This window comes from Mya arenaria, chromosome 13 (genome assembly GCF_026914265.1).
Source record: "Mya arenaria isolate MELC-2E11 chromosome 13, ASM2691426v1".
NCBI lineage: Eukaryota > Metazoa > Mollusca > Bivalvia > Myida > Myidae > Mya > Mya arenaria.
Genome location: NC_069134.1, coordinates 44,746,436 through 44,806,803, shown reverse-complemented (window position 1 = coordinate 44,806,803; position 60,368 = coordinate 44,746,436). Strand labels below are relative to the sequence as shown.

General features: G+C 39.4%; 2 protein-coding genes across 3 annotated transcripts; one reads left to right on the top strand and one right to left on the bottom strand.

Moving 5' to 3' along the window:
- Positions 1-2,966: 2,966 nt before the first annotated feature.
- LOC128215296 (DNA ligase 1-like) lies at positions 2,967-4,490 on the bottom strand. The gene is made up of 2 exons (XM_052921998.1): positions 4,424-4,490; positions 2,967-3,787 (listed from the first exon to the last, which is right to left on the bottom strand). The coding sequence occupies exon 2, from the start codon at positions 3,732-3,734 to the stop codon at positions 2,967-2,969; it is 768 nt and encodes a 255-aa protein (XP_052777958.1). The 5' UTR covers positions 3,735-3,787; positions 4,424-4,490.
- A 19,331-nt stretch (positions 4,491-23,821) lies between these two features.
- Positions 23,822-56,967, top strand: LOC128213634 (uncharacterized). Of its 2 annotated transcripts, none has more exons than XM_052919617.1 (20): positions 23,822-23,922; positions 26,786-26,900; positions 30,040-30,104; positions 30,438-30,550; positions 32,027-32,095; positions 36,934-37,074; positions 37,366-37,492; positions 37,584-37,701; positions 44,837-45,000; positions 45,203-45,299; positions 45,901-46,048; positions 46,258-46,344; positions 49,291-49,452; positions 53,275-53,461; positions 53,790-53,885; positions 54,896-55,059; positions 55,296-55,445; positions 55,771-55,852; positions 56,094-56,205; positions 56,463-56,967. In XM_052919617.1, the coding sequence occupies exons 2-20, from the start codon at positions 26,824-26,826 to the stop codon at positions 56,554-56,556; spliced, it is 2,253 nt and encodes a 750-aa protein (XP_052775577.1). In that variant the 5' UTR covers positions 23,822-23,922; positions 26,786-26,823; the 3' UTR covers positions 56,557-56,967. The 2 variants fall into 2 exon arrangements, with proteins under 2 accessions (XP_052775577.1, XP_052775578.1); XM_052919618.1 differs by lacking the exon at positions 23,822-23,922 and adding an exon at positions 24,186-24,327.
- Positions 56,968-60,368: the final 3,401 nt, after the last annotated feature.

Here is a 60,368-nt window from a genome sequence, read left to right as displayed (position 1 = left end):
TGATTATCCCCCCCTTCCCACGACCACCCGAACAACTTGGTATTTCAACCTGTCATCGAAGATTCTCATGAGCATTTTTCTATAAATACCAGTATGAAGAAAAGTTGTGGGTTGTAGCGTAATTTCTTGATATTTACAGATATTTTATTATTCTATTAATACGCAAATACATGGAACTACTTGAGGATAACTTCCTTTCTGAATTGTAAGTATTGTCATAATTTATTTCATTACATGATAACATTTCATAGTGCTTTTTAAGTATTTTTTAATAGTTCTTAGTAGCTCTTATAGTAAATCTTAGTAGCTCGTTGTGGCTTTTAACAGGACCGCCTGTCCATTCGGCTAAAACACGGTATTTGTCCACCTAAGTGTCTCACCAAGGTGGAAAAATGAACTTCCATGCAGGGCCATGAAATTTTGTCCATTTTTAGTTTAAAGTTTCAGTCATTGGAAATGATATTTGTTTTCCTACAGTCGCTTTTATAAATTTATTTTTTTGGCGACTTTTACATACAGGTCAGTGTAAGGTTACAGACACTACAACAGGCATATAAAAACAAAGATTTTAATGGAAACAAGTCTGTATTATTCAGGTTAACACAGAAAACTAACAATTAGAATGTTAACAAACAAATGCATAAAATCTCTGCTTGAGATAAGCATAAAAAACCCATATTTCATCCCAGTTGCGATGAACTCTAAAATTTGACAAAAATGATCACACAACTTTAACTGTAACTTTTAAAGTTTGTAGAACCAAGTGCCCCAAGCACATTGTTTTTCTAAAATAAACACTTTTCCTATCAAGTATAGTCAGTTTCTGCTGTTTATATCAATAGAACATATTTTTTGTATGAGATAGAAATAGACTGCACTACGGTTACGGACTCTACACATTGTAAGAACCAACACATGCTCAACATTTTCTATTTGAAATACACATGTTTGTGTATTTTCAACAGATTAACTTTAACTTTGCTGAGTTCCTGTGTATTGAATTTAAAATGACCTCTTTCATTGACAAGTTCAGGAGCTTCTAGCTTTGAAATGATATGTTCTGTTGGCTCCTGAGAAACGTCTGACTTCTCAGGCCACACATATGCGTTTCCAGCTTTCTTCATATATTTAAGCCCATATTCTGTTTCAGATTTACTTGTAATTTCAGCAACGTATGGGTCCTTTTCTCGGTTTGAGCCCAACGGTAACAAAATCACCAGGTTGAAAGGCTGTATCTTGTTGGGATGTTGTTGCTGCTGTCTCTTCTATTTTTCTCCTCTTGGCTTTTGGTTGCTTGGTCTCCGATTTTCTTTTCAAAGTTATTTGTTTCTGTCCTTTTGTTTGTTCTTTGCAGGTTGCTTTAGGCTGCTCCTTGTTAGATGGTTGTTTCTTCTTTACATTTGGTTTTTCGTGGACTTTACTAATAACATCAAGGTTTCTTTTCTCCCACTTATTAACTATGTCTACATTCTCACATTTTGATGTTACACCATTCACACAAGCATCACAGTAACAACTAAGTTTCCTTGAGTTCAGCTCATAGTCTTTACCAACAGACTTAACAGAGTGCAGCTTCCGTGTTCCAGTTAATGTTTGTACATTTGTTTCTGGTCGGTTTCTATTCACATTTTCAACAAATACAAATTCTCTTCTCGACAGAGTGCTTTTTACAGTGTCCACTACTTCCATATTCAGAGTTTCTTGACAAAATTGGTAAACGTCTTCAGCATTACCAAGAACTTTCCTGTTACTTATTACAGCACGATAACAAGCATTCTTTACCGTTGCGCCCAACCCATCACAGACATTCTTTCCATGAGACGTTTCAAAGTAGTTTCGAGTCATTTTGGGCTGCTTTCTGAGACTGATATCAGCAAACGCCTTTTTCCCCTTGTACTGGGCTGCACACCCATCAGTCCACTCGTGGAGTTCACCAATCTTCACCCCTCTGCTTTCTAGTAATTTAATGGCTTGATTCTCGAAGACAATTGCTAAATCCGCATCATGTTTGGTTTCTTCACTTATTCCAATGATGGCATGTTTTACTGTAACATCTTTGTCATCAAGACGTTCTTTATAGTAGCACATCATTGGATGTACAGTTACCTGGTTTCTATCAAAGAACCCTGACTGCACTTCACTTTGGAAGACACATGCATAGTTCTCACTGAAATCCATTACCATGGCTACAGATCCCTTTGTTAATTTCTCTACACATACACCCATTTGTTTCTGTTGCCAGGATGCTCTAAATGCATGCTCTGGGTACACCATCATGTCTTTCTCTAAAGCTGTCAAAAACACTTTGAAATCAGCTTCTTTGGGCACACAAGAAACGCAGCGCTTTACTTTGTCATATTTCTTTATTTCAATGCTTTCCCATTGATACCATGACACCATCCCATCTCTGTTCTTTTCTTCCATAGTCGCCAAATACTTTTGAAGGCCTTGTACTCCACATTTTTCACAATTTCTTGACACACATTTTAAAGATGGCTCTTGTTCATAGCTGCAGAATGTTGCATCACTCAGACTCTTCTTATCAATCTTAATGTCTTCTGTCATGTCAGTCTCTTTTACAACTCGTTTCAATGTTGTAAGTGCTTCTACTTTCAGGGCTACATTACAACAAGTCTGGCACAGGCATGACCGTCTGCTTGTCTCGGACACTTTCTTTACATTAACTGGTTTTAGTTTGCTGAATGATGTAAGTCCTATTTTATGATTGGGGTTTCTTGTTTTGTATAACTTGTGTGCTTCTTCTAGTGTCATTGTCATCACACAGTCTGAGTTTTGATTCTAACAACATCACGTTTGGATGGCACCTCTCTGCCAATTTCAGCACTCAGGTAGAACTCTTTCACTGATTGTTTCACATGATCACTTATCACATCACATCTTGTTTTTCTCTGTTTCTTTTTCCACCATTCATTTCTCATCTTCCTTGTCTTGTAAGACACATTGAACTATTTACTAACTGTGATCTTTTTGTATTTCCTTAGTACTGATTCACGTATTACATCATATGCATGTTTCTTTTCTCTGTCTTTTCGAACACCAATGTTTACTTCGGAAATACTTTCTTTCAAGGAATTCACTATAGCATCTGCTACTTTAAGTTTCTTCTTACAAGCTGGTGTCATTGTTACTCCTTGGTCAGAAAGTACTTTGGATGTTGAAGGTGACTCAATAAGCTTCTTTAAAATGGCGGCTTTCTTCTTTGGTGTCCTAGGCAGAATGCCTTTCACCATTTGCGCTCGTCTGTATACTGTTGCACGGGATAAGTTACTTTTGTTCTGTCTGCTTTCTCCATGACTGTCATTTTCATCAACTGTGTTAACAATTGGAATTGTAGGAGACTTAAGTTTAATTCGCATTCTCCAGGCTTGTGTTCGCTTCACAGCTTTTTTCTTTTTTTCTTCCAGAGCCGGTTTCTTACTCTTTTTAACACCAGGATCTTCAGAAGAACATGTTGTTTTCATCTTTTTTCTCTGTCTGTATCTTTTCATTTCTTCAGCTTTTTTCTTTCTTAAGGAGGCTTTTAATTCAGGATCTGAATTGGCCATGAGTTTCACTTTCATTCGAGCTTCCTTCTTTCTTTCTGTGTCTTTCTTTTTGATTTCAGAATATTTTGTGGAGTTTTCTGTTTTCTGACGCATTCTCCATGCCTTGACTTTCAGCCTGTTTTTCTCCTTTTGCTTCTTTTCTATGTCTTCATTCTTTTCAGCATTCATTTCAGCATTTTTTTCAAGTTTCCGGGATCGCAGTGATGATTTTCGGCTCTCTTCTGTAAGAAGACATTCTGAATATTAATTAACCTTAAACGGTTGGGTTCAATGTATACCTTAGAATATTAATATATATGGTATATAAATCTTCATATAAAGACAGGTTTTGTGAAAAGAAAAACCTCAAAAGGTATAAATGTCCCTATATGGTTCAATTGTATTGTTTCTGTTCATAAAAATGTTTTTGAACATACTTACAGTAGACTTAGAAACAAGTGGCCGTATTTTGTAGAGTCTGTAACCTGAGTACAAGTACAAATCAAATATTACTTAAGCTTCAATTCTGTACATTTAACAAGTATCCACTGTGTCTGTGATCTGTATATTATAACACTGATTGTATTCATTGGCATACACGCCAATCTTTAAGTAAAAATATTTCATCTCGGCTCCGTAATAGGCTACACAAAATGAAATTGTGTGTCATACTGTCATAGGATTTCCATTAAACAACCTGTTAAGACCATTTTAGTTTGTTATATGTTGGGCATGGCAATTTCAACAAATAAGCATCACAACATGTGCATTTCATGTGGACAATTGCATTAATTCAGGGCATCATGTACAGACATATGGTTTTGGTTACGGACCCTACGTAACATAGCATGGAATGTTTAGATAAGGATAATACATACCTAGAGCATCACTGGAACCAACACCTTAAGTGTTTTCCATTTGAAAGGACTTCTTGCTGGAATCTGACCGACTATTACCCAAAATAAGCCATTTTCTTAGCTGATTCCATCATTACAGCTGGACTGTTATATTTCTTAGAAAGGCGGTTGTTTTGGATGATGCAATAATTCATCACAAATATTGTTGCATCAGCCGTTTTATTGGTATTTTCCAATAGTTAAAAGATGATGCAATATTGCACAATAAAAAAATTGCTTTTACCATGAAAAAATATAAGGAAATATGCTATTGAAAACAATGGAAATTTCAAATCAAAATTTGAAGGCAGATTTTGTAGTGTCCGTAACATTAAATATGTAAAAAAATGCAACTTAAAATCAAAATATTCCAAAAATATTTCAGCCATTAAACATACTCATACAGAGGTTTTTATTTGTGGAATGCCACATTTCTGTCATTAATACATATGTAGATACAAACCCATGGTTACGGACTCTACAGATTTTTTAACCCTGAAAATCTTACAGGTGAACCTCCTTCTTTTTAAGAATGTGAATCATGAATGCCCAAAGCAACAAAAAATTGGAAGTTTGATTAATAATCAGTCTTACAAAACAGTTATCACTTGTAAATGGGTGAATTTTCAATGTTTTTCATGCATATAACAAGGGATACTTATTGTGATTTTGAAAAATTGGCAAAAGCACCACTTTATGTTAATAAGTCATATTTTCTGTAATAATTTGTCTATTTTCTTGATTTACCCACCAAAATTTAGCACTTGAAATTTTCTATAAGCTGAGGTAATGCAGTTTTTCCAAATCATCATGCAAAATAGATATATAACAGTTTGAATATATAAAAAAATCAAATGAGACAGCATAACGCTTGAAAATGGCCATTTTTGGGATATGTTTTTTGCTGTTACTCGAATACAAATTGATATTTTCACTTGAAATTTGGAGGCCAGCAGGAGTGGACTAGGTTACATGCTTTGGCTGCAAAGAATTAAGTTTGAAATCACACACTTTCCTTCAATCTATGTATAACAACCAAAAAATATAAAATGGACAAATACCGTGTTTTAGCCGATTAGCAATCAATTGTATAAAACTGGTTATACATGAACTGGTTTGGTCAAAGTTAGACAAAATGTACATTGATTGGTCAATATTTATGCAATTATTATAACCAACCAATAAAATCTATTAAACGTGAAATTTTCAGTTTTATGCAATTGGCGTGAGGTTTCTATTGTTCGCGTTAATGAAATGACACCTCAAAAATTCGACAAATTAAAAAAAAAAATCAACAAATTAAAGAATAGAAAAAACAAACAAACACAAAACAATTCATGAAATTAAACTCATTTCGTTTTCGTTGGATTATGGCCGAGAAAAAATGGAGCGGATGGGCGAAATAGAACTAAGTATACAAAACAGATGGTTCCATTTTGTTTAAAAACAGGAGTGGTTGATGATGATCCTTAACATTTATTTAAACTCAAATCTCTTTCTAAATGTAAGTTTAAAGAAATACCACACAGGGTAGTCAGTTTATATAATTGAAATTCTTACCTCCTTCCGGAAAAGGCGAATCCATGTAATAAAATAACTATTACATCAAAAAGATCACATGAGTTCCATGCACAGGTTTTTACTATGTAGACAGACCGTGCACTCAATCAATATGCTGTTCACAAAGTACTCAATGATGAATTAATCTCTATAACGTACAAAGTCCCCATGCTTAATAGTATTTTTATCAATTCAATTAAGACCCATACTCCAACAATTAGTAACACCATTGTCATAGCGTTTGTTACACGTGTGCGTTATTTTTCACTTGTAACGTGTATTAAATCAATATAATGAAAACTACAGGGACAAAACCAGTTGCACCACAGACACATCACCCCGGCATGCATCAAAATATCGCTATCAATACATGTTGTGGTATGTGCCTTGGATCGGTCAGTGAAACAGGGGTACACTCCCTACACGTGTCCGAGCAGTTATCAATACATCGATACATGTTGTGGTAAGTGCCTTGGATCGGCCAGTGAAACAGGGGTACACTCCCTACACTTGTCCGAGCAGTTATCAATACATGTTGTGGTTAGTGCCTTGGATCAGTCAGTGAAACAGGGTTACACTCCCTACACGTGTCCGAGCAGTTATCCATACATCGATACATGTTGCGGTTAGTGCCTTGGATCGGCTAGCGAAACAGGGGTACACTCCCTACACGTGTCCATGCAGTTATCAATACATGTTGTGGTTAGTGCCTTGGAATGGTCAGTGAAACCGGGGTACACTCCATACACGTGTCCGAGCAGTTATCCATACATGTTGTGGTTAGTGTCTTGGATTGGCCAGTGAAACAGGGGGACACTCCCTACACGTGTCCGAGCAGTTATCAATACATGTTGTGGTTAGTGTCTTAGATCGGCCGGCGAAACAGGGGTACACTCCCTACACGTGTCCGAGCAGTTATCAATACATGTTGTGGTTAGTGTCTTGGATCTGCCAGTGAAACAGGGGTACACTCCCTACACGTGTCCGAACAGTCATCGATACATGTTGTGGTTAGTGTATTGGATCGGCCAGTGAAACAGGGGGACACTCCCTACACGTGTCCGAGCAGTTATCAATACATGTTGTGGTTAGTGTCTTGGATCGGCCAGTGAAACAGGGGGACACTCCCTACACGTGTCCGAGCAGTTATCAATACATGTTGTGGTTAGTGTCTTGGATCGGCCAGTGAAACAGGGAGACATTCCCTACACGTGTCCGAGCAGTTATCAATACATGTTGTGGTTAGTGTCTTGGATCGGCCGGCGAAACAGGGGTACACTCCCTACACGTGTCCGAACAGTTATCAATACATGTTGTGGTTAGTGTCTTGGGTCGGCCAGTGAAACAGGGGTACACTCCCTACACGTGTCCGAACAGTCATCGATACATGTTGTGGTTAGTGTCTTGGATCGGCCAGTGAAACAGGGGGACACTCCCTACACGTGTCCGAACAGTCATCGATACATGTTGTGGTTAGTGTCTTGGGTCGGCCAGTGAAACAGGGGGACACTCCCTACATGTGTCCGAGCAGTTATCGATACATGTTGTGGTTAGTGCCTTGGATCGGCCAGTGAAACAGGGGGACACTCCCTACATGTGTCCGAGCAGTCATCGATACATGTTGTGGTTAGTGTCTTTGATCGGCCAGTGTAACAGGGGTACACTCCCTACACGTGTCCGAGCAGTTATCAATACATGTTGTGGTTAGTGTCTTGGATCGGCCAGTGAAACAGGGGTACACTCCCTACACGTGTCCGAACAGTTATCAATACATATTGTGGTTAGTGTCTTGGATCGGCCAGTGAAACAGGGGTACACTCCCTACACGTGTCCGAACAGTTATCAATACATGTTGTGGTTAGTGTCTTGGATCGGCCAGTGAAACAGGGGGACACTCCCTACACGTGTCCGAGCAGTTATCAATACATGTTGTGGTTAGTGTCTTGGATCGGCCAGTGAAACAGGGGTACACCCCCTACACGTGTCCGAACAGTCATCGATACATGTTGTGGTTAGTGTCTTGGATCGGCCAGTGAAACAGGGGTACACTCCCTACACGTGTCCGAACAGTTATCAATACATGTTGTGGTTAGTGTCTTGGATTGGCCAGTGAAACAGGGGGACACTCCCTACACGTGTCCGAACAGTCATCAATACATCGAAACATCGTGTGGTTAGTGTCTTGGATCGGCCAGTGAAACAGGGGTACACTCCCTACACGTGTCCGAGCAGTTATCAATACATGTTGTGGTTAGTGCCTTGGGTCTGCCAGTGAAACAGGGGGACACTCCCTACACGTGTCCGAACAGTCATCAATACATGTTGTGGTTAGTGTCTTGGATCGGCCAGTGAAACAGGGGGACACTCACTACATGTGTCCGAACAGTTATCAATACATCGATACATGTTGTGGTTAGTGTTTTGGATCGGCCAGTGAAACAGGGGTACACTCCCTACATGTGTCCGAACAGTTATCAATACATCGATACATGTTGTGGTTAGTGTCTTGGATCGGCAGGTGAAACAAGGGGACACTCCCTACATGTGTCCGAACAGTTATCAATACATCGATACATGTTGTGGGTAGTGTCTTGGATCGGCCAGTGGGACAGGGGGACACTCCCTACACGTGTCCGAGCAGTTATCAATACATGTTGTGGTTAGTGTCTTGGATCGGCCAGTGAAACAGGGGTACACTCCCTACACTTGTCCGAACAGTTATCAATACATGTTGTGGTTAGTGTCTTGGATCGGCCAGTGAAACAGGGGTACACTCCCGACATGTGTCCGAGCAGCTATCAATACATGTTGTGGTTAGTGTCTTGGATCGGCCAGTGAAACAGGGGGACACTCCCTACACGTGTCCGAGCAGTTATCAATACATGTTGTGGTTAGTGTCTAGGATCGGCCAGTGAAACAGGGGGACACTCCCTACACGTGTCCGAGCAGTTATCAATACATGTTGTGGTTAGTGTCTTGGATCGGCCGGCGAAACAGGGGTACACTCCCTACACGTGTCCGAGCAGTTATCAATACATGTTGTGGTTAGTGTCTTGGATCGGCCAGTGAAACAGGGGTACACTCCCTACATGTGTCCGAACAGTTATCAATACATCGATACATGTTGTGGTTAGTGTCTTGGATCGGCAGGTGAAACAAGGGGACACTCCCTACATGTGTCCGAACAGTTATCAATACATCGATACATGTTGTGGGTAGTGTCTTGGATCGGCCAGTGGGACAGGGGGACACTCCCTACACGTGTCCGAGCAGTTATCAATACATGTTGTGGTTAGTGTCTTGGATCGGCCAGTGAAACAGGGGTACACTCCCTACACTTGTCCGAACAGTTATCAATACATGTTGTGGTTAGTGTCTTGGATCGGCCAGTGAAACAGGGGTACACTCCCGACATGTGTCCGAGCAGCTATCAATACATGTTGTGGTTAGTGTCTTGGATCGGCCAGTGAAACAGGGGGACACTCCCTACACGTGTCCGAGCAGTTATCAATACATGTTGTGGTTAGTGTCTTGGATCGGCCAGTGAAACAGGGGGACACTCCCTACACGTGTCCGAGCAGTTATCAATACATGTTGTGGTTAGTGTCTTGGATCGGCCGGCGAAACAGGGGTACACTCCCTACACGTGTCCGAGCAGTTATCAATACATGTTGTGGTTAGTGTCTTGGATCGGCCAGTGAAACAGGGGTACACTCCCTACACGTGTCCGAGCAGTTATCAATACATGGTGTGGTTAGTGTCTTGGATCGGCCAGTGAAACAGGGGTACACTCCCTACACGTGTCCGAGCAGTTATCAATACATGTTGTGGTTAGTGTCTTGGATCGGCCAGTGAAACAGGGGTACACTCCCTACACGTGTCCGAACAGTCATCAATACATGTTGTGGTTAGTGTCTTGGGTCGGCCAGTGAAACAGTGGGACACTCCCTACACGTGTCCGAACAGTTATCAATACATCAATACATGGTGTGGTTAGTGTCTTGGATCGGCCAGTGAAACAGGGGTACACTCCCTACATGTGTCCGAACAGTCATCGATACATGTTGTGGTTAGTGTCTTGGATCGGCCAGTGACACAGGGGTACACTCCCTACACGTGTCCGAACAGTTATCAATACATGTTGTGGTTAGTGTCTTGGATCGGCCAGTGAAACAGGGGGACACTCCCTACACGTGTCCGAGCAGTTATCAATACATGTTGTGGTTAGTGTCTTGGATCGGCCAGTGAAACAGGGGGACACTCCCTACATGTGTCCGAGCAGTTATCAATACATGTTGTGGTTAGTGTCTTGGATCGGCCAGTGAAACAGGGGTACACTCCCTACACGTGTCCGAACAGTCATCGATACATGTTGTGGTTAGTGTCTTGGATCGGCCAGTGAAACAGGGGGACACTCCCTACACGTGTCCTAACAGTTACCAATACATGTTGTGGTTAGTGTCTTGGATCGGCCAGTGAAACAGGGTGACACTCCCTACACGTGTCCGAACAGTCATCAATACATCGATACATGGTGTGGTTAGTGTCTTGGATCGGCCAGTGAAACAGGGGTACACTCCCTACACGTGTCCGAGCAGTTATCAATACATGTTGTGGTTAGTGCCTTGGGTCTGCCAGTGAAACAGTGGGACACTCCCTAAACGTGTCCGAACAGTCATCAATACATGTTGTGGTTAGTGTCTTGGATCGGCCAGTGAAACAGGGGGACACTCCCTACATGTGTCCGAACAGTTATCAATACATCAATACATGTTGTGGTTAGTGTCTTGGATCGGCCAGTGAAACAGGGGTACACTCCCTACACTTGTCCGAGCAGTTATCAATACATGTTGTGGTTAGTGTCTTGGATCGGCCAGTGAAACAGGGGGACACTCCCTACATGTGTCCGAACAGTTATCAATACATCGATACATGTTGTGGTTAGTGTCTTGGATCGGCCAGTGAAACAGGGGGACACTCCCTACACGCGTCCGAGCAGTTATCAATACATGTTGTGGTTAGTGTCTTGGATCGGCCAGTGAAACAGGGGTACACTCCCTACACTTGTCCGAGCAGTTATCAATACATGTTGTGGTTAGTGTCTTGGATCGGCCAGTGAAACAGGGGGACACTCCCTACACGTGTCCGAACAGTCATCAATACATGTTGTGGTTAGTGTCTTGGATCGGCCAGTGAAACAGGGGTACACTCCCTACACGTGTCCGAACAGTCATCGATACATGTTGTGGTTAGTGTCTTGGATCGGCCAGTGACACAGGGGTACACTCCCTACACGTGTCCGAGCAGTTATCAATACATGTTGTGGTTAGTGTCTTGTATCGGCCAGTGAAACAGGGTGACACTCCCTACATGTGTCCGAACAGTTATCAATACATCGATACATGGTGTGGTTAGTGTCTTGGATCGGCCAGTGAAACAGGGGTACACTCCCTACACGTGTCCGGACAGTTATCAATACATCAATACATGTTGTGGTTAGTGTCTTGGATCGGCCAGTAAAACAGGGGGACACTCCCTACATGTGTCCGAACAGTTATCAATACATCGATACATGGTGTGGTTAGTGTCTAGGATCGGCCAGTGAAACAGGGGGACACTCCCTACATGTGTACGAACAGTTATCAATACATCAATACATGGTGTGGTTAGTGTCTTGGATCGGCCAGTGAAACAGGGGGACACTCCCTACATGTGTCCGAACAGTTATCAATACATCAATACATGTTGTGGTTAGTGTCTTGGATCGGCCAGTGAAACAGGGGTACACTCCCTACACGTGTCCGAGCAGTTATCAATACATGTTGTGGTTAGTGTCTTGGATCGGCCAGTGAAACAGTGGTACACTCCATACACTTGTCCGAGCAGTTATCAATACATGTTGTGGTTAGTGTCTTGGATCGGCCAGTGAAACAGGGGGACACTCCATACACGTGTCCGAGCAGTTATCCATACATGTTGTGGTTAGTGTCTTGGATCGGCCAGTGAAACAGGGGGACACTCCCTACACTTGTCCGAGCAGTTATCAATACATGTTGTGGTTAGTGTCTTGGATCGGCCAGTGAAACAGGGGGACACTCCCTACACGTGTCCGAACAGTTATCAATACATGTTGTGGTTAGTGTCTTGGATCGGCCAGTGAAACAGGGGGACACTCCCTACACGTGTCCGAGCAGTTATCAATACATGTTGTGGTTAGTGTCTTGGATCGGCCAGTGAAACAGGGGTACACTCCCTACACGTGTCCGAACAGTCATCGATACATGTTGTGGTTAGTGTCTTGGGTCGGCCAGTGAAACAGGGGTACACTCCCTACACGTGTCCGAGCAGTTATCAATACATGTTGTGGTTAGTGCCTTGGATCGGCCAGTGAAACAGGGGTACACTCCCTACACGTGTCCGAGCAGTTATCAATACATCGATACATGGTGTGGTTAGTGTCTTGGATCGGCCGGCGAAACAGGGGTACACTCCCTACACGTGTCCGGACAGTTATCAATACATCAATACATGTTGTGGTTAGTGCCTTAGATCGGCCGGTGAAACAGGGGTACACTTCCTACACGTGTCTGAACAGTTATCCATACATGTTGTGGTTAGTGCCATGGATCGGTAAGTTTTAGTTTTGATATATACATACGTTTATAAAGTTGCATAGTAATGGTTTTAAACAGTCTTTTTTAATGATAGTCAATGTACATTTTTTGCACGCTGCCAATGAATACCACAACAAAAATTTTGCCTATATCTCTTTTTTGTTTTCGAAAAACAGATGAGCACGCCAAAAAATGTCCAACGTCAGCTTAAGGCTGCAAACTCACAGATTTTTGTTTTGACATTTTTTTTAAATTTTTGTCTGGGAACGAACCAAATTATGCGAGTAATATCAAAATAAATTGGTTTGTTCCCAGACAAAAAAATATATAAAAAATTGTCAAAACGTTCAATCTGTGAGAGTGCAGCTTTAAGCTGACGTTGGAATTCTTTTTGGCGAGCATGTGTTGATATCTGCTCAGACAAGTGAACGGAACGTACTCCTGTTTCCATTTTTGAACTTAAATATAAAAATCAGCGATCTATTTTTTGTCAGCAGTCTCATGTGACTGGTTTCCATGCATTAGATGCTCATTGCTTTTCTTCGTCAGTATGTCAAGGTCATCGTTAATATTGTTTCCGTTAAAACCATTCTTATAACTCAAAAACGGCTTGACAAAGGACCATGGAACTTTACTGTTAGCTGGGCAAATCGATTAACCTTGGAGGTCAAAACCTTAAAGGCCACTTATATGTCACGGTCATTGTTAATACATTTCTTTTTCATATATGTTAATGTAGTAGCACACGTCACATGTTTAGGGGTTACACTAATTTGCAAATAGATTATTCCTCAGAGAATATAACTGTAGAGTTCCTTCTGTACTTTGTTTTGACGTCCGTTCTAAAGGCCTTTACCAAAATATTCAACCGTATATTATACATGTAGTATGTAATGTCCAATCAAACAAACATTGGCCATGGCAGAGATTGCCCCTTATATAGTTTCACCAAATGTTTGTTTTTTCTAGATCAATTCGGTATTTAAATGTCGGTAGCTATTCGTTTAAAGACTTCATTAAACTATTTTGACAGTTGGCAGGTAAACTTTATTGTCAATAAGTTGTTCTAATGTATGACCTTAACCAGAGTTTATCTGCTAGTAATACGGCCAGTAATGGAAGCTATAAGCTGTTACGTCAACATGTCTTTAATAGTACTCTTCTAGTTTGTAACCTATTTGATCAACGTGACATGTAATAATTCCCTTACAAGGTTGTGAACCTTCCATATATTATACATGTATAATATATGGAAGGATAAAGTCAATATCTGTTGTCGAAATAGAAAGGCACTGCATTGATCTTATCTAACCGATCTCCTTTGCAGACTGCAATATACGCATTAATATAATTGATCCATTTTTAATAAAATAAACAACCAGCGGTGGTGGGTGGTGGTGGTGGTGGTGGTGGTAGTAGTAGTAGTAGTAGTAGTAGTAGTAGTAGTAGTAGTAGTAGTAGTAGTAGTAGTGGTAGTAGTGTTAGTGATGGTGGTGGTGGTGGTGGTGGTGGTAGTAGTAGTGGTAGTAGTGGTGGTGGTAGTGGTGGTGGTGGTAGTGGTAGTAGTGGTAGTAGTGGTAGTGGTAGTGGTAGTGGTGGTGGTGGTGGTGGTGGTGGTGGTAGAAGTGGTAGTGGTAGTGGGAGTGGGAGTGGGAGTGGTAGTGGTAGTGGTAGTGGTAGTGGTAGTAGTAGTAGTAGTAGAGTAGTAGTGGTGGTGGTGGTGGTGGTGGTGGTGGTAGTTGTAGTAGTAGAAGTAGTAGTAGTAGTAGTAGTAGTAGTAGTAGTGGTAGTGGTAGTGGTAGTGGTGGTGGTGGTGGTGGTAGTGGTGGTGGTGGTGGTGGTGGTGGTAGTAGTAGTAGTAGAAGTAGTAGTAGTAGTAGTAGTAGTAGTAGTGGTGGTGGTGGTGGTGGTGGTGGTGGTGGTGGTGGTTAAGCAGCGGTGGCGGTAGGAGTAGTAGTAGTAGAAGTAGCAGTAGCGCCAATAGTTAGCAACAGGAATGTATTAGTTACAGTTGTAGCCAAAGCAACAGCTGTTGTAGTAGTAATACGAGGAAAAAGTGGCAGTTGTTTATTAATATGACGATGATCACCAAGTACTTAGCGGAATAGCGGCGGCGTACAATGTGTTGTTTTACTTTATTTCGGCAGACTTTGAAATAGCACTAACGCCAAATATACATTTCAAGAGCTCTTAAAATAATTAGTGACCTCTTTTATTCAATTCAAGAGGGCTCCAATCGAATTAACGATAACATCAATTAATTTAGAGACCTCTCCAAACCATTTGGAATGCTTTACAATTCAATTGATGATATCTACAAATTAACTGAATTAAAGACCTATGCAATTGAATTGTAGAGTTCTGTATAACATTCCGATACCTCTCTAATTAATTTGGACTTATCTTCAAACCATTAATGTATATTGTTTTGTTTCAAGTTTGTTTCAGAATAAATGCTCTCAACAATTGCATTATAGAACTCATTAATAGGAGAGCTATCTTCAAATCAGTTATGGATAAGTACGGATTTGTTAGAATTAAGCTATCAAGGGATCATTTGTTGCCCTCATTAATTGAACTTGAGCTCTCTGCAATTTATTTGAAGAGCTATTTAATTCAATTAGTGAGAGCAACTATTGAATTATTGCTAGCACTAATTATATAATGATAGCAACACATAATTAGGAACCTCTTCAAATCAATTAAAGATGCCTTCAGATTATTTTAGAGGTCTCTAATTATTTGGAGAGCTCTTCATACGCTTATGTAGATAAGCGTTCCATATTGACAAAATATATTATGTCTACGAGCACATACTGCAGATGATGCGAAATGTACGTACAGCGACTTGGCAAGGCAAATCAACTCCAAACTTTGACTTGCTCGTGTCCATTGACTCTGTTGATTGAAACAGACAAACACATGCGTTTCTAAGGTATCATTGAGTACAATTGCCACATGATCTGATAATACGAGATTGCTAATATGAACCCGTAAAAGGTTATTCTTAAATATTATTTTAAAAGCACTGTATCATTTTCATCTTACCAGGGTTATAATTCTTTATACACTATATATAGACTTGACATCTAGCACGATTTGGCGTTACTAAGAATTCAATTCTAAGGCACATTATTAGTGTGTGTGTGTATACCACGTGATAAATACCACTGCCCTTTGTTTCATTTTAAATCGTAATGAAAAAGAAAAGTTATATTTATTTTAAGCCATTATTCGAAGCAAAATGCTGCCGTAGCATTTATGACGTTATTTATCGCGTGGTGTACACACAATGCATTTGATTACACGGTCGGACTGCACATATATGTTTCTATACGATGAACAGAAAATGCCGCAGTTGTACGAAGATACATTAAAACTCATTATCTATAGCATTGTTTTTTAAAATTGTCCATGCATGTTATAAAGCATCCTGAAAGACATAATGCCTTGTAAACATGAAAACACAAAGAGACCACTTATGTTCTTGTCGACGCCATCTTTGTCATGGATCTGTATGTAGACAAACTCATTTTTGGACTAGGGCACTTGTGGCCTAGTTCATAGCCGTAAACGCGCTATCTGCATTCTCAAGCCGCATCTGGGGGTTCACTGACGTAATGTATTCTTACGCTGTATTTTGATTGGATTGCCGTTAGCGAATTTGAATAATCAAAGTAGTACCAGAACTGATTACAATGAAAACATCCAATAAAAATAGTTCTCCTAACAATTCAAGCTAACTGTATGTTCTTTTAATGAAGCACAAAATATTCATACGTAGCGCGTGAGTTAATCGGGTTCACTACATGAATGTTCTTGCATACGGTCAGATTATATGCAATAAGAATATGAACATATTGGAAAAGTACGCATCGAAATTTTTCCGTTCAATGCTCTGTATTGATAGACTGGTACCCTCTTTCTCTTTTATCCGAAAAGAAACCAGTATCAGCTAACCGCGGTGCCCGTCGCGCATTCGAAATGTCTTGTTAATTCATACATACGTAAAGCGAATAAAGCGTGCGGTCTAAGTAGAAAACAAACAGGAAAGTTGGTTTAAAAAAAATATTGTTATAATTTGTATACAATGTTGGTATTCCGAAGTCGGTCCCTGTTCTTTTTTTTCGACATAATTTGCATGTTTTCGTGATATTTTCTTTTCGATACAAAGCTTTTTTTAACTAATCATAGCACTTTTTTAAATACAACATGATTTTTGGTATTTATTGTTCAAATACTATTAATGCTAACTAAAAACCATATGCCGCGTACCTGTATAACTTTATATTTTTTTGAGGAAAAGTAAATCAGGGTACCAGTCTACTTATTGACCTCAAAGTTTACTCTGATCAGAGCGGCCGAATGATTCAGACATGTATACATGTTATCACTACTTCCGGATGCTAATGATGTGAATTTCATAGTGTTTTATTGAGGAAATTTATCAATAAAGCCGCCATTGAATGATTACCACCATCAAACGGATTTCATCGTACCGTGGGTAGCATTTTTAATTTGACACGTCAATTTTCAAGCAATAAAGGTTCGTTTGAAAAAATCATGTGATTTCAATTTTGCAAAATAGAGATAAAAAAATATCAAATATGCGCATACTTATTTAGGAAGTTTGCTTCTAAATGAAGCCAAATGTATGAATATGTGCACAGTATCTGTGAATAAGATGATTGTTTACCTATGTGCATAGAAAAGTCTTGGAGCCACTCTCAGTGTAAGTACATGACACTGTGATAAACCATCGCCATTGATAAAATAATCTTGCATGCACAATTTTGATTTCCTCTCTTATAATGCACCAGTCAATTGTTACCACGGCCCCTTGGGGACCAGGGAACAGGGCTGTGTTTTTACCTTTCAGGTGTCCTCGTAGCTAAAGAACTTCAGCGAACACATTATATATGACCTTTTTGGACGTGTTGTAAACATCAAAAAAATAAATATCAACATTTAAGTTATGGAAGCCAGAACTAGTGTCCTCGCAATGCCGGGTGATTGCGGTGGTTTTGTCTGTCCTCAAAATATATCAGGGAATTGCTCTTACCTTAGATCCCCGGGGTGCGGGGTTATTCACGGGATTTTACCACCAGTTCGTTCTCGCAGGGCAGGGATTTTACCGGGGATTGGCTAGACGGAAAGTCCCCCGGGGGCGTGGTTACAATTGACTGGTGCATACTTTACAAGTTCTTTTTCTGAAGACGCTTTGTGCTCACTTTTTGTTTTCTAGCCAAGAAGGAAAATCAAAAATCAGTCAGAGATACAGTATGGTGATGCATTGCTGTTGATAGATCAATATAAATTTGTGAAATATTTGAGGGAAAGGTATTTGGTTAAATAATTTACAAGTGTAACTTTTGAGTTTTATTTAACAATGCAGTGCTGAATATTGTGGAGATAGAATTGAATTTGTATTAATTTATCAGTTGACTTGTGGCGTTTAGGGAACAAAATTAAAATCAAAATATTCAATAAAGTTCCCTTATCACCCAATGTTGTGGAATAGTAATGAAGATTTAACCTCACAGCAGTCTTTCTCAAATGCTCTCCAGGCTTTTTATGCTTAAGAATAACTAACCTCGCGATGTCAGACCAGAAATCATCTTGGCATGAGATTGGATTACTATGGATCATTATGCACCAGTCAATTGTAACCACGGCTCCCACATCCGGGGGTATACCGGGGATAGCCGGCAAAATGGGCCATGTTTTTACCTTTCAGGTGGCCCCGCAGTGCCAGGTCTTCCCGGAAAATACAGCGTGCATGGGGCTTAACCTAATGTCCCTTGGCTGCGGGGCATTTGGTGGGGACTTTACCATCAGATTATCTCCGCAGGGCGGGGATTTTAGCTGGGGTTGGCTGGACCGAAAGTTTAAAGTCCCCGCTATTCCGGGACCAGGGGGCGGGGGCATGGTTAAAATTGACTGTTGCATTAGCTTGTGTATTCAGACAAAGTTAAGAATATATATTTATTTATATAAGTTGTACTTTGCAATCTAAGATTTGAAAAAGGCATCCTTTATCAATAAATGCAAGTATACATAAATGACTGTGCAAATCTTTATGTATCATCCAAATATGAGTACCTTGCAGGGTGAATGTTATTTGTAAAAATTATACTAAGTGAGCTTTCAAGATTACCTTTCCAATCGCATACACAATGCAGTTTGAAACCTGGATAATTAAAACAAATCTTGGTTGTAGACCATTACTATTAAATATTTGATAAGTCACAGACATTTTAAGGAACAGTTTAAAGGGGCTGTACTCAGTTAATGATGAAAAGGCAAAAATTTAAAGAAAATTGTAGAAACTTGGTATCGATGTGTACAATTAATGCATTGAAACTTACTAACTGACAGTTTAAGATTAATGCTTAAAACATCAATTTTTTAACTTTAATATAAAAATCTGCCATCTTAATTTTGGTCAGCAGTTTTATATAACTGGTTTCCATGGGTTTTCGCAAAAATTGGCTCGTTCCAAGACAGAAAATAAAAAAAGTTGTCAAAATGAGAGTGCAGCTTTAAACTCATACCGTAATAAAATTTCAATGCACTACATTTGACATAATTTTAAATAAATGAAAAAATGTTATTTTTAAAAAGCACAATATATCCTTTATGTGACCTTACATTATAATGAATTTATTAAGATCATAATTATGTGACTTTTCTTGCACTTAAATGTGAACAAGAAAGCTTGGGATTGAACACTAAATGAAACAAGAATGAAATTAAATGAATCACAACATATCATCAGAATTATACACACAAATGTTCTTTGATATACAAAAAAATGAAACTTTTTAGACTTTCAAAAATTTAACATTTACTAAATATGGTTATATAAAATGATGAATACATTTGTAGGATTTGATATCCTACTAGATGTAACTCGGCTTCGTTCATTTTTCTAAACTTTCTTTTTTGGTGAGGAATACATTTTATTCACTGCAGTTGTTTTCTATGTTTGAAAATAAGAACAATTGAAACAATTCATTAACTACTGTTGATCAGCGCAGATTGTGGGAGGTCATGGTTGATTTCAATTAACCACCAATAAAGCCCTGCCAAAATTGGATACTGATTGGTCAGTCAGGTGCTTTTGGTAGGCATGATTAGCCTGAATGTTAATTTTAACCATCATTTATGAATGTTTACACAATCAATGAATATTGAAATAACAAGCTATGTTAGTTTGAATGATGAAAGCCATGAAATATGTGAAGTATTCCAAAAGAGACCATTTTTTCAGCTTGTGTAAAAAATGAGAAAATTGTTAAGTAACATTATTTATTGTTTAACAGGAAAATGTTGAAATCTCATGTTTAGGCCTATAGTGATCATACTTGATTGCTATGTTATTGGCACTTATTGCAATATGTTTTATTCATTGCAATATTTATGTAAAACATTAATTATTATGTTGACTTCAGTTTGTAGATAAGAACTAATGGTATAGGTGATGTGAGAATGATCTCGTAAGTCTTTAAAACCCCTTTTGGTATTGTGAGTTCTTTGCTCCAGTCTTGTTCAGTTCAGCTTTTGAAGATTTTCAAAGAAACTGCAAAACAAGTCCAGCTGTCTAGAAAGACTATGTCAAACCCTGACCAGATATAATTTCTTGTGTTTTCAAATTACCAACTTGGCAATGGTTTTATCATAACATAGGATATTGGTTTTAAAGAACATGTTAGTGTTTTTGTATGTGGAATGAAATATCATGTGGCACTAAATTGAACATAAGTTATAGTTCTCATTGATATTACACATAGCCCCAAGTACATGTTGATCTAAGATTTAAGGCTTGGATGGAGTCAGGGCAAGAAAATGCATGTTAATACATTGTACTTTCCAATGCAAGAACTGTTTGTTTATTCAAGTAAATAAAGCAATCCTCACACCAAGGAGCTGCAGTATTACATAACCAGCTTAATTGACATTATGAGTTGGAGTTCAAATTGCTGCAATAAAAGGCACATCTAGTTTTCAGAATTATTCAAACTCTGATTTACCAACCTTAATATAGTTATATGAACTACTTTTGCGAAATGAAAGCTTTTTTAAATTTACAAGGACGGGTGAAAAGTATTTGCCAAATGTACTGCAACACCTGATACCTGTTGCCTAAGAATCCAACAAATTCTTGGCACTCCAAATGTGACAGTAATATTCAATTTGTAGTGCCTGAAAAGAAAGCTTCTTGATTCTACATTCAACATCTTCTTTCTGTATGACATATTGGACCAGAAGAATCATGAACCTACAACCTACAACCTTTTGCATCTATTGATAGCTATCAGGACAGTGACAGAGGACAGTACAAGAATGGCCAACTGCTGCATTTATTGAGTTATCTAATGCATACAAATTAAGACGGAGAAAATGATTCTTAATTTTTCCAAACTACTTCCTTAAGCATCTTGTACATGTATGTAGTTGTCTTTTACAATGATTGTTCAAAGTTACAATGGCCATGTGGGTTAAAGATGCTCTGTCCACGGGGTAACAGGTTTTGTACATAATAGTGTTATAAGTACTGCGTTTTGATCCAGGAGGTTGTATTCGACTCAAGTAGATTTTTGCAGATTCGGATTTCACAAGGCACAAGCCGAATAAAATCAAAATCTACAAAAACCTACCAGAATCAAATATGACATTCCGCCATATCCGGATCAAAACGCATTACTAATAACCCTTTTATTATATACATGACTGATTAGATCACTTAGAAGCCACATCATTGCATAATACATTTCCTTTTAAGGATGCACTCATTGGTTTAATGACGTCAATTTAATATTGCGCAACATACTTGTTATGACGGGACTTCACAAGAGTGGTATATGGCCGTACTGCACTGGAGCGGAATATGGGTTAAAGTATTTTGTGATATGTATTGCATGTGGACTGATGATGGGTATAAAATAAAGAATAAAATTATGTTTGGTATTCCATTCTCACTAGCAGTGTGATGAACTGCTGACACCATGTTATGAAGTAATATGAATAGCATTAGACAGAAGGCAGTGCCTAATATTTATCAACAGCACTAAGTTATCATGGTAACATGTTATATGAATTGAATACCAAGCACAAATTAAGAGGGAGAAAATAATTCTTCACTTTTTAAATAAAAACTACTTCCTAATATCATTGTGTATGCAGTCTGACATAGGTGTACAATGTAGATGTCTTTTACAAAGATTGTTCAAAGTATGGCCCTATGGTTTAAAGCTCCCCTGAAAAAGAGGTGACAGGTTTTCTATATAGTATATAATTACATCATTGAAAATCTTCTCTGAACCTGCAAATAACAGTCCTTTGATATAAAATGATTTGATCAAATTAAAGAAGTATACTGGGTGAGTACCTAAATCTAACACTTTTGGCACTATTTGCTAGTTACACTTATACCACAACTACAAAAATTTCCATCAGCATACTAGGATTCAAGACCAATTATTTGATATAAATATCATTTTTCAAGATACTACCAATCTGCATGAAAAGTACTTTAATAACCGCACAATCAAGGACTGCCATTTTCGTCTTCGGAGTACCTAAATATAGAACAGTTTTAATTCGTTATTTATTTTTCTGTATTCTTTTAAAATTATTGATCCATGTTTTGTTTAGGTAAATCAATAATTTATATTATTTCTAGCTTGTCTTTTTTTGTCATTTTTGTCAGTAAAATTTGATGATTTTAGTAAAATATAGGCTGTACCAGTATGCTGTGATTGTGGCAAGCATGAAGTCTTTTCACAGCGAGCCATGTATTGACAATTGAACATGAAACACTTAAAATGGTCTCAGTATTTGAAATACTTACCGGAGAATCGTGCTCTTTGGAACTTGTATCTGAAGCAAGCATCTTTATTGATTAAAATCGTAAATAAACTGATCTCAATCGGAAAAACACTTTTATAATGGCTGTTCCATATTTAGGTACTGTTCCGATTAAGGTACTCGCCCAGTATGTGCCAACCACGTAAATTAATTTGTACAAGTCTTATTTAACGACTTTGAGAAATTCAAAAGAACTATGACTTTATCTGATTTAACGCTTTAGCCCCCCCCCCCCCCCTCACTCTACACACACTTAGCTAGATTTTTCAAATTTCCTTTGCAGCTTGCAAGCAGTTTTAGCTAGCCCATTAAACAGTGACCCCTTGTGATGTGAGCCGATTTTTTCAATGCTTAGAACATGGTTGTCAACATTCCCCTGAAGCCCTAGTCCATCAGTGCTTTCAGCACTTTGATCTTATATCTTTCTTGTATGCAATGACTGGATGTATGTGTTACCATTGTAAAGAAAGAAAACTGCATGACATTTTAGGTTTGAATGTACTTTCGGGGACGTGCATTTTCTGTTTATTTTAAAACATCTCTCTTTATTTTGATTGTTCCACAATGTAAAAAGAAGTGAAAATGATGCCTAAACTATAAATTTGTGTTGCCAATATATATTACCAGCGTCATATTTTATACCTACAGTGTTGTTAAATATGCTCTGGTTCTTTTGGAACAGGTATTTTCTAATGCTATTGTCAAATTAAGTGTACAATGGTACTATAATCACTATTAAAGAGAGACGCAGGTATAGGTAGATGGTACGATGGTGATATTGAAATACATATAAAATACCTTAATATCGCATTAAGCAGACGAGCAAAAACTGACGAAAAACCAAACGGACGAATGCCTGATTTAATGCATGATTGACTGTATGAATCAACTCCACAACCAACCAATCGATATCGAACTCGGCCATTTAATCATTTAACTTGACCAAATCTCCAAATGTCTTAATCAATGCATAAGACAGACGGTCTTTATTTTTTGAACGACCCTTTTTAAATTGTTTAACCTTTTTACCAAAAAAAATCCATCGACTTGAAATAAAATTCAGGTACAAAGTTTATATAATATTTCAAAACATAAACACTCCTCCAAGTAATTGGCCAATAGAATCACTCACGTGTGCGATTTATGATTGACAAACTATGGTGGCTGATATCTGACATATTTGTTTAATAAATTTGTTTGGAACTGGACACTTGGGAGGCATTCGTTTTTATTCAATTTGTCGATTGGTAATTGGTTCTTAAGCAAAAAAAGAAAGCATTAATTTAAAGACGGAGTTATATCGATTGTTCACGTGCACGAGCATTGAGACATAAAAAAATAATACTGGCAGATTTATGCCACCATACTTATCATAATATGTACTTCTGTTCCTCAAGTGCAATTGTACCATAACTAGCCGAGAACTCGACAAAGAAGGTTCGTTTTGTTTCTTGGATGTATTTTTGCAAAATGTTCCACATTAGTGCCAACTTATTGCTTAAATAAGTATTTGTGGTTATGAAGGATATTTTCATTTATTATTTACAGATGATAGCTCTCTAGAGAAAACATGCTGTAAATTGCAGTGCGTGTCCGGGACGCCTTTATTAATATTTCGATTTCTCTTCCTTACGTTAAAGCAATAAATTAAGCATGAAGTCGAGGGTTAATGACGGTCAGTGAAGGTCAGGTTTATGGTCAATTAGAAATTCATAATAGTTATGGATACAACTAGACATATTATTGAAAGAAGTTAAATCATACTTGGATATTAAACAATAGCAGTTAGTGACGATACGTCTATTTCTCAGTTATAGATTCAACGTCCTGAGCAAATGGAAAGTGAGTATTTGTTTGTAGCAAATGCGTCTATTTCTCAGTTACTTTTAAAAAAAACTAGATGGAAAATGGGTATTTGTTTGGAGACGACCATGCAGTGGTCAGATGATAAAATGCGGGACAGTACATATAACACCGGTGGTCAAGTGTCAGAGTGGACTGTTGTTGGCCCGAACACATTGCGAGCTAGGCGCAATAGCTTGTTGGCTTTGAAACACTGGGTATGGACGACACATGGAATGTGGTGTTTACCAAAATTAATAGCATTGGACGCTCACAGCAATCTATGGCTTCAGGGACACCTGTTGCCGAAAATACAAAAATCTAGGTTACAAAATTAAAGGGCTCTCTTAAAAAATGTTAAATCTTGAAACTAAAACTAAAAGTACATATGCATGGCCTTGAATAGTTTAGAGCCGATATAACTGAAGAAGTTGCTGGGGTGTTTTTTTATCGGAGAGATTAGATATTAAAACTCATCGAATGTTCATTAAAAATGCAGAGAGACTGGGACCCGTCTCGCGAAAAATAACTATAACTAAGAAAACACATATTTTTGTTCCTGTTCAAATTTGAGGTAGAATTCATAGCGGCTAGCATTAAAGGCATCCTAGTGGATAAAGACTATCCTAAAGTGATTCCGACATCCCCCCCCCCCCCGCAAGCGTTGTATCCCATAATTCAGTCAGTCTGGTCATTCTATCGATATCATGACTTACAATGACAACAATCTCGACACTATATTCTATTGTGATGTAAGGTTCGTCCAAGCAGAGTGCGCTCACTCGTCAAACCAAGGTTAACATTGCAGGTGTAAAAACAGTGCTTGTAAAAAAAACATTCCGGGGCCCAGTCTATCTATTGACACGATATCAAGTGCGCTGTCGCTCACGATCGCACACGGATCCTGTTTTTTTTCTGGGAACACAAGGATGTTATGGCGGGATTAAGCCATAATGCAGACAATAGGCGCGGACAGAAACTCAAGTAAACAAAGATACTAAACAACCGAGTAAAATCAATGACAACACTAATACAGTTGAAAAATCTTTGTAACTTAATAGATACATTATATGTGGCCCAATATTCATCGAACTTTATCAAAATGTTTCCCCTTGATGAACTCTTGTTTAAATTTAAAATGGGTCAAATGAGAAAGAAATCGCGTCACTAAGTCAAATTTTAGATTGGAACCATATCATGGTAATGATTTGTAAGATTATATTCAAACTTGGACAAATGTTACCCTTGATGAAATCTCATCGCGTTTTTTTTAAAGCGGATCACATTGGGTACAACACTAGGTCACTAGCTTTAATTATAGAAAACATCTTAAGAACGTACTCGTTGCAATATATCTGGACTTATCTTTATGACTACCTTGTGATCACTCTTGAGGCTATATGTTTGCAAAATTTCTGGTCAAACCTTCATGAAACTTAATTAGAATGTTTGCCATGATGAACTATTTAATTAGTTTGAAACGATCAAAACTAGATTTCTATGTGAAGCCTAGATACTGCACTATGAGCCGTTTGTTTAGAAGGTAATAACAACGTTAACAATGTTGTAACGTCGTTGTTGTTAACGTTGAAAGCTTTACTACTCTAGAAGTTCAATGGACACACCTGTGTTTCTGCAGCTTTTCTAACAAGATTTTAGACACCTGTTTCAGCTCTTCTTGTTTAACTTAGATATATGAGAACATGGTCAAATAGCTAACAACGTAGTTGGCTTAAACAAAGTTATGAACAATCGGCACTAAATACACTATCCTTTTATTGCAACACTTGCAAAAAAGTCATAGTTCATATTCCACGTTCATAAGAGTCCATCTTTCCCTTTAAGGTCAGGCTTGTCAATTCAACGGATTTGTGTATTTGAACAACATTACTAGCAGATAAAAAACTGAATACTGAAAAACGCTAAAATGCAAGGGTTCAAATGCAAAAAATATTGGAAATTACTTAAGAGTGTGCTAATAAGAAATCTCCGAAATATAGAACCCTCGACTCGTTTACAGTGCATTTCATGGCAGACAATGATATTTTGTGTTGTACTATGATAGTTTAGGTTAGGAGTTAAACTCATTGTTTTCTGAAATGGTTAAACCATTTACAATGTAGCTCGAAGTGCCAGATTTATTACTTTTTTTTTTCATACGCCCGTTTTTTGTTGTTGTTTTTTTGTTAAATGGGTCTTATTATAGTTTTACCTGTTGAATTGTGGAATACGGGCGGGCGGGTGGACAGGCATGCGGCGTCCGGTAAGTTGTCCGCTGCATAACTTTAGAAGCCTCCCCAATCATCACCAGATTTGGTCAGGATGAGTATGGGCATAATATCTCGGACAAGTTCGCTAACCAGTTATATTTCGCTCTCCGCAGATGCAGGCAAATGCGACTTATTGTGCATATCTGAACAAGCTACAATACCATTTCACCTCGACATGTTTTTTCCAGTGAGACGTCAATAACACGCTGCCACTCTTACAGCCATTATGCTGCACCAAGTGCTTACTGGAAGGGTCACCTTCACCTCCCTTACCCCACCCGACCTCAGCATCTGTTCAAAAAGGTAAGTATCAATTGTCTTCCTTCATTCTACCCAAGCTGCACCTGTCTTACCTCTGCCTACCCCAGCATATCTACTAGAACGTAATCAGCACCTGTCTTACCTCTGTCTACCCCAGCATATCTACTAGAACGTAATCAGCACCTGTCTTACCTCTGTCTACCCCAACATATATCTTCTTGATGGTGAGCTGCACCTGTCTTACCTCTGTCTACCCCAGCATATCTACTAGAACGTAATCAGCACCTGTCTTACCTCTGCCTACCCCAGCATATCTACTAGAACGTAATCAGCACCTGTCTTACCTCTGTCTACCCCAGCATATCTACTAGAACGTAATCAGCACCTGTCTTACCTCTGTCTACCCCAGCATATCTACTAGAACGTAATCAGCACCTGTCTTACCTCTGTCTACCTCAGCATATCTACTAGAACGTAATCTGCACCTGTCTTACCTCTGTCTACCCCAACATATATCTTCTTGATGGTGAGCTGCACCTGTCTTACCTCTGTCTACCCCAGCATATCTACTAAAAGGTAAGCTGCAACTGTTTTACCTCTGTTTACCCCAGTATACCTTCTACATGTAGAAGGTAAGCTGCAACTGTTTTACCTCTGTCAACCCAGCATATCTACTAGATGGTAAGCTGCACCTGTCTCATCTCTGTCTACCTCAGCATATCTACTAGAAGGTAAGCTGCACCTGTCTTACCCCTGTCTACCCCAGCATATGTACTATAAGTTAAGGTGCACATGTCTTACCTCTGTCTACCCAAGCATATCTACTAGATGGTAAGCTGCACCTGTCTTACCTCTGTCTACCCTAGCATATTTACTAGAAGGTAAGCTCACCTGTCTTACCTCTGTCTACCCCCAGCATATTTACTAGAAGGTAAGCTCACCTGTCTTACCTCTGTCTACCCCCAGCATATCTACTAGAAGGTAGGCTGCACCTGTCTTACCTCTGTCTACCCCAGCATACTGTCTTACCTCTGTTTACCCCAGTATATATACTAGAGGGTAGGCTACACCTGTATTATCTCTCTCTACCCCAGCATATCTACTAGAAGGTAAGCTACACATGTCTTACCCCTGTCTACGCAGCATATCTACTAGAAGGTAGGCTACCCCAGCATATCTACTAGATGGTGAGCTTCACTTGTCTTACATTTGTCTACCCCAGCATATCAACTAGAAGGTAAGCTGCACCTGTCTTACCTCTGTCTACCCCAGCATATCTACAAGAAGGTAAGCTGCACCTGTCTTACCTCTGTCTACCCCAGCATATCTACTAGAAGGTAAGCTTCACTATCTTATTTTAATCCAGCATATGTACTTGAACTTAAGCTACATTGCACCCCATCTACCCAGAATTACCAATCAACTTACCCAGGCAACTTTGTTAAAAAATAAACTTAAATTTGTCTTTCCTCGTTTTGCCCAAGCGAATTTGACTATAATTGGAGCTTCACTTGCCTTTCCTCGCTCTACGCAAGCAACTTTATTAAAAGTAAGGCTCCACTTGCCATTCCTTGTTCTAACCTAGCAACTTGATTAAAAGGTAGGCTCCACTCGCCTTTCCTGGTTCTAACCTAGCAACTTTATTGAAAGGTAAGATCCACCTGTCTTTCCTCGTTCTACGCTAGCAACTTTATTAAAAGGTAAGCTCCACCTGCCTTTCCTCGTTCTACGCTAGCAACTTTATTGAAAGGTAAGCTCCACCTGCCTTTCCTCGTTCTACGCTAGCAACTTTATTGAAAGGTAAGATCCACCTGTCTTTCCTCGTTCTACGCTAGCAACTTTATTGAAAGGTAAGATCCACCTGTCTTTCCTCGTTCTACGCTAGCAACTTTATTGAAAGGTAAGATCCACCTGTCTTTCCTCGTTCTACGCTAGCAACTTTATTGAAAGGTAAGATCCACCTGTCTTTCCTCGTTCTACGCTAGCAACTTTATTGAAAGGTAAGATCCACCTGTCTTTCCTCGTTCTACGCTAGCAACTTTATTTAAAGGTAAGATCCACCTGTCTTTCCTCGTTCTACGCTAGCAACTTTATTGAAAGGTAAGCTCCATCTGCCTTTCCTCGTTCTACGCTAGCAACTTTATTAAAAGGTAAGCTCCATCTGCCTTTCCTCGTTCTTCGCTAGCAACTTTATTGAAAGGTAAGCTCCACCTGCCTTTCCCCGTTCTACGCTAGCAACTTTATTTCAAGGTAAGCTCCACCTGCTTTTCCTTGTTCTACGCTAGCTAAAGGTAAGCTTCATTTACATTATCTCTTTCTTTGTCAGTAACGTAACCAAAAGCCTAACAACGGTATTCTTAATTTACCCGACTTCTATTAGAGTGAATTATCATGTTTTCTAGACCTGGTCCCTAAATCACTAAGTCAGTTCTCAATTTCAATCTCAACTCAGTGTTCAACTTAAAAGCAGAACATGATTCAAAATCTTGCATGTTTTCATATTTTTTGAAAACGTATTTTCTCTTACAATGTGTCGATAAAAAGATTTTGCCAATATTTTAAAGAATACTAATTCTAAAGTTAGAAATATAAATGATATATAATATCAAAGAGTAATTTAAAAAACAACAACAGTGAATTGTACTCATAAACATTTTTGGCTGTATAATATGTTCTCTTGGAATCTTGACCACAGCCATTAATCAACGTTTTTTATTATATAATGCCTTTTCAAAGGTGTAAAACATATATCATTTTGATAACTTTTGACGATAGGTGTTAACATGAGTTGAGACTGAGATTGAGATTTGACGTATTTTCGTAATATTGGGGCCAGGGGTCGACACTCGGACGATTATTTTGTATATGTTTATTGGAAAGTAGTGCAAATTTAAAACTGTGCAATTATTATTTTAATGCAGGATAGTGGGAATTTATATAACAGAAACTGTATTAGATCACATTTATGACGAAGTTGATATGTTTTGAAATAGCGTATTACATGTAGTTAAAAATATGAATTGATGAAAGCACGGACTCTCGTTAATACTCTCCATACAATGATTTTGCATATTTCTGTCTACGGGTAAGAATTGAGAACATATTGCAGAACATTATTTAGTATACATGAGTAATATTTTGACAGCATGCACGACTAATTTTGTTTTCTGATTTATTTAAGTGAGCTGAGAGCATACTTTGAAAACAGTTATGACCTCAACGAAAGTCTGTTCACTTCGCTTAAAGGTAGCTATTTAATATCGCAAATTAACTTGAAAACGGTGGTTCATTGCAACGCACCTGTTACCGCCATGGAAGTATTGCTTGATTATGTATTTCCGATTACAAAAATGTAATAGAAGATATTATATTTTGATGATGTGACATTGTCTGAGTCATTCTCCATCGATTCCAAACCGAACTTCATGCTGTGAAAATGCCCATTTCGGAATTTGAACCTGGGACCTACTTTGGTTATAGGTGGACACATTATCACCATACAACCTCACTTCCATGTTTACTGATGTACAATGTACAACAATCGACTTGTTTCTCGCTAGCCCCTGTCACGTTTTTCAGACGAGAGCGTATTTTACCGATGCCCGGACCGCCTCCGTCTGCCCCTTATCTTTTACTTCGCACACACGGCCGTCGTGTACGTCAACAAGCTCATCCTAGCAGGGCTGCTCAAGGTCAGTTGTTGTTGTATAAGCCTACAAGGTGTTCATGATGAATTACACTGATTGGTAGTCAGTCGTGTTCATTTTCCGCGTTAACATTCTAGCAGCAATATACTTCTACCGAATGGTCCTGAAACTTGGTCGGAAAGTGTGTCTCTTTATGCAATCTAGGTTAACTTCATATTGGGTAAAGGAGTATGTCACTTGGTCAAATGATAGACTTTCTTAATATTTTTTTTTATGAAGATAACACTTTAAGGCAGATCAGTATATTGTTTACAATGTGGTCTTCAACTGTGACAAAATAGAGATCATACAAATACAGGAATTTAATAATTAAATCAAAATAATCATCATTATTACACATACAAGCAAATTATTCAAACGATCAGAAGCAATTCTTATAACGCAACCTCATTCATGATATAACTACAAGTATTCATTATTCAATAAATGATCTTACATAAGGCATGTTTTATACAAATCTTTAAAAAGTATTGAATGTAGAGGCCGGCTTGTCGAATAACAACTGGAATAGTGTTCCATCCATCTTTGGATAAGTAAGTAAACGATCTGGGCCTTCACTATTCGACTTAGAAATACTGGTTTGGCATGTAAGCAAACATAGGTTAATTTATCAGCAATTTCTTGATGTATTGCTTTGAGACTTTATAGAACGGTACTCAACCATCCAACCTACTTGTATAACCAAGTTAAATAACTCTGTTTTGCTCAAAATGCAATAAAGGCCCTTTATTATTCGTGTTAGAAATTCTGGGAAAGGTTTTGCATGTAACCACATTATTAAAGTGAATATTGCAAATACATCATGTATTGCATTGGAACTGTATACAAGGGCTCCAAACCATCGTGCCTACTTAATTTATCAAGTTAGTTTCTTGCATATAATGCAAATTATTGGCCTTCATTATTCGATTGAAAAAATCTGGTTGAACGTTTTGCATGGAAGCACACTAATGTTAATATATCAACATTGTTTTATGTATTGCATTGCGAGTTTACTCAATGATACTAGACCATCCGACCAACTTGAATATACCATGTTAGATAACTGTATTTTGCATAGAAAGCAATAACGGCCCTTTATTATTCGTGTTAGAAATTCTGGGTAAGGTTTTGCATGAAATCTAATTTTACAGTGATCCATGCATGTTTTACCGAACTTTGCAATACTTTATAAACATATAAGCGGCGTTATAGTGAATACCAACTAGTAAACTATTGTCCAAATTTCAAAATATGATTTACATTATAAATTCTGATTTATTTTTCTTATCCTACTCATTCATATATGCTACGATAAATGGCATAAGGGCTATGGTTAGCTTGCACGGCGTCGTTAAGGCTAACTATAGGTGTTTGCGGCTAACGTGTGTGATGCGCTGCGATGCAACAGGGATACAGCACAAATCGAGGAAGCTAACCTGAGCGACTGCACAACGATCATTTTTTATTTATTTCTTTTAGGACCGCATCAACTTTGAGTTTGAGAAGATGTTTGAAACAGGTGTGGACGAGATGTCATGGGACGACACGGTAAGGCTCCATCTGCCACTACACCTTAATTCGCCCTTTTAGAACACATGGTGTTGTTATTCTCAGGGTTACCTCCGGGATGTCATGTTTAAATGGGTCATGTTGTATTAGGTTCGTTTGACATGCGTTCAAGTTACTCTCAGTACGATTTTGGTCTAAAAATTGAACATTCAAAGACAAAAAAATGCGGGCGCGCGCCAGGTGCACGCCCTCTTAGATCATTAGTGATAGCAAAAGCATTCAAGAACACATTCAATTTTAAGTGAAACTTGCAAGTATTCTTTTGCATAAGGATGAAATTGCGCGGGATCAATGGAAGTGGTGTATTTATTGTTAACATTACCGGGTACCCAATTTTGCTAGATGGCGTATTATTGAAAGGGTCAGCCGTGTGTATACTGCGATGATTATACTATAAGCTGGATGATACGTATTGCCATATAACATGGACTCTGAAATATGGCTCTCATCTGTTAACATATATACACATGTTGCTCGCATGTATTGACTTTAAAATTATTTATCTTATGGCACGGTTGTAAGGGTTATGTAACGCCGCATAGCGGCATCGCCGCATAAACGTGTTTTTTTTCGTTTATGCGGTGATTTTCAACGCATAAAAAAGGATTTTTTATGGGGCAAAAAGGCACACTTTCGCCGCATAAAAAGCAATTAAAACACATACTAGTACTATAGTTGTTGATAAAGTTTCATCAAGATCGGTCTTAGTTTTTTATGTCCACTTAACCAAGCTTTGAACTAGTCTTTTAGAGACGTAATTTTTGACAAAGATTTAGTAAGATCGGTTTAAATGTGAACCAAACCAGTTGATCTTTCTGCGAAAACGTTCGAAATGACGTTTTACCCGACTAAAGGATGGAATAAATGTTACGACAAAGCACAACACCGTCATTAGGGACATTCAGAAAACTGAATCGTCCTATGACGTAACATATATTCTTGCCTTATTGTCAGACTGACGGGCATGTACCATTGACAATGCGTACTTTCAACATGTACGTGAAGTAAGCGGCCATGGGTCCTAGCAGCCTAGCGGCGTGAAGTTATCGGCCTAGCGGCGTGAAGTTATCGGCCTAGCGTGAAGTAAGCGGCCTAGCAACTTGAAGTTAGCGGCCTGGCGGCCTAGCGGCGTGAAGTTGGCGGCCTAGCGGCCTAAAATTGAATCCTATTTCAAAGCATGTATACATCTTGATCATAATCATTATCATCATCATCGTCATCATCATCATCATCATACATCATCATCATCACCATCGTTTTTGTTGAAATATTTTTTAGGTTTATAATAAATGGTAAGGTTAATCCTCTTTATGTGGCAAAAGGCACAGTTGCACCGCATAAAAGCAATTTCTGCTTTATGCGTTTAGCGTCGCCGCATAAACGTTTATTCGTTGAAAATCACCTCATAAACGAAAAACAACAACACGTTTATGCGGCGATGCCGCTATGCGGCGTTACAGGGGTATGTGTTATTAAAATAAAGTCCAAGATTTGATGTGTGAAACAGACATATATTAGGTCGACTTAGAGCCTGGCTAATTTTGATTGGATAATCAAGGATTGGAATTCATATTTGGGGCATAAATGCGATCTGGAATGCCTAATATCAAACAGGCAATGCCCATAAATCGCGCTCGACCCGCTGAGATGAATGCCCTAGGTTGCTGGGATGAATGCCCTAGATCAAACAGATAATGCCCATAAATCGCGCTCGACCCGCTGAGATGAATGCCCTAGGTCTAACAGGTAATGCCCATAAATCGCGCTCGACCCGCTGAGATGAATGCCCTAGGTCTAACAGGTAATGCCCATAAATCGCGCTCGACCCGCTGAGATGAATGCCCTAGGTCAAACAGGTAATGCCCATAAATCGCGCTCGACCCGCTGAGATGAATGCCCTAGGTCAAACAGGTAATGCCCATAAATCGCGCTCGACCCGCTGAGATGAATGCCCTAGATCAAACAGATAATGCCCATAAATCGCGCTCGACCCGCTGAGATGAATGCCCTAGGTCTAACAGATAATGCCCATAAATCGCGCTCGACCCGCTGAGATGAATGCCCTAGGTCTAACAGGTAATGCCCATAAATCGCGCTCGACCCGCTGAGATGAATGCCCTAGGTCTAACAGGTAATGCCCATAAATCGCGCTCGACCCGCTGAGATGAATGCCCTAGATCAAACAGATAATGCCCATAAATCGCGCTCGACCCGCTGAGATGAATGCCCTAGGTCAAACAGATAATGCCCATAAATCGCGCTCGACCCGCTGAGATGAATGCCCTAGGTCTAACAGATAATGCCCATAAATCGCGCTCGACCCGCTGAGATGAATGCCCTAGATCAAACAGGTAATGCCCATAAATCGCGCTCGACCCGCTGAGATGAATGCCCTAGATCAAACATATAATGCCCATAAATCGCGCTCGACCCGCTGAGATGAATGCCCTAGATCAAACATATAATGCCCATAAATCGCGCTCGACCCGCTGAGATGAATGCCCTAGGTCTAACAGGTAATGTCCATAAATCGCGCTCGACCCGCTGAGATGAATGCCCTAGGTCTAACAGGTAATGTCCATAAATCGCGCTCGACCCGCTGAGATGAATGCCCTAGGTCAAACAGATAATGCCCATAAATCGCGCTCGACCCGCTGAGATGAATGCCCTAGGTCAAACAGATAATGCCCATAAATCGCGCTCGACCCGCTGAGATGAATGCCCTAGGTCAAACAGGTAATGCCCATAAATCGCGCTCGACCCGCTGAGATGAATGCCCTATATCAAACAGGTAATGCCCATAAATCGCGCTCGACCCGCTGAATTGAATGCCCTAGGTCAAACAGATAATGCCCATAAATCGCGTTCGACCCGCTGAGATGAATGCCCTAGGTCAAACAGATAATGCCCATGAATCGCGTATGACCCGCTGAGATGAATGCCCTAGGTCAAACAGATAATGCCCATGAATCGCGCATAACCCGCTGAGATGAATGCCCTAGGTCAAACAGGTAAGCTCACACCGCAGAGATGAATTTTACATAGGCGATAGTTGTTCCATACAACTCAAATTACCAAACGAGCACTAGTCATATAGTAAATATACCGTAGTGTCCGTGGCAATATCTGAAATAATAATCATGTTATGAATCGTGAACATGTGCGTGCAGTATATACGTAGGCTGTTAATTAGTAGATCAAAAGAACAGAGCATAGCACCATTATTAAAATCTTACCTAACATTCGCAAACTAGTTTAAGAACATTGAACTGTAACCACACGTTCTGTTCTAAATAATCAGGCTTACCAAAATAAGGTTTCGTAACAATAACCTATACACATGTATGTTCTGGAAAATGTACTTTCTCAAACAGTTATTATTGCAATTCGCTAATAAACTAAGGTCATGAATATCGAGAGCCGTTCATGTAATGATATTATTTCATCTTACATTCAGCCCATATTGTTATGATATTTAAAATGATAAGATGGCATAAAAAAGGTTATTACATGTATGCAGTAAATGTGACTATTATGATATATTATATTGACCAGAAAACAAGCCTTGTAGTGACCCCTATGATACGTGTCTGAATTCGCAGTCCGCGACCCCATCATACATGCCTATACCCCGTCACCTCCTTCATTTCTACAGTCCATTGATATAACTTCGACATAATTTTCGGGGGGTCTCGTTGATTGTTCGATTGCTGTGGCTGTTCAGTATAGTGCAATTCAACAAGATCACATTAGGCTGTTCAGTATAGTGCCATTCAACAAGGTTACACTAGGCTGTTCAGTATAGTGCCATTCAACAAGGTCACATTAGGCTGTTCAGTATAGTGCCATTCATCAAGGTCATATTAGGCTGTTCAGTATAGTGCCATTCAACAAGATCACATTAGGCTGTTCAGTATAGTGCCATTCAACAAGGTTACACTAGGCTGTTCAGTATAGTGCCATTCAACAAGGTCACATTAGGCTGTTCAGTATAGTGCCATTCAACAAGATCACATTAGGCTGTTCAGTATAGTGCCATTCAACAAGGTCACATTAGGCTGTTCAGTATAGTGCCATTCATCAAGGTCATATTAGGCTGTTCAGTATAGTGCCATTCAACAAGGTTACATAAGGCTGTTCAGTATAGTGCAATTCAACAAGATCACATAAGGCTGTTCAGTATAGTGCCATTCAACAAGGTTACACTAGGCTGTTCAGTATAGTGCCATTCAACAAGATCACATTAGGCTGTTCAGTATAGTGCCATTCAACAAGATCACATTAGGCTGTTCAGTATAGTGCCATTCAACAAGATCACATTAGGCTGTTCAGTATAGTGCCATTCAACAAGATCACATTAGGCTGTTCAGTATAGTGCCATTCAACAAGATCACATTAGGCTGTTCAGTATAGTGCCATTCAACAAGATCACATTAGGCTGTTCAGTATAGTGCCATTCAACAAGATCACATTAGGCTGTTCAGTATAGTGCCATTCAACAAGATCACATTAGGCTGTTCAGTATAGTGCCATTAAACAAGGTCACATTAGGCTGTTCAGTATAGTGCCATTCATCAAGATCACATTAGGCTGTTCAGTATAGTGCCATTCAACAAGATCACATTAGGCTGTTCAGTATAGTGCCATTCATCAAGATCACATTAGGCTGTTCAGTATAGTGCCATTCATCAAGATCACATTAGGCTGTTCGGTATAGTGCCATTCAACAAGATCACGTTAGGCTTTTGGTTACTGAGCATGTTCCTATATAATATATGCATTATGCATTACTGTGATGTATACATTGTCCTGACCAGGAGAATTACCGGATGGGAGGCTTATACAAGTGGCCAGAACTTAGCGCCACGGTAGAGTACCGGCGACAGGTGCGCGCGACCGTTCTGCGCATCATCGAGGAGACGCCGCTACAGCTCCCAATCACCATGACCAGCCCCTGGGTACGCATGTTATAAAAAGTGACCAAAGGCTTAAGACCAAAATTCAATCAAAATATGTTTGAATAAGAGTTCTGGGTACGCACGTGCAAATTCAATTAGTATTCTGATTTGAGAAAAACTCAATCAAAACACGTTCGAATATGAGTTCTGGGTACAATTCAGAACCTGATAACGCATGTGCAATGTTACGTAGAATTATTGTTGTAGACGAAACGTCAGTTTTAATAAGTATGGTTTTAAATAAAACGGCAGTTATTTGTATAGCATTTAAGTTTGATTACATTTCCGCAGTGGGCGCTTCTGATGGGAATGGAGCACGAGCGCATCCACCTCGAAACGTCATCTGTTCTTATTCGCCAGCTCCCGGTCGCAATGGTTAGCAGACCGGAAGGATGGAAGTACGCTCCAAAAACATCCGGTGAGTGACTTAAATCTATTCCTTACGGTAAAATGTTGTTTATTTTTCAGCATTTTTGTTGACATAGAATGTTTGGTATGTTGTTTTTCAGGCATTGTTCCCCAGCAAAACCGGATGTTGCGAGTACCTGCACAGGAAGTGAGTTTCGGCAAACCTCGAGATTTTCCGTCGTATGGCTGGGACAATGAGTACGGCAGTATCGCCTGCTCGTAAGTGTGGATATACCTCAAATAAACGAGATAACCATAGTCTCGGTGTCACCCTCCTGCTCTATAATGTTTAAGGTACTCGCATGGAGCTTAGTACATTTATTGTTAAAAACAATTCACATGGCAAGACCCATAACTGTGCCTTCGATGTTAGTGCCTAATGTCCCTTGATTGGCTTAAAAACAGACGAGCGTTTGCATCTGAATGCGATGCTTTTGTACAGTAAGCAGCAGCCTTCTGCTTTAACATAATTTACGTACTGAGCGTGCTGCGTACGTCAGTAGAGCTTAATTTGCGTGTATAGGGATTCAAATCCATTCCCGTGTGATGTTGCTTTAGTTTAAACTGGTATGCGAGTGGTCATTTTTTGTACATGATTACACAAATCAAAATTCTATAAAGTAATAATTAACTTTGTAAACTTTAAATATGTGTTTCACTAAATGATAAAGATGAATTCATTTGTTTTTAAATAAACATTGTTTTCCAGTTTGTTTAAAAAGGGAGTAAACTTTAAATCCGTAAAACCTTCCATTGTCATGTATATCTTTTCTTAGTTGCAAAAACCCAATAAATTGAGTAGAAGGTAAACCAGATTTAATATAATTTTATACTTCACGACTTTTTCATTTGGTTATGTTTCCAAATTTCAATACATTTGAAGATGTATATAGGAAATCAAATCATTTTTTTTCAAGGATGATGGATTGCATATCGCACTTCGTAGGCCTGTAATTCCACCAGATACAACCAATTATAACCAATATTTCCTGTACATAACAGGATTTTCGTTCATTTCATGATCTTTTCCCTCTTAATATATAAATATTTTAACATACATGTACAATTTTGTCTCTTTTTTATCATTTTTACAGGAGTAGTTTGAACCAAAAAAATGGCGTCAAAGTTTCTAAATGTGAAATAACCTCCTTTTCAATTGAAAAAATGAATATCGGTTACCAGATAAGGTTATCTGTTGACCGATATTGACCTATTCAGCTATATTTAAAACCCTTTTCCGTTTAAACTCACAAGAACCTAACGAATATTGCGAGAATGTTAAAATCTCAAAACATTTCAACATTATGGCTTTCAACTACCGTCTACTGCATACTTTAAAATGTTTTATTTTCAAAGTCAGTTTTATTGGTGTTTAATTTGTATCACATTCTGTAATGCTCAATGTGTCTTTTGGTTTTGTGAGTTAACATTTTAAAGTTACCGTATCCCTGTTATTTAAAACTATATATATTTCCATACAGAATGCAACAGTGTGATGTTATTTATTTAAAAAGGTTGCTCTTAAATGGCAGGAACTAAAAAAAATCCACTTTTGTAAAGCCGATCATGGACGTAAAATTATCATATTTCAGATTAATTATTAGAATATTTGGAATTGAAAATAGGCAGAGTCATATAGATCGTGACGGATGTTTTGAAGTATGTTGTATCGTGGATATCACGTCAACAATGCACATTTAAGGGACATTTGTCGCGTTCCTGTGACAGCTTTTGCTAGACCAATATCTATCTTGATATTAAAATGAAACTTTAATCAATATCGTGATAAGTATCAATAGTCAAGAATAAAACTAATTGTGAAGTACTTAGCATACTTCATTTAATATGGATCAATGTAGACTGCGGTCAGGGACAAGGCAATGTGCACTTTAGCTTGACCATTGTAAAAACATAAGGCCAAACCAAATGGATTGGTTGCTGTTACACGAGTATGTGTACTTACAACATTCTTAAATATACGCACAAAGTTTGCAACATATGGCCACTGTACAATCCATATGTAATATATTGTCATGTAATGTAAAAGGTAAAGTAACATGGATAACGTGTAGTATATATTTGTACAATCGCAATTGTAGTAGGGGTTTGTAACCTTATAACGTACTGACGTTATTTTTTAAACAAAGTCGCGTTTTTCTCAACTCTTTCCAGTGAAACGAACAGTTAAACAATGACCACACGATGTATTTTGCTCGGCCTAACGCTATCACAACCGGTTTGACTAGTGTTGTAATGTCAGAAAACTAGGTTAGTGGTCTGGTCTCACATGAGGCGGACAACGTGACCCACCGAGTGAGGGGCGTTACAAAACGTATGACTAAAATTCGTTGAACCTTACCATCAATTATGACTTCATAGTTGAGTACCTTCTATTTGAGTTTAACCTACATTGGTCAACAAATCAATTCGCATTTCGACTATCAATAAGTACCACACCTAATCGTTTACAACTACACATACGCCGGCAAATTTATCGCCAAATTAGTCCTGTAATACATCTTCTATATTTGCTATATTAAGATGTGTGTATGACTAGTTAAACCTTGCGCCTTACCTCATTCGTCCGTCTGTTTGTCTTTTTATACCCCCGACAAACGAAGTTTGAAGGGGGTATATTGGAGTCACCCTGTGGTCGGTCGGTCGGGCGGTTTGTCGGTTTGTCGGTCGGTCCGTTGCAATTTACCTTGTCCGGAGCATAACTTCAAACCTACTGGATGGAATTGGATTAAACTTCATACAATGGTAGAGCATAATGAGAGGAAGTGCAGTGTACACTAACAATTACTCTATTCTTGCTTATTACTGAGTTATTGCCCTTTGTTGTATTTTGTCCGGAGTGTAACTTGAAAAGTATTGAATGGAATTCATTGGAACTTCATACACTGGTAAAGCACAATGAGAGGAAGTGCAGTGATCAAGAACTCATAACTCTACTTTAGCTAATTACTGAGTTATTGCCCTTAATTTGTTTTTTTGCCGTCAATTTTTTTTCCAGACATTAACTTGCAAACTACTAGATGGAATTTATTGAAACTTCATACAATGGTAAAGCACAATGAGAGGAAGTGCAGTGCACAAGAACCATAACTCTATTTTAGCTAATTACAGAGTTATGGCCTTTAATACTTTTTTCTTGTCCGGAGCATAACTTGAAAACTATTGGATGGAATTTAATAAAACTTCATACAGTGATAGATCATAATGAGAGGAAGTGCAGTGTACAGGAACCGCAATTCTATTTCAGCCAATTACAGTTATTGCCCTTTTGTTATTTTTTCTTGTCCGGAGCATAACTTGAAAACTACCGGATGGAATGTAATAAAACTTTATACAATGGTACAGCACAATGAGAAGGAGTTTAGTGTACATGAATCATTACACTATTTTAGCAAATTACAGAATTATTTCCCTTTTCTGTGTTTTTTTTTGTCAAACTTTTGTCCGGACAATAACTTGAAAACTACTAGATGGAATTTCATAAAACTTCATACAATGATAAATCATAATGAGAGAAAGTGCAGTGTACAGGAACCACAACTACATTTTAGCTAATCACAGAGTTATTGCCCTTTGTTACTTCATAAAAAGGCCATCAGTGATAACAGTTTAAATAAAGTTCATGGAAGAACCAAGTTGATGAATACATAAAGTTCAGACAAAAGAAGTTTGTTTATATTTCACACACATTTTTAGTGCTCTTTTGTTTGTTTCTCTTCAATCAAAATTTTGTCCCTCAGCATAACTGGAAATTTTATAACATTTATTGATTGCCATGTAAACTTGTGCAGTGCACAACAATAACAATCGGAAATTGTACAAACAAAAATAACCCCATCCATAACATTTTATGTGTTTTCCTTTCTAAATATGTTTATATAAACCATTACTTTTAAACTACTGGTATAAAAAAGTAACTTAACTCATTTATAGATGGTCATCGGCAATCGTATATTCTGTGCTTTGGAACATCAAATATATCAGTATTAACATCTCGGTATTAGCATCACTGATATTGTTTAAAGCCTTTTTTCAAACCATAAAAACATAATCAAAAAATGAATAACTGACGATAGTCCATAAAATAAAGTTGTCATTTATAGGTTGGCTTTCCAAATAGTTGACTGCAATTTCATATCAGGGCGGCGTTCGGGGGTATAAATCACCTTCAGTGATAGCTCTAGTTTGTATACATGTCGGTTACTTGGGTATACGTAAAATCGCTTGACTTTAACATTTGGTATAATATCAGAAATATTCAATGAAAGTTCATATTAACATTACCTTCATCATTCATTCCTGTATCACAACGATTTATAACCTGTGAAGTACTCCCAGTTTCTCCTGAAAAGTAATTTATACTCTGAAAATTTTGTGTTAGAAGTTTTATGATTTGCATTCTGATTGGTGTATCTTTTTACTTCATGCATGTTTTCGTACTATTTTGGCATTATAAGTTCACTTGGAAAATGGGCGGAGGAGGGGGCGAGCCGTGTGCACCACCCCTCGATCCGCTGCTGCACATGGTGGTGCACTCAGTACCCAGACACTATCCTTCATGTCAAATACTCATTTTGGCTTGCAATTCTTCATTCCGTTGACATAAACAAATTGATGACAGGATGAAAAACTGGTCGTGTCACGGGTTTTAAAAGTAGTAGTAGTAAAAGTAATGTCCGGAATACACGGTTAGTCACGAAGTCTTAGTCGACTATGAAGCAATGTTGTTATAACTATTAGTTGTCCAACGCTCACTTCGAAAGTATCCAAGTAAAACAGCATACAAGTTTTAAGTGTTTTATTTGATTGTGATAATAATGAATAACAGTGGTAACAATTCCTTTTCACTAGTTTAAAATGTTCATATATTTTGTAATTTTGATAGGAAATCCTAACAGAGGTGTATCCTCGACGCTTGTCAAAACCAGAATAATGTTTTATCAGTATCTTTTGGTCAGTATCTACCACGTGACTGTCACAAGGCTATTAATAAGTTAATATTACATAACTTTTTCCATGCTGGACCGCCGCATTTAGAAATAAGACGTTTTAACAACAAAATGCGCTTAGGGCGATATGCATTAAAGATAAATATCTAAAGCATGTACTTGTAACGTGGTGGATACGTAACGAACAAAAGAACATTGTAAAATTAATATGCAATGTACATTTGAATATTGCAAAATATATATGTATTCTTATAAAATAAAATTCAGTGACTAAAATGCTACAAGTAAATTATTGCAAATAATTGGCGTTGTAGCAAAATTACTTTGACACCAGCAACTTAGGCAAATTCAAACAATCGAAGGACAGTTTTTAAATATCGATTTAGTGACATGACACTGAAATATATAGCCTTCAGTGAGTCACTCCGTTCACTACGACGTCTCAGAAAGCATGAAACACTACACAAACACATTTCTAACTTCCAAATGTTTATAAACTATCGCTCACAACGTAACAATAAAAACACTAGAATGACATACAAATAAATATCAAATCCCTGAGGACCTTTTTTGAACGAAGCTATGAATACACTCTATGTATTTGACTGTTATTGTTGTTATTAATCTGAATAATTAAGTGTATTTTCATTTTATTTTTTCCACTAAATCAAGTTTTTATTTCAATGGAAACAATAGAATTAAATAATACATTCTTGACAAATAATATTTAGACAAAATTACTGCATTTGATGCAGCGATTGATGCAGCGATTGATACAGCTATTGATGCAGTTGATGATGCAACTGTTGATGCAGTTGATGATGCAGCTGTTGATGCAGTTGATGATGCAGCTATTGATGCAGTTGATGATGCAGCTGTTGATGCAGCTATTGATGCAGTTGATGATACAGCTGTTGATGCAGCTATTGATGCAGCTATTGATGCAGTTGATGATGCAGCTGTTGATGCAGCTATTGATGCAGTTGATGATGCAGCTATTGATGCAGTTGATGATGCAGCTGTTGATGCAGCTATTGATGCAGTTGATGATACAGCTATTGATGCAGTTGATGATGCAGCTGTTGATGCAGCTATTGATGCAGTTGATGATGCAGCTGTTGATGCAGCTATTGATGCAGTTGATGATACAGCTATTGATGCAGCTATTGATGCAGCTATTGATGCAGTTGATGATGCAGCTGTTGATGCAGCTATTGATGCAGTTGATGATGCAGCTATTGATGCAGTTGATGATGCAGCTGTTGATGCAGATATTGATGCAGTTGATGATGCAGCTATTGATGCAGTTGATGATGCAGCTGTTGATGCAGATATTGATGCAGTTGATGATGCAGCTATTGATGCAGTTGATGATGCAGCTGTTGATGCAGCTATTGATGCAGCTGTTGATGCAGCTATTGATGCAGTTGATGATGCAGCTGTTGATGCAGCTATTGATGCAGTTGATGATGCAGCTATTGATGCAGTTGATGATGCAGCTGTTGATGCAGCTATTGATGCAGTTGATGATGCAGCTATTGATGCAGCTGTTGATGCAGTTGATGATACAGCTGTTGATGCAGATATTGATGCAGTTGATGATACAGCTTTGGTGCAGCTGTTGATGCAGCTGTTGGTGCAGGTATTGAAAAGGTTTAGCGTTTAATCACGATGTCATTCGTATGAATAATAGTTCGTAAGAAAAACGAACGAACTGTTTGCATTATTTTGACAGAACGAACATTTTAATAAAATCAACTCCATTCTGGTTGTAGATGACGTATGTTTTGAAAAACAAACATTTATATACCGGCAAATTCCGTTCACGACAGAAATCCTCCTTTCGAAACCACATGTATATGCCATATGCAGTTACATATGCATTTCGAGACCTGCCGGTCATAAAAAAATCCTGTTTGGAATCGTTTCTGAGCACGACATAATGCTAATATTTTTTATACATTTCGGTGTCGTATGAAATATTTAATGATGCACTCTAACTCCCAAATAAGATTTCCACAATTAATAATATTGTTTTAACAGTCCTTAAGGATGAATAAATGTCGAAAACAATGGTTCTTATGGAGGATACTGAATTTAATTTGAAAGAAATGTGAATAAAACACGGTATTTCTACCTTAAAAATGTATAGTAGATCACAGCAAATCTTTTAGCATTCACCAATCATTTAATATTTTTACGTTTTTTGCTGTTAAATACACGGTTACAATCTTGTTTTCAGTAATTAATATTTTCCATAATTGCATTATTTAGTAAGAAGTTGAAGGTTTATCACTCAAAATTTATGTTTGTTATGCATGTGTATGTATTGATTTTGAATAAGAGTGTCTCTTTAATGGAAAATGGTAGTCTGTCCAACATTTTAGGGTCCCTGCGTTCGAGTCCTCCGAGTTCCTAGTGACAAATGCTGAGTACTTTGAGTTTGTTGAGGCCGGCGGTTACCATCGATCTGAACTGTGGACAGAGGAAGGCTGGCGTTGGAGAAACTTCCGGCAGGCAAATCACCCTATGTTCTGGGTCTGTGGCAATGGTGAGATTGTGTTGTGAACATAATGTGTGCGACAGAATTCCACAAATCGATTATTTAGCGAAACACTATTTATATTTTTTTTGTTTCTTCGATCTTGTCTTGCAGCATTTTTAGCCCAGATTAAGTTAATCTCCACAGACAGAAAATAATCAATGTTCTTAACTAATGGCCCACTGCTATTTAGATATTGTCCGCTTTTAAGGTTGTAAGGGTGGCTGTGGGTCAGATCTGGCGTCCTACAGTCATTGCAGTGTCATGGCGGACTCTAACGTCACTCCGTCCGCTGAATCCCAATACAGGTAAGTGACGTCATTATTTATTATAAACTGCAATAAATGTGAAGAAATATCCCGTTCAATTCAGTTAACAGTTAAAGTGACAATATTATTCAAAATCAATACATATACATTTATAACAAACATAAATTTTGAGTGATAAACCTTAAACTACTTACTAAATAATGCATTTATGGAAAATATTAATTACTGATAACAAGATTGTAACCTTGTTTTAATAGCTGAAAAAGTAAAAATATTAAATGATTGGTGAATGTTTAAAGATTTACTGAGATCAACTATCGTCTCATAAGGTAGAGATACAGTGTTTTCTGCATCTTTCTTTCAAATTAAACTCGGTATCCTGAATAAAAACAATTGTTTTCGACATTTATTCATCATTTTAGATATATTAAAAAAATACATCAATCATGGTAATTTTTATTTGAGAGTAAGAGTGCATCTTTTTTTGCCATACCTTGGCATATTAACAGTACGCGTATATTTCTTCAAATCATTGATTTTTCGAGAAAACATTAATCGAAAAAAGTAGCAGTGAACCGAAACTGATTTTTGATCCACCTTACATTTTATTTATCTGAATGCAACATCTCGCAATAATAAGGTACCGTGCCATGTTTGATGTCCTTGACATGCCATGGGCGTGGCCTGTTGACGTCAACTACCACGAAGCGCGTGCGTTCTGCGCATGGAAGGGACCGGATTTCCGGTTATTGGTCGAGGCAGAGCACAACGTGATTAGAGGGAAACAGGTAAAATTAACCACAGTGATTTGTTGTGAAACTAACTGCATTCGTTAAACAAAACCAATTGTTCTTTTAATATTGCCGCGTTTTTGTTCCAGCCAAAATTAGATCAAAAGCATTTAGTTATTGTTCTTTCAACACTTTTTTTCAAACTTTCTAAACACATTGCACGGAAAGTGAACGGGTGTTATAGATAATTTAATGTTGTGTTGCAGGAACCGACGAATGCAGGGACTGTCAGTGACGCGATCTTCACAAAGGGAGACAAGTTCAACCACAACATGAAATTCGGCTCCTCCACGGTAGGCGACCGCCCCAATTTAATTATTATTGTATATGTTTACATAGCAACTCTTTTATATTGAACGCTTACCCAAATAGATGATGCTTCTCGACCAATTAGTAAATTCATTATTTTGGGCAAATATAAGTGAATTATAACCATAACAGTCATAAAATATTGACGATTCCGAAAAAAAACTGAGATTCCATCGGTTTTATGGTACGGCCTTTGACATGCCTATCAAATCCTTGTTTTTATGCCCCCCTTCGAAGAAGAGGGGTATATTGCTTTGCACAGGCATGTCGGTATGTCGGTCGGTCGGTCGGTCGGTCCGTCGGTAGACCAAAGCTTGTCCGAGTGATAACTCAACAATTCCTGGACGTATGGTCATCAAACTTCACATGAAGGTTGGGCCTGACCAGTAGATGACCCCTATTGATTTTGGGGGTCATCGGGTCAAAGGTCAAGGTCACAGTGACCTTTAATGGTAAAATAATTTTAAAGCTTGTCCGAGTGATAACTCAACAATGCCTGCACCCATGGCCCTCAAACTTGACATGGAGGTTGGGCCTGACCAGTAGATGACCCCTATTGTTTTTGGGGGTCATCAGGCCAAAGGTCAAGGTCACAGTGACCTTGAATGGTAAAAGGTTGTCCGAGTGATAATGTGACAATGCCTGCACCCATGGCCCTCAAACTTGACTTGGAGGTTGGGCCTGACCAGTAGCTGACCCCTATTGTTTTTTGGGCTCAATGGGTCAAAGGTCAAGGTCACAGTGACCTTGAATGGTAAAAGGTTGTTCGAGTGATAACTCAACAATGCCTGCACCCATGGCCCTCAATCTTGACTTGGAGGTTGGGCCTGACCAGTAGATGACCCCTATTGTTTTTGGGGGTCATTGGGCCAAAGGTCAAGGTCACAGTGACCTTGAATGGTAAAAGGTTGTCCAATTAATAACTCAACAATGCCTGCACCCATGGCCCTCAATCTTGACTTGGAGGTTGGGCCTGACCAGTAGATGACCCCTATTGTTTTTGGGGGTCATTGGGCCAAAGGTCAAGGTCATAGTGACCTTGAATGGTAAAAGGTTGTCCAATTGATAACTCAACAATGCCTGCACCCATGGCCCTCAAACTTGACTTGGGGAATTGGCCTGACCAGGAGATGACCCCTATGGGTTTTGGGGGTCATCTGGCCAAAGGTCAAGGTCACAGTGACCTTGAATGGTAAAAGGTTGTCCGAGTGATAACTCGACAATGCCTGCACCCATGGCCCTCAAACTTGACTTGGAGGCTGGGCCTGACCAGTAGCTGACCCCTATTGTTTTTTGGGCTCTATGGGTCAAAGGTCAAGGTCACAGTGACCTTGAATGGTAAAAGGTTGTTCGAGTGATAACTCAACAATGCCTGCACCCATGGCCCTCAATCTTGACTTGGAGGTTGGGCCTGACCAGTAGATGACCCCTATTGTTTTTGGGGGTCATTTGGCCAAAGGTCAAGGTCACAGTGACCTTGAATGGTAAAAGGTTGTCCAATTAATAACTCAACAATGCCTGCACCCATGGCCCTCAATCTTGACTTGGAGGTTGGGCCTGACCAGTAGATGACCCCTATTGTTTTTGGGGGTCATTGGGCCAAAGGTCAAGGTCACAGTGACCTTGAATGGTAAAAGGTTGTCCAATTGATAACTCAACAATGCCTGCACCCATGGCCCTCAAACTTGACTTGGGGAATTGGCCTGACCAAGAGATGACCCCTATGGTTTTTGGGGGTCATCTGGCCAAAGGTCAAGGGACCTGGAATGGTAAAAGTCCGAGTGATAACTCGACAATGCCTGCACCCATGGCCCTCAAACTTGACTTGGAGGTTGGGCCTGGCCAGAAGATGGTCCCTATTGATTTAAGGGGTCATTGGGCCAAAGGTCAAGGTCACAGTGACCTGGAATGGTAAAAGGTTGTCCGAGTGATAACTTGACAATGGCTGCACCCATGGCCCTCAAACTTGATTTGGAGGTTGAGCCCGGCCAGAAGATTGTCCTGATTAATTTTAGGGGTCATTGGGCTAAAGGTCAAGGTCACAGTGACCTTGAATGATAAAAGGTTGTCCAAGTGATAACTCAACAATGCCTGCACCCATGGCCCTCAAACTTGACATGGAGGTTGGGCCTGACCAGTAGATGACCTCTATTGATTTTAGGGGTCAAAGGTCAAGGTCACAGTGACCTTGAAAGCAAACTCGACAATTCTTGGACCTATGGTCATCAAACTTGACATGAAGGTTGGGCCTGCCCAGTAGATGACCCCTATCGACTTTAGGGGTCATCAGGCCAAGGTCAATGTCACAGTAACCTTTAACGCAACCAAATGTTAACAAATCTTCCCCCACTTTTATCTCAACAATGCCTGAACCTAAGATCATTAAACTTGACATGGATGTTAAGCCTGACCAGTAGATCACCCTTATTGATTTAGGATTCATAGAGCCAAAGGTCAAGGTCACAGTGATCTTGAATGGTAAAAGGTTGTCCGAGTGATAACTCAACAATGCCTGAACCCATGGCCTTCAAACTTGATTTGGAGTTGCATCTGACTTGTAGATGACCCCTTATGATGTAAGGGGTCATCGGGTCAAAGGTCAAGGTCACAGTGACCTGGAACGAAAAAAACTTGTCTTGTGATAACTTGACAATGCCTGCACCCATGGCCCTCAAACTTGCCATTTAGGTTTCTGGTGACCAGCTGATGACTCTGGATTTTGAGTTCATAGAGTCAAAGGTCATGACGGTCATAACACACTTTATCCTCACACTTTAATGGTCATAATCTTAAAACAGCAACAAATCAGCTGTCATTTCGGTCCATGCATATTTCATTCAATTGTCCATATAATCCTGACAACATGGCGCTCAGGGGGGGGGGGGGGGCATAATGTTTGACAAACATCTCTTGTTTTGTACAATTTGTAGCCTGTAAACATGCATGTCGCGAACGAGCGTGGCTTCTACGATGTGTTCGGTAACGTTTGGCAGTGGTGCGAAGACCAATTTAACGGCCTCTGTGACGAGACACACTGGCTTTACGACGACTTTTCCTCGCCTTGCTATGACGGCAAACATAACGTCATACTTGTAAGTACACCTTTGGTTTTACGTAAATGTCGTGTGTACATATTAAACTTACCAACTTATCAACGAGTATTCGAAACCTTATCGTAAAATCAGGAAATTCTATTGAATACTCAACGAATGTCAGAAATCGAATAAAAAATAACTTCTTAGTTCAAATAAACCTTTTCTTGCATGTTGTGTCTGAAAATTCATGCCTAGTTATATGTTTAACAATAAATTTCTCGTAACGTCCAAAAACCGAATGGAAAATCAAGCGAAAGACACTCTCTCGTTGAAGATATGGCCCCACTACAGCACTAGTGTCTCATTATTACGTCATCGACATGTGAACACATTTAAGTTGACTTGTATATCGTAGGTATTACGTCATTGTCGTTCCAACACCTTTGTTTTTACAATATCGCCGTGCGTCCGCGCTTGTTTTACGTCATCATCATGTCATCGTCGTGTGTCCACCTTTGTTTCACGTCACCGTCCTGTCATCGGCGTGTGTCCACCTTTGTTTTACGTCATTGTCGTGTGTCCACCTTTGTTTCACGTCATCGTCGTGTATCCGCCTTTGTTTCACGTCATCGTCGTGTGTCCACCTTTGTTTTACGTCATCGTCGTGTGTCCACCTTTATTTTACGTCATTGTCGTGTGTCCACCATTGTTTCACGTCATCGTCGTGTATCCGCCTTTGTTTCACGTCATCGTCGTGTGTCCACCTTTGTTTTACGTCATCGTCGTGTGTCCACCTTTATTTTACGTCATTGTCGCGTATCCACCTTTGTTTACGTCATCGTCGTGTGTCCACTTTTGTTTCACGTCATCGTCATGTGTCTCCCTTTGTTTTACGTCATCGTCGTGTGTCAACCTTTGTTTTACGTCATCGTCGAGTATCCGCCTTTGTTTTACGTCACCGTCGGGTATCCGTCTTTGTTTTACGTCATCGTCGTGTGTCCACCTTTGTTTTACGTCACCGTCGGGTATCCGTCTTTGTTTTACGTCATCGTCGTGTGTCCACCTTTGTTTTACGTCATCGTCGTGTGTCAACCTTTGTTTTACGTCATCGTTGTGTGTGCACCTTTGTTTTAGGTCATCGTTGTGTGTGCGCCTTTGTTTTAGGTCATCGTTGTGTGTGCACCTTTGTTTTATGTCATCGTCGAGTATCCGTCTTTGTTTTACGTCATTGTCGTGTGTCCACATTTGTTTTACGTCATCGTCGAGTATCCGTCTTTGTTTTACGTCATCGTCGTGTGTCCACCTTTGTTCCACGTCATCGTCGTGTGTCCGCCTTTGTTAAACGTCATCATCGAGTATCCGTCTTTGTTTTACGTCATCGTCGTGTGTCCACCTTTGTTTTTACGTCATCGTCGAGTTTCCGACTTTGTTTCAAGTCATCTTCGTGTGTCCACCTTTGTTCCACGCCATCGTCGTTGAAGATATGGCCCCACTACAGCACTAGTGTCTCATTATTACGTCATCGACATGTGAACACATTTAAGTTGACTTGTATATCGTAGGTATTACGTCATTGTCGTTCCAACACCTTTGTTTTTACAATATCGCCGTGCGTCCGCGCTTGTTTTACGTCATCATCATGTCATCGTCGTGTGTCCACCTTTGTTTCACGTCACCGTCCTGTCATCGGCGTGTGTCCACCTTTGTTTTACGTCATTGTCGTGTATCCACCTTTGTTTAACGTCATCGTCGTGTGTCAAACTTTGTTTTACGTCATTGCCGTGTGTCCACCTTTGCTTTACGTCATAATCGTGTATCCACCTTGTCGTTTGGGTGACTTTATTGCTAGATCAATGGATATGTTTTGATTATGACAAACGTAATGTGTGCTGTCCGGGGGCTACATTTGTTCGTAGTGACATCAAATTATCTACAAGTAGTATAAAATGCCATATATATCAACTAGAAAAGAAAAAAGTTTTCATGAAAACCGTAAGATGAAAAAAAATCTACACCACCGATGTGATAAGTCATATTCGGGCTTTAACTTGCATGCATAGAGGGATGTTAAAATGACTTAGCACAAATCTCAATGGCAAGACGCAAATTCGTGCAAAAGCCAGGTCTGTACATCAAAGGTCACACTCCTTGATCATAAGTCAAATATCAAAATGCCTTGTATTTTATGTTCGGGCCGTAACTTGGTCATGTATCATAATTCATTTCTTGATTTTGAATAGCTTGACACATGTTCTCCATGACAAGACGGTATGTCGCGTACAAGACACAGACATCCAAAGTAAAGGTCACACTTAGGCGTATTTTGCCAAAGTGCTGTTTACATTCTATTCGGGCTTAGCTTGGCACAAATCTTATCTATGGTTAGACGATCCCCTTTGTCAAAATGTTTCGTAGTTTAGCTTGTCCGGGTTTTCACTTTTTTTAAATAGCGATGATTAAATGCTCACCATGGCTAGACAATGTGAACAATGCAAGACCGTGTATGTAGTTAAATCGTAAAGGCGGTCGTTTGCCAAAAGGTATTGTAATTTGGCTTTTTCGGAATGTGAGTTGGCCGTGTATAAAACATTTGGAAATGATTTGACACACATGTTAACCATGACTGGACAATGCGCCGTCAGTCAGTCAGCCAAAGGTAAAAAATACGCTTTAGGATCTTTTGTCAAAATTCCTTCAACACTCCGTATTTCGGAATGTCCGGGCTGTAACTTGCCATGATCGGGGGAATTTAAAATATCTTGTCTCAAATGTTCGCAATGTCACACATCGTTAATTGCTCAAAACATCTTGTTTTATTTTTGTCAAGACTTTGAAGAATTCAAAATAACTTTGCGCACATTTTCACCATGCGAAGACTGTGTGTCACCAACAACACTCAATTTCTAAACGTTTAAAGTCATGGTCACACTTAAAGCCACAATCCCAACGACCACCCGGAATGTCCCGGATCGTCCCAAACTGCAATTTGGCCGATCCGTGTTTGATCCGGGCTGATCCGGGACAGTCCTGGATGGTCCGGGATTCCACCCCGGCAATATAAAACTGTTTTAAACTGACGTTGTGATCCGGGACGGTCCGGGACTATCCGGGAGGATTTTTCGATCCGTGGTAGTCCCGGAAAGTCCGTGTGGCGACCATTTTTGGCTTCGAGAAGGTCCGTAGTAACAACGTGTTGATCCTCGGCCATCCGGCATGTGTGTTGGATACGGATCACCCCTGGGCGGTCTGTGTTTGGTCCTGGTTCGGGATGTCATCCGTGTTGTCACCGTGGTGTTACATGGTTAATCCGTGTTTGCTGCGTGTTAGGTCCGTGTTCATCCGTTGTGGTGTCCTGGTGGTGCCGTGTTGGGTCCGTGCTGGTCCGATGTTTTGAGACCGTCGAGGAACCGTCGAAGAAATTTCACCAAGGACCACCCTGGACCACCCCGGATCTTCGTCCAGGGTGTTTCTTGTTAATACGGGCTGGTCCGTGTTGTGTTCGGCTTTAGTGTGACTGCAGCTTAAGGCCTTTTGTCAAATAACAGGAACACAACGTTCTCTTGTTTTAATTTCGAGAATCACATATTTTTATATCCTTTATAAACTTTGTTTGGCCTGCAGAAGTTTTACTTCCCGTGCCCGCAACAATGAACGCTCATGTGCGCTTATTGCCGAAAAGGTATTGTCATTTCTCAATGGTCAACTTGGACAACATATTAAGGCAATAAACATGTCTAAGTAATAGTTTGATTCCCCTTTTAGCGTTTCTTTTTTAGGTTAGTAACCTTGAGGATGAATTCAGAAAACAATACTAATTTAAAGGATGATCGCCTCATATTTTTTTTAATCAAATATTCGTGTAATTGCCTGTTTGAACAGGGCGGAAGCTGGATCAGCACAGGAGACGAGGCATCTCGTTTCGCGCGGCTTGCGTTTCGTCGCCACTTCCTGCAGCATGCGGGCTTCCGGTTGGCGAGGACGGTGGATCCGGGGGAGGAGGCGTGGACGGAGCTGCCAACGCGCCATGTGGACACGCAGGTGTATGTGTTGGGATGCGGGGTAGAAGGTGGGTTGAACTTTGATGGACTTTTTCCGAGCTAATTTTGAAGCCTTTTGATGATTTATACGAAGTACTATTTTTATTACATTCATCGCTATATCTAACACTTTATATGGCCAACTTTATTAAATTTAATTGTCACTTGCAACGGAGGCGAATAAACAGACAAAGAAACAATATCCATGTACAAATGCCACCTGAAATCTTGCGTCAAGGTCCACTGACCCAGAACCATGCATGACAATATTGAATGTGCCCGCCATACATAATTCCCTTTAAAACATATTTATGCCCATGTTTGCTTTCTTATAAAAAGGTGTAACAAATGTTTCAGAGAACCTTGCAAGCCTTCCTCACGACAAGCTACAGCCCAACCTAGTACCGTCCACAAACCTTCATTATCATTTTGAGACGCCGCTCGCGTTAAAAGGTATACATGTACATATAAAGCCGGTGTTATGACTCCCCGTTAGAGAAAAAAGTCTCACTCAGGTGAAATACTGACCCGGGTGACCCCCGTAAAGATGTTTGGACGGGGTGTCATAGTCACATATATGGTGAGTGCTACTCCTGTCCCCTAGGAATAAAGCATTCAGTCATAATACGATAGACCAATGGCAATGCTTACAGTCGCAACAAAATGAATTTGAGAAATACAATAAAGTCAATTAGCTTGTTAGTATTATGTTAACGAACACAAAATAGTAATTCAGATATCAGACCCATTAACCTTAATGTTAAATAGTGATGCCTTGTAACCCCATACAATTTTGGTATCATTTGAAAGATATTTATTTACGTATTTCAATTAAAATAATTGACTATAAATATATCATTATTAACTTAACTTTACTACTGTAATAGTTTGAACATTTGATCTTTATTTCAACTGTAAGTCTTTAACGTGTTTGTTATCATTTTTGATTCAGATAGTTATTTTACATTTTCTTTTTTTTCTGCACACAAGACCGTTTCAAATGAAATTAAAATATTTTTGGGTCACCAAACATAAAATTCCACATAATGATATTTAAACACCATAAAGGGAAAGCAGGTGCATATAAGAACAATTGGCGAGACATGAATTCATAAAATTAAGTAAAATAATTATATTTGAACAAAATAAAACAAAATACATACTCGTTGCCAAAAATTAATAGTTGAGCGAGTCCCTAGTGTAGGGAAAAATCAAAAGTTTAAACATTGATGCCATCCAGAACCCTATAATTAAAGCATCATTCGTAATTACAAGTAAATGAATTATTATGTGTCTCTGTTGACAATGTTTTGTTCTGTACGTCTTGTATATGCTATATGGCTATGAATATTCATTTTAATAAACGTTTTGTAAACTTCACCACAAACACCACCCTACTTTTCTTCGCTGAACAGTTTTTGACACGCACGCACACACAAATGTTTCTTTTTTTACCTTCGAAGGGATTCTTGAGCAGGAATTTGGATTCAGGAAATCATATCCGGTGGCGGTAGCAGACCTGTGTGCGGATCTCGCTCGAAATAATGGACTCCACACTCGCTCCATGCTCTGGATAGGCGCTGGATCCGGAAGAGGTCCTATGTTGATGAGTAAAATCTTTCAAAAAGTAGGTTTGCAAATATTTATAATAATGTCGTTGAAAAGTCGTTAACGTTTATCTACGCATGATAATTAAACAATTGTCCATAAATATGAATTTCTGGTGAAGTTTTACACAAAATCTGTAACCCAAATTTGTCAAAAAGGACAACACTGGTTTCTGCCGAGGAACTTCAACGATTTATAACAGGTATTAGCTGTCATAATTACCACTCTTAAAGTTTATTTTTACCATATCACCAGGTGCTTGCTTGTGACCTCGTTGCCCGTTTCCTGGATACGGCAATGTACATCCAGAGAGGAAATGACGTCACTGTGATCACGGAAAATGGCAAGGTCACCACGGCTGCTCTCGACAAAGGTGTCAAAACTGACAGGGTCGTCTTCAAACAGGTTAGCTTATTGAAATTGATAATCATTGGCTCACAGTTCATCAACATAGAATGTTTCCCGCTCAGCCATTTCACCCAAAATCACACTCTAAGAAATACTGTAGTATCATTTTCAGTTGCGTATCTGCTTAGCTATATGTTCAAGCAGCCTCGTGCATAGAAACGATGCATGTTAGTATTGCTCAATCTGTTAAATGCTGTTGGTTACAGTATACAAGCATTTAAGCGTTCGGATGGTATGATTAGAACGACGTTTCAATGTTTCACTTTCCAAAGATTAATTGCATTTCCATCATGATGTTCTTATCGAATGCTTCATATTTAAGTTTACGTGGATCCCTAACGAGGTTGGGCTGGACTTTGACATGACTGTGGTCACATTCTTGGAGAGGACTCAGCAGCCAAAAGGTTTGCGCTTTTCTGTAAATAACAGTGGTGTAATCTATTATTAACGGATTCCTGTCCTAATGATTAATTAGCTCAAAAAGGTGGAAAGGTGCAGCTCCATGTTAATCCGTGTTGTGTTATGCAAATTTCTATAGTTCTGCTGTCTTTTCTATTGATACACATAGCTTACACATCAAGCTTTTTAGTTTGGTTTCCATTATTATGCGATTTTATAAATATGACCATCCATTTCATATTTCAGCGTGGCTGCTGCGACTGTCAGAGATTACCAGGCGCGGCGGTCTTGTCATCGTTGCCTCAAGGAGTGGACAGTGGGACAGACCCGCCCTCGAGGGGACCCTACAAGACAAGGGGTGAGTATACCTCACTGCTAGCCATTTGTTTTATAAAGCTGTCAACAAGATTGTTAGTACATGTATAGTAATTAAGTTTGTAGAACAGGGCTGATCGCTGCTGTTTTTTTGTGTGAATAAGATGAGCATTCGGCTGTTTAGGACATGTTCAAAATACTATCAGAATAAGATTTTCTTTTGTAGAAAAACAACGACAACCATAAGCACAGCATTACCACTAACACTAACACTTTCGTCCGTCGTCTTCTTACTTTCAGTTTGACGTGTATCGAGTCGACGGATGTACCTTTCGATGACGTCACTGGAAACGCAACCGCCACCGTCACTGTATGGAAACATGTGCAGGAGTAGACATCACGTGATTGTGACCACGTTACTGAAATACGCGTTTTATCGGTCGAGACTCGTGTATGAACCGAACCACACGTATACTGTATGATTGTCACTTGGTATAGATGTGATGACTACCGTGTGATATCCATTATTATAAAGCTGAAAGTGTCATTTCAGGGGAATTTATATTACTCTTTTTTAGAAGAAATTATTTATTGACATATTTGTGTAGTTCAATTTGTTCGGATTCCAACAATGTTTTGACATTCTGGCATCGCTTTGTTTGTTTCATTTTACTAATGCAAATGTTCACGGATATTGTAGATGTTCATGCGTCTTAATTTCCGCTTCATCTTTAACTATGTGTTCGTATAAATGTTGTTTATTTTGTATTAGTAATGTAATAAAATTTCTCTAATGTACAAACATTAACGTATATTTAGTCCTCATTTCAGAAAATAAAGCTCGTCTGTTGTTGTTTTCATATGAAACTCGAAAGTTATCGAAGCCAGAGTGATTGGCCTTTCTGGTAACAGGCGTATTGTCTCTCGAAACATGTGTATCGAATGTAGTTTGTATAACTTGAACGGTTTTGGAGTTATTGTTAGAGGTAAAATGTTTGCATAAATAGCGTCGACAACAACAAGGCTATCTCAATACCCGACTATTTTTTGTTCGAAAAACAGACGAGCTGACGACAATTGTACATGTATCTGACGACAATTGTCCATGTATCATTATGACCGAGCTGATGACAACTGTCCATGTATCATTCTGACCGAGCTGACGACAAGTCTCCATGTATCATTCTGACCGAGCTGACGTCAACTGTCCATGTATCATTCTGACCGAGCTGACGTCAACTGTCCATGTATCATTCTGGCCGAGCTGACGACAACCGTCCATGTATCATTATGACCTGACGATAACTGTTCATGTATCATTCTGACCGAGCTGACGACAACGGCACATTTATCATTCTGGCCGAGCTGACGACAACTGTCCATGTATCATTCTGGCCGAGCTGACGACAACTGTACATGTATAATTCCGGCCGAGCTGACGACAACTGTACATGTATAATTCCGGCCGAGCTGACGACAACTGTACATGTATCATTCTGACATAGCTGACGACAACGGCACATTTATCATTCCGGCCGAGCTGACGACAACTGTACATGTATAATTCCGGCCGAGCTGACGACAACTGTACATGTATAATTCCGGCCGAGCTGACGACAACTGTACATGTATCATTCCGGCCGAGCTGACGACAACTGTTCATGTATCATTCTGGCCGAGCTGACGACAACTGTCCACGTATCATTCTGACATAGCTGACGACAACGGCACATGTATCATTCTGACATAGCTGACGTCAACTCTCCATGTATACTTCTGACCGAGCCTACGACAACTGTCCATGTATCATTTTAACCGAGCTGACGACAACTGTACATGTAACATTCTGACCTGACAACAACTGTCCATGTATCATTCTGACCTGACAACAACTCTACAGGTATCATTCTGACATAGCTGACGACAACGTTACATGTATCATTCTGACCGAGTGACGACAACTGTCCATGTATCATTCTGACATAGCTAACGACAACGGCACATGCACCTTTCTGACCGAGCTGACGACAACGGCACATGTATCATTCTGGCCGAGCTGCCGACAACTGTACATGTATCATTCTGATATAGCTGGCGACAACTTCACATGTATAATTCTGACGGAGCTAATGACAACTGTCCATGGATCATTCTGACGGAGCTGAAGACAAGTGCCAATGTATCATTCTGACCGAGCTGAGACAACTGTACATGTATCTTTCTGACCTGACGACAACTTTCCATGTATCATTCTGAACGATCGGAGACAACTGTACATGTATCATTCTGACCGACCGACAACAATTGTGCATGTATCATTCTGACATAGCTGACGAAAACGGCACATGTATCATTCTGACCGACCGACGACAACTGTACATGTATCATTCTGACATAGCTGACGACAACGGCACATGTATCATTCTGACCGACCGACGACAATTGTGCATGTATCATTCTGACTTAGCTGACGAAAACGGCACATGTATCATTCTGACCGACCGACGACAACTGTACATGTATCATTCTGACCATGCTGACGACAACTGTACATGTATCATTCTGACATAGCTGACGACTACTGTACATGTATCATTCTGACATAGCTGACGACAACTGTACATGTATCATTCTGACATAGCTGACGACAACTGTACATGTATCATTCTGACATAGCTGTCGACGACGACACATGTATCATTCTGACCGAGCTGACGATAACTCTCCATGTATCATTCCGACCGAGCCGACGACAACTGTCCATGTATCATTCTGGCCGAGCTGACGACAACTGTTCATGTATCATTATGGCAGAGCTGACGACAACTGTACATGTATCATTCTGGCCGAGCTGACGACAACTATCCATGTATCATTCTGGCCGAGCTGAAGACAACTGCCCATGTATCATTCTGGCCGAGCTGACGACAACTGTTCATGTATCATTATGGCAGAGCTGACGACAACTGTACATGTATCATTCTGGCCGAGCTGACGACAACTATCCATGTATCATTCTGGCCGAGCTGAAGACAACTGCCCATGTATCATTCTGGCCGAGCTGACGACAGCAGTACATGTATCATTCTGGCCGAGCCGAGACAACTGTCCATGTATCATTCTGACATGACGACAACTGGCCATGTATCATTCTAACCGAGCTAACGACAACTGTTCATGTATCATTCTGACCGAGCTGACGACAACCGTCCATGTATCATTATGACCTGACGATAACTGTTCATGTATCATTCTGACCAAGCTGACGACAACTGTCGATTTATCATTCTGACCAAGCTGACGACAACTGTCCATGTATCATTCTAACCGAGCTGACGACATCTGTACATGTATCATTCTGACCGAACTGACGACAACTGTACATGTATCATTCTAACCTGAAGACAACTGTTCATGTATCATTCTGACCAAGCTGACGATAACTGTCCATTTATCATTCTGACCAAGCTGACGACAACTGTCCATGTATCATTCTGAACTAGCTGACGACAACTGTCAATGTATCATTTTGACCGAGCTGACGACAACTGTACATGTATCATTCTGGCCGAATTGGCGACGATTGTACATTAATCATTCTGTCCAAGCTGACGACAATTTTACATGTATCATTCTGACATAGCTGATGACAACTGCACATGTATCATTCTGACATAGCTGACAACAACTACACATGTATCATTCTGACCGAGCTGACAACTACTGTCCATGTATCATTCTGACCGAGCTGACGACAACTGTCCATGTATCATTCTGAACTAGCTGACGACAACTGTCAATGTATCATTTTGACCGAGCTGACGACAACTGTACATGTATCATTATGGCCGAGTTGTCGACAATTGTACATTAATCATTCTGTCCGAGCTGAAGACAATTTTACATGTATCATTCTGACATAGCTGACGACAACTGCACATGTATCATTCTGACCGAGCTGACGACAACTGTCCATGTATCATTCTGACCGAGCTGACGAGAACTGTACATGTATCATTCTGACCGAGCTGACGACAACTGTCCATGTATCATTCTGACCGAGCTGACGACAACTGTTCATGTATCATTCTGACAGAGCTGACGACAACTGTCCAAGTATCATTCTGACCGAACTGACGACAACTGTCCATGTATCATTCTGACAGAACTGACGACAACTGTCCATGTATCATTCTTTCCTGACGA

Excerpts from the sequence above, each read along its gene's own strand:
- LOC128215296 (XM_052921998.1), bottom strand. The coding sequence starts at position 3,734 with ATGAATGCTGAAAAGAATGAAGACATAGAAAAGAAGCAAAAGGAGAAA.
- LOC128213634 (XM_052919617.1), top strand. The coding sequence starts at position 26,824 with ATGCTGCACCAAGTGCTTACTGGAAGGGTCACCTTCACCTCCCTTACC. Across the intron at positions 30,551-32,026 it reads TCCTAGCAGGGCTGCTCAAG|GACCGCATCAACTTTGAGTT; the intron begins GTCAGTTGTTGT and ends TATTTCTTTTAG. Across the intron at positions 37,075-37,365 it reads TCACCATGACCAGCCCCTGG|TGGGCGCTTCTGATGGGAAT; the intron begins GTACGCATGTTA and ends ACATTTCCGCAG.